The sequence below is a fragment of the Protobothrops mucrosquamatus genome, unplaced genomic scaffold (assembly GCF_001527695.2).
Source record: "Protobothrops mucrosquamatus isolate PMUCROS unplaced genomic scaffold, P.Mucros_1.0 scaffold_56, whole genome shotgun sequence".
Lineage (NCBI taxonomy): Eukaryota > Metazoa > Chordata > Lepidosauria > Squamata > Viperidae > Protobothrops > Protobothrops mucrosquamatus.
This window is the reverse complement of record NW_015386132.1, coordinates 462,013-534,101: the sequence shown is the minus strand read 5'-3', so window position 1 is coordinate 534,101 and position 72,089 is coordinate 462,013. Positions and strand designations below refer to the sequence as shown.

The 72,089-nt window shown below is 39.9% G+C and overlaps 1 protein-coding gene across 1 annotated transcript; it reads right to left on the bottom strand.

Moving 5' to 3' along the window:
* Window positions 1–16,224: 16,224 nt before the first annotated feature.
* PNPLA2 (patatin like phospholipase domain containing 2) lies at window positions 16,225–67,993 on the bottom strand. Its single transcript, XM_015811953.1, has 9 exons — window positions 67,807–67,993; window positions 37,840–38,072; window positions 37,348–37,413; window positions 29,440–29,649; window positions 28,170–28,230; window positions 25,933–26,097; window positions 23,189–23,321; window positions 18,695–18,817; window positions 16,225–16,497 (listed from the first exon to the last, which is right to left on the bottom strand). The coding sequence occupies exons 1-9, from the start codon at window positions 67,991–67,993 to the stop codon at window positions 16,233–16,235; spliced, it is 1,443 nt and encodes a 480-aa protein (XP_015667439.1). The 3' UTR covers window positions 16,225–16,232.
* Window positions 67,994–72,089: the final 4,096 nt, after the last annotated feature.

Here is a 72,089-nt window from a genome sequence, read left to right as displayed (position 1 = left end):
CTTTCAGCCATTTTTTCTCTCTTCCTTAAATGTAGCTCAGACCCAATCTTGAATAGGGTTTGTTTATATGTGTGTGTGCATGTAAATTATTATTACTCAAAACACATGTGACAATGCATGAATGAAAATTATTTCTTATCCCTGACCCTCAAATCATGCCAGACAAACTCTCTCATTTCCAGAATCTAATTCTATGCTTTCAAAAATCAGGAACAAATCAGGAACCTATTTATCAATGGATTCTTTATCAAACTGATATCTAATAACAAGGATAGTAACCCACTGGCCACATGCCATATGCAGCTCCAGAATAATTAATTTTGTGGCTCTTGGGATGGGCCCCTTTCCTAAATGTGCTACTAACATACTGAGGTAGTCATTTCCTCCTTGCTTTAATACTGGCTTAAAGGTTGGGAAATGGAAGTTTCATTTTAAAAGAAGATTCTGCTTGTAATTAATATGACCCCTGACTGTAAAAAACACAGCAAAAGAACATTAGGTTCTTGGACAGTAAATATCCCCCAGGCCTGCTTTACAACAACTACAGAAAGACAGCTTTGCAAATTCTCTAACAATTTTAAAGCAAGCATAATAGAGAAAAGGAAACTTCTGAAATTCACATAATTGCAATATGTTCATTTGAGTGGGAATGAAAACAAAAATTACTGTGATTTTCAGTGACTAGAATCAAAAGGAAATTGTGCTCTCTGATTAGGCAAAGATCAAGCAAGGTTAAACAAGATTATCCACTCTATAAATGTATGTTCCATTTGTTAGAGCAGTGGTTCTCAACCTGTGGGTCGGGACCCCATTTGGGGTCGATCAACCATTTCACGGGGGTCGCCAAGCAAGGCTGTCCGCCATTTTTTTTGTCTGCCACTTTTTTTGTCCGCCATTTTTTTCCACTTTTCCGGCGGGTGCCTTACCTCCCTTGGGCTGGGCCAGCTGGTGGTCGGCCTGCTCTGTCTCTGCCACTTGCCAGCTACGCCTCGGCCGGTGCAGGGGGCAGAACCACGCATGTGCGGCGCTCCCGGGCAGGGAAAGTCCTCGACTTACGACCGGTTGGGTAGTCCTCGACTTACGACCGGTTTAGTCCTCGACTTACGACCGGTTTAGTCCTCGACTTACGACCGGTTTAGTCCTCGACTTACGACCGGTTGGGGTCACGGCATTAAAAAGGTTGAGAACCACTGTGTTAGAGGATCTAAAAGTAAAGCTAACTTTCATTCTCTTACCATCATCAGAACTAACTGAACATTTCTATTTTATAGGTACCGTAACTGAATTGAAAGTTATCTGACATGCTAAAGTTGTTACATCTGTGTAGCAATAAAATTTATTATGGTGTTGGTTTTTGTGAATCAGAGTTTACCTCAAAAAGTGAATGAAATATAAGCCTAAACTGGCATTTTTAGAGTGTGTGTCAGATTCACTTTTTAAAAAATAAAGACAGATGGAGAGAGAGATAAAAAATATGCCAGATTTTATACGGAAACAAAGACACATAGTCCTTATTTAGCAACCAGGATTGGGACAAGAAATTTGATTGTTAAGTGAAGTAAACCACAACTGTGTTTATGATCTCTCAGTTTACCACAGATCTTCAGCTTTCGTTCAATTTACAGATCTGTGAAATTGTAAATGCAATGATCGATCACAAAGTTGCTTCTTCATCACTGTCATAACTGTGAACAATTGGTAAATGAGAACTACCTGTAGTTTCACAGAACATACACTAAGATTTCTATGTAAAAAAGAAATATATGTTATATCATTCTCTCAAATAAACATTTTATATCTGATTCTGGAATAGTACATTTTCAGCATAAATCACTTACATTCAAAGAAATTCTACCTTCATGCATTAGACTTCACAAGGAAGCTAGCATATTGGTCTCAAATTGCCTTCCCCATATAGCTTTGCAATAAGCTTCACAATCCAACAAATACAAAGTCATCGAATAAATAGAAATTATAGAACAAACAAGATTACTACATATTCTTCAAATTGCATTTGCAGAGGACTAAACTAATAGAACTTATGCTTTAGCAACTCTGCTTATAATTACATTGCAAGAATAATTAAGCCTCAGTGAATACGTGTCCTCTCTTATAAGGAATACTTTCAACAGAACAAGAATTTCCATTTTTCATAAATATGACTTTATGATCCATCCCTTGGTTTTTAATATTCTGCAAACCTACACCATTTTCTGCCTTAATTGCCAAGATTGCTGTTTCTGGAAATTCTGGAACAACAATATGTTGAAAAAAAACAAAGCAATATTCAAAAGTCTAATTAACATACAATTTATTCACTAAGAAAGGTCCAGGCAATTTGTTCAAACTCAGGAACCATGCTGGAAAAGTACTGTGAATGAAAAACATGAAAGTATTTGCATATTTATTTGCACATAGTTAGCCAGATCACATCTTCCCAGGGAAATGTGTAGAGGGAGGGAGGGAGGGACTGGTTAAAATTAGATTTCATATTATCTAATTTTAATTTCATCAAATTTTAACCAGCTACAATTTCCTCTACATAATCAGTTTAGAAATCTTGAAATCTGAATGCAAATCTAAGTCACATATTACTTTCCTTCCGGCCAGATTACCTTTTGATAACATTACAGTTGTGTTTTCAAACTCATCTCTATAGCTACAAGGAATGGAAAGCATGTCTCCCTTTAAAAAAGCAAGCTGGAATTCTAAAAGGTTTCCAAGGAATTCATAGAAACAAACTGAAACCAGCATAAAACTATAGATCATTACTCCTTATTCTTAAATCCATTAAAATGTTAAAATTAAATAAATAAAAATATAGGGACACAACAAATTCTAGAATATAATTCTAAGGAAGAGTTATAAAGTTAAACAAAACATGAGGCTCATTGTAAGATGTCACCTATGACTATGTTAATGTATCACTTATTAACAATCAGGAATTGCTATGTCATAATAATTATCAATTGTTATCAGAGATGGGGGTGGAAGGAAGGAGGGAGGGAAGGAATTTTAAACACATCTGAATGTATTTTCAGGCAAAACCATGTGTGTTTATATATATATGCAGGTCTTGGCGTATTTGGGTCTTTTCCCGTGTAAGATTGAGAGTATCTTGGCGATGTTTCGACGAGGTCCCACTTGTTATCTTCAGGCTGGGGTCTTGGGCTTCGTGCTTGTTGCTCGCACAAGCACGAAGCTGAAGACCCCAGCCTGAAGATGACGAGTGGGACCTCGTCGAAACGTCGCCAAGATACTCTCAATCTTACACGGGAAAAGACCCGAATACGCCAAGACCTGCATACCTGTACCCGTGAAAATCTACGAAAACATACACACACACACACACACATAGCAGGGGTGTCAAACTGCCGACTGGATGCGTCACGCCAAAACCGTGCCCACCCCATTGCCGGCAATGGGAAAAAAGTTGCGATACATCTCAACATGTCACGTGTTGTGAGTTTGACACCCGTGATATAGTGTATAGAGAGAGCTATAGTTTATTAAATATCCTGACTCAAGATCAACAGGTTATTCAGAACTCCAATTTGGACTGCAGGTAACATTCTCCTTAATTATGTACCTATTTATGGAGCAAGGGAAAAACTCCAAGAACAGAGATTATATACATTCACAGAATCAAAGAAGCTGATAGGCTGTCGGGTCAGAACATCTTTCTTCTTAAGATGAAAAAAAGTTAGTCTCAACTAAAGCTCAAGTCCTGGGCTTTTTTTGAGGTGGGTAGTCTCAATCTGTTCTGAGCAAACTTACAGTAGATTTTCATGATCAGCTCAGTTTGGCTAGGTGCTGCCACCTAGCAGTGCTTCACCTATATAAGATAGATAACAAAATATCTGCAACTATAGGTTCTCAAATTCTATACTCATCAAATAACAAAGTTTTAATACAGCAGAATCTATAAGACAGTGTTATCTAATTCAGCGCCAACGGATCAAAATCTTTGCTCACTTATCAAAAGTTTCACATTGCCAGGTACAAACAGACACAAGAGGAGCCTACATCACAAGTGTGATCTCTAAAACAGCACAGCAGTTAGGACAACCACGAATTAGTTGCAGGATGTTTGGACATCACAAAGGAGGCTTATTCCCTAAAGTGCACTAAAAACTCATGCTATGCCCACCCTAACCCGGCATTTTTATTTTTATTTTTTTCTATACTGTGTTTTATTGCTTGTAAGCTGCCTAGAATCGCTGTGAGCAAGTAAGAGGCTATATAAATTTTCTTTAAAAATTAAGGTATGCTGGAGGTTAACTTTTTACTCCATTAAGGGTATCTTTAAACAGCTGCATAACTAACAAACCTTTAACAGCTGTCTGAAGGACAGAAGTGAAATGATGAAAAGAAACAAAAATTCTTTAAAATCTACTTCTGTTAAGCAACTGCTAATGACAGTCCTTCATAAGGGAAAACATGGCCATGTTAAGACAGCCTATCTCCGCCTGGCCACTATGGCAACCTAAAAGCTACACCAGGATCCAGAGAGGGGGAAATTGAAATGTCAGAAGCGACGTTATCCAGAAAGAAAGCAATGCCTTTTTTTTTGAAAGTTGAAGAGAGCTAGCCTAATTCCGTTGCTCTTCTACGCAGGAAAACCATTCACTAAGTCAGGGATAGGCAACCTTGGCTCTTTTATGACTGATGGACTTCAACTCCCAGAATTCCTGAGCCAGCTATAGCTGGCTCAGGAATTCTGGGAGTTGAAGTCCATCAGTCATAAAAGAGCCAAGGTTGCCTATCCCTGCACTAAGTGATTGCAGTAGTACATAAACTGGCTTCGACCCATCTTCAGTTTCCTTCCTTTCCGCGATTCCTCCCAAAACTCGCCCGTTCTAAGAAGCCCCGGACTCTTTTACTCCATTTGGCTACGAGTAAGAGCAAACGTCCACCAGGTTATGTCCCGTCGCTCTTCCTACACAGCGTCCCTTTCCACCTACCTCGTTGGGAAGAGAGACGGAGAGAGAGGGGGGTCAGGTGCAGCAAACCCGCGTTTGGGAAACCCTCTCTGCTAGTCTAGAGCATTTGCGCTACTCCCGGTTTAAAGGAAGGTCCGTCCAGGTTAAGCTTGCGAAGCGCGGAAGGAAAAGCCCTTCGTGGCGGTTTTCGCAAAGACGCCCCGGACTGCCCGACCTGTGCTTTCCAAGCCGAAGGAACAGCTGGAAGAGAAAGGCAGCCCGGCAGCCCGGCAACAACCCGAGCCGGGAAGGCGCGGAATGGCTTTCGCAAGCCGGAAATGACAGACACACCAACTCGCCGCTCCGAAAGGTCGGCGAAGGGAACCTCCGCGCTGTTAATACTTTCCTCGCGCGCCCTGAGCTTCCCGCCGCAGCCGCCTCGCAGGTGCCGGGAAAGCAGGCGGAGGAGGCCGCGCTTGCAGCAACGTCGCCTCCTTGAGGCGGCCGCGCAACGTGGCTCGCTGCCAGGCAGGGACAACCCGCCGACTCTCACCTCTCGCCGGGTTGTCCCGGCTCCCAGTTGCCGGGCGGAGACGCGAAGACAACCGAGGCATTTCCGAAGAGGTGGAAGGACAGAAGGGCGGCGCTGGCGAAGGGGTGAGCTGCGTCAATGGATCCCGGGGCCTCCATTGGCCGCGCGTAGGAAGAGCCCCCCGTTATGTGGGGACGCGGGTCCTCGTAATGAGTTAGAAAGGGGTAGAGAGGAGTAGTTATTTAACCTATTGCTTTCCTGGGGCTTTCTAGACCCATAACCCCGAGAGCTCTCGCTTTTCCAAAGCCTTGGAAATCTCGGAGCCACAATCCGACCCGCTGTTTATAAAGCCGTGATTTGGAAACACATTTCACAAATGCTTCAAGCCTTCAGCTGGCAAAATGATATCTGAATGACAACGAGCTTTTTTTTTTCTTTTTTTTTTTTGCACTAGTGCAGTGGTGGCGAACCTATGGCACGGGTGCCAGAGGCGGCACTCAGAGCCCTCTCTGTGGGCACGCGCGCCGTCGCCCCAGTCCTAGGCCTTCAGCTGGGTTTTATAAAACCTTTTCGCTTTAGGCCTCCGCCGCCGTGTGCAAAAAAAAAAAAAGTTTCAATCAATCAGTCAATTTCAACTTCTCATGGGAAAAAAAAGATCTTGCAAAGTTGGAATTGATTGATTGAACTTTTTAGTCCCACCCAGTCAGCCGTTACCACCGCAGCCACGCCCACCCAATGGGCAGCGCCCACCCAATGGGCCACACCCACCCGGCACCCGACGATGCTTAAGTGGGTTTTGGGTTGCAGTTTGGGCACTCGGTCTCTAAAAGGTTCGCCATCACTGCACTAGTGTCACATCACTACTATAGTCTGAGTCTCAGCACCTTTTCCTGTATATTGATATGTAGGTGAGCATGTGTCTCCGATTGTCTTTGGTCTTACAGTCTGAGGGATTAAAGCAGTGTTTCTCAACCTTGACAACTTTAAGGCATGTGGACTGTGGAATTCTGGGAGTTGAAGTCCACATGCCTTAAAGTTGTCAAGGTTGAGAAACACTGGATTAAAGCAAGGGTGGGGGACTTTCCTGGCTTCCACAGCACACAGCACTAATGCCTAAATGCTGTGTAATGACGTATTCATACAAATGCCACAATTATGCACTTGTTTCAGAATGTATAACACAAGCATTTCAGTTGCAGTATGTGTGGGAGTGTCATTGTATTATGTATCACTTGCTCTATATACCGATATCCCCCATAGGTACCCATACAGTCATCTTCCATTTACTACAGGAAAATTAAATCACCATTTGGTGACTATTCATTAATATTTATAAACGTATAGGTTCATAAAGGTATTCTAAAAGACACCAAGCCTAGAAAGATGTAGTTGTCCTCTAGTCTAAAATCTTTGCTACTGATGCTAGGTTGCATTAATTAACCAGGACTTTCTGTAAATAGGCAATCAGTAACATCTTTCAAAGTCCACCATATTCTGTTTGCCATGCAATGAAAGGGGTGGTTCCATCATTTCACTGTTCTGCTGTCAGCTTGTCTCCCCCTTCTCTCTGTTACTCCACTGTACTACTATTGCCTATGATACCATTTTACTACAGGTAACCACAACTGAGCCCAAAATTTCTGTTATTCTGAGGTATTTGTTAAGTGAATTTTGCCCCATTTTACGATTTTTCTTGCCACAGTTGTTAAGTGAATCACTGCAATCATTAAGTTAGTAACATGGTTGTTAAGTGAATCTTGCTTCACCGTTGACTTCGCTTGTCAGAAAGTCGCAAAAGGTGATCACATGATCCCAGGACGCTGTGACCATCATAAATATGAATCAATTGCCAAGTGTCTGAATTTTGATCACACATGACCATGGGGATACTGCAACAGTCGTAAGTGTGAAAAATGGTCATAAGTCGCTTTTTTGTGTTGTTGTAACTTTGAACTGTCACTAAATGAACTGTTGTAAGTCAAGAACTACCTGTACTTTGCTATGTATTTAGCCTGTGAGGTTAACCAAGAAGAGCCAATGTTATTAGCTGGGCAGCAGCCTAGCACCGTTACTTTCTTAGAGTAGATTAGCTGCCTAATGATATTGTATCCAGCTCCTACAGGAGGTAACTACAGAATGATGAAGATGGGCTTCTCAGTTGCCCATCTCAGTTTGAAATGGTTAGGAAATGCTATATGCCACTGAACACAGCCAGTCACTGATCTTCACTTTTATGTAATGAAAGTGGAAACATTGCTAACACGGGTACAATTAAGACAATTCGGCAGGATCTTACTGCTTTTTCCAGATGAGGAAAGCGGCAATTTAGTGTGCTGCCCTTTGGGGTATGTATACAACATCACAATGCACATATAAAAGGATGGGGCTTGCATGGTGATTCTGCTTTTGTCAGTCTTATTTCTCCTGCCCTATGGATCCCAATGGGAAAACAAAATGTCTTATGTATGAGACATGAAGGTTGAGTTATAGGGGCACAGCACAATTGTATGCTTAGGTACAGATGGAAAAAGGTCTTAAAGGTAAAGAAGGAAATTTAGCATAGGCATTTCATTAGATCCAACAGCACTGTTTTATTCAGATCCTATCAACTTTGATTGTGGTCTTAACGTGATTCAGAAGATGAATGTAACAACTGACAATTCTTTCAAAAGGCAAACCATATATCAGTGGTGGCGAACCTATGGCACGGGTGTCAGAGGCAGCACTCAGAGCCCTCTCTGTGGGCACGCGCGCTGTCACCCTAGTCCTAGGCCTTCAGCTGCATTTTATAAAACCTTTTTGCCTTAGACCTCCGCTGCCGTGTGCAAAAAAAAAAGGTTCAATCAATCAATTTCAACTTCTCGTGGGGAAAAAAAAAAAGATCTTGCAAAGTTGGAATTGATTGATTGAACTTTTTAGTCCCACCCAGTCTGCCGTTACCACTGTAGCCACACCCACCCAATGGGCCACGCCCAGCCAATTGGCCACACCCAGCCAATGGGCCACACCCACCCGGCACTCGACGATGCATAAGTGGGTTTTGGGTTGCAGTTTGGGCACTCGGTCTCTAAAAGGTTTGCCATCAATGGTCTAGACTGTATGAAATAGTGGCTGATAGCAAAAGAATCTTACTGGCTTTGCAGTCTCCAGGCTTCCTACTGGGCTCTGTTCTTTAATCACAAGAGTTGCCTTTTTAAAATTTTCTCTATATTTGCTCCTTTCCCAATTTGCTTCCTACCAATGCCAGAGCCAACCTGAGTCACCCTTCTTAGATAAGCACCAATTTGCATTGTCCTAAGTGTTGCCGCTATCTTCTCATTAGGTGGCCAAAGTATCTGAAGCTGAAGCCCAAATTCTTTGGCCGCCAATGATAAGAGAAGACTCCTCGAAGAAGGCCCCGATGTTGGAAAAAAAAATTGAAGACAAAATGAGAAGGGGATGGCAGAGAACGAAATGGCATGATAGTGTTGATGCAATGAATATGAATTTGGGCAAACTCCAGGAGACAGTGGAGGACAAGTGGCCTAGCGGACACAACTGAACAACAACAACAAAGTTCTGCCAAGGTCAAGCTTTTTTTCTCGAGTCAGTTTCTCCTCATTCTAGAGGAGCCCCTGAAAATACAACATGCCAAATGAAATAAAGCAGATAAATTATTCTTTATCCCTGAATTTCAGTATATAAAAAAAATGGTTCAAAACTCATCCCCATTAAACTTTTAACTAAATTTTTGACATTGCATTTAATAGTGCACACCTGTCACCAAAATCTACATGACTGGTAAATCTTAATTCTCTCCTCAGAAATGATACTTCAAAATAGATTGAGGGATGATGTTGGGAAATTTTGAAGTCAAGAGAGCAAAAAAAAAAAGTTACAGAGCATAGGAAACCTCAAGCTTGTGAAATACTATGTCCATAGTTGGTGTGAGAACTCTTATCAATTAAGGTTTATTCAGTGCCTCAAGATCGGCAAACCAGGGTTTTGTGCAATGTATGAATCCAGTTTATATGAAAGTTGGTTTTGCTGATATTGATGTTTTGTTTTGTAGATAAAAGCATGTATGTTACTTTGAAGCTTTAGTGAGTTCCTGGAATCAGAATGTTATTCTTCAGCATCTAAGTCACGATAATGCAAGAGCTTGTTTACATTAGATATAATATGCTGCTTTTTATAAATGTTTTTTTCCATATACCATTGTCTGTTTTCCATAACTTAATCACACATTAATATTTTCCTATATTGAATCTGACCTTCAGTCAAGTGGCCATGGCTTTCTAACCTTTTAACAAGGTATTTCATAATTCTATCTGGAAATGGTGGTGGGAATTAAGTTTGGATATGTTGTATAGCCATGATAAGCACTTCACATCTACTGTGTCTTACCACCCTTCACTTCTCATAAATTGGAAAAATCTAGCAATGAAAAGGGGATAGATCCATACCCGAGTCAGATGGAATCCCTGCATTCATTATTTGATCTTCATGGCTAATGCAAACTTAGGAATAACATGGCAGTAGTGACTTGATGAGGAATCCAGTGAAGCTGAGTAACACCTGTGGCTGTAAGCCCTAATGCAGTGTTTCTCAACCTTGACAATTTTAAGGCATGTGGACTTCAACTCCTAGAATTCCACAGCCAGAAAAGCTGGCTGTGGAATTCTGGGAGTTGAAGTCCACATGCCTTAAAATTGTCAAGGTTGAGAAACACTGCCCTAATGGGTGACTGTAGCAAGAGCAACTGTGAGAATGGTGTAGGACTACAAATCACACACGGCATCTTGGATCCATCCAGTTTGCCTCTTGCCAACTGGATCAAACATACCTGATTTTCAGATAGTATCAACTGACTGTGGCTACACAAAGCATAAATAAATACAAATCCACATTTCAGTTCAATAGGTTTAGAAAGTATTTTATTAGAGATATATTTTAAAAGCATAAATAGCACATTTCCAGTAAAACACACAGAAGGAACTGAGGGCTTGGATAATGCAAAGCATGAAGAAAATTAACTTTCAAAAATGACTATTAGAATGCTTGATTAGTTTTCCTCACTAGGCTTGTTGCTTCTCTAATGCAACAAAAATAAAGACCTGTATTATTTAGTAGCAAGTGCTAAAAATGAGCTATTGCAATTTGACCAACAGCATCAGATCGTGATTGCCTCTCACTCCCAAAATAGTATTGAGTTCTTATGTTGAATATTTTTTCTTACACAATGCATTCTTTGCAAAGAGATTTTCATTTTTTACTCTGCATGTTGGATTTTCCATGGCTTAACATCAGGGCAAGGTAAATCAGTTGCTTCTCACAATGATTAATTCAGCCTTAGTGGTGTCAACAACTTAGGAACTATTAGAGAATTCAAGAAGGCTGGACAGAATGTGAATAGCAGAGGGATCAAGGTAGTCCTCAACTTACAATCATTCCTTTAGCCACTATTGAGTAGCAATTGCACTGAAACATTGACTTATGGCTGGTCCTTGCACTTACAACCACTGCAGCATCCCCATGGTCACATGATCAGAATATGGCTGCGTGGCAACCAAGCAGGTATTTATGACAATTGCAGCATCCCAGGATCATGTGATCTCAATCTGCAACCTTCCCAGTTGGCTTCCGACTGGCCAAGTCAATGGGGGGAAGCCAGATTTTTTTAATGACTGCATGATCCACTTAACTAAGGCAACTCACTTAACAACCATGACAAAATGGTCATTAAATTGGGCATGATTCACTTAATCACAATGCTTAGTAATAGAAATTCTGGTCCAAATTGTGGTTATAAGTTGAGGACTACTATAGATGCCATAAAGGTAACAGCAGCAGCAAGATGTAAATTGTTTGGCTTTCTAAAAAAAGGCACTGTGGAATCTTAAAACTGTGCAACTTAACAAGACAAGCTTATCTTCCATCAGCTTCTGATGTAATCAAATGCTGCTTTTCAACTTGACCAAATTTCTATCTGCCACGTCAAACAAGGTGATGTAAGTGGTTATCAGTTTATTTCAAAAGAGTTTTAAATCTGATGCACCAAATTCTTTTTAAGAAATTAGAGATAGGCTGGTTGGCTTTACCCTGTGGATACTTTGTTGGTTCTAGCTTCTATTTTCTTTTTATTATGACTAAAACTAAAATTAGTTGGGAGCATTGCCTACATCATTTTTAAGTTTTAGAATTATATAAGAATTATATAATTATATAAGAATTATATTATTTAGAATTATATAAGGAACGGTTGCTGGAATTGGGTATGTCTAGTTTAACAAAGAGAAGGACGAGGGGGGACATGATAGCAGTGTTCCAATATCTCAGGGGTTGCCACAAAGAAGAGGGAGTCAGGCTATTGTCCAAGGCGCCTGAAGGCAGGACAAGAAGCAACGGGTGGAAACTAACCAAAGAGAGAAGCAACCTAGAACTAAGGAGAAACTTCCTGACAGTTAGAACAATTAACCAGTGGAACAACCTGCCTCCAGAAGACGTGAATGCTCCAACACTGGAAGTTTTTAAGAAGAAACTGGACAGCCATTTGTCCAAAATGGTATAGGGTTTCCTGCCTGAGCAGGGGGTTGGACTAGATGACCTCCAAGGTCCCTTCCAACTTTATCATTATTATTATTATTAATTAAAAGAAAATCAATGCACCTGTACGTGTTTTTGCTGTCAAACTCCAATACCTGTTGCAATACCAGTTTTTGGCACTAACATTTGAACGTACACTTTTAACATATACATATAAAATTAAACAATTTTATATTTTGTTTTATAAAACCAACTATTTTTAAAATCCTGATTATCCTCAAAGAGCTAAGAGAGCTAGCTAAAAAGAGGGCTGTCTAAATTACAGTGCAGTGTATTAGCAACAAATACAATCCCAGCATTACAATAGCTGCATTTGAAGCAGCAATAGCAGCTTACAATTTTATTTTTTTAAAAAAAGATTATATAATTGTGCAATACATTTCAAAATAGAGTACAGTGTTGAATAACTTAGTGGTTAAAGACATGCAAACACTGGCACATTTTCAGTTAAGAGACAACAAATGACATTCACATTATAGTATTGGAAGGGGGGGGGAACTCTGGTGCCTATTATTAGAACTTAAAAGCAAAATCAGGCTTTTCCAACTATTTCACAATACCAGAACATGGCACTGTTGTCTTTTACGTATGTGGGGAAGCTGAGATGATGCGATGCCCATGGAATTTATTTGGGTTAAGATACTTATTCCTTCCTCAGCAGAGTTTTATAAAAAGGATCTTTTGCGCACAGGAGATATTGCTAATAGAGGAAACGCTTTGATTTTGCATATCTATTTTATATCCTTCTTGTAATTATATATATATAGGAAGAATAGGCAGCATGAATCTTTGTATGTGACAGCTCAGTCCAAAAGCAATTTTAACAGCATTTCTTCCTCCAAAGAAAATTTCTACCTTTGCTCAGCCTCTTCATTTTAATATTAGTGAAGAGGGATAGGGTTTTTCTTTTCCTCTGCACTAAAAGTTAGTGGCTGCTGTACTTACTCATCCAAACATAGTAACACGGGAAAAATTATCAAAATTCACTAGTGGTCTCAGAGACCAGGAACTCCGATTTTGTGGAGGTGCTCTGAATGTTTTGCAATTTGCTACCACTGCTTATCCTAAAGGAAATGTTGGCAGATAAAACAGTGTACTCTCGCCACTCTTAAGTCTTTATGTAATGTATAGGAGAGCCACTGTTCATTGCCAAACTTGATGACCACTCCCATCCTGCCTGGTTGCAAAGTGTTCATTCTTCATAGCACCACTTCTTCCAGTGATGTGTAAAGGAAATACTGGTGCAGAGATTAAAAGCAGGCCCTTATGCCAAATGAGTAGACAGCAAAGGATTTTTTTTTCTGACACTGAGCCTATTTTTATAAAATCACTTCATTCTCAACTGATTTTTAATATTTGTGCATATTCATTTGTGCATATTTTACAAGTGAAGGCATTGCTAGAAGTGCCATTGAACGTATTTTGCTCCCAGGTTCTTTTCCTGGAGCAATGCGATTATCCTGGTTTCAGCCACTTTTAACCATTCTTTTTCCAGAAAAAAAAAAGCATGTGTATCTCATGGGCTTTGCTAATATAGAGTCACTTATTGCTCATATTACTTAAAGTTAGTAATCTGTTGCAGTCTACTAAGAGCACAAATACAACTATATAATAAAGCATTTCTACTCAGATTTATCTCTTTTGTTCTCTGGTAGTATTTAAAATTCTATTACTATTAACTTATTTCTAAGCAATCTTTATCTCTCCCTTTCCTTCCATCCATTGTGTTACCTTTGGAATTTAACAGATAGTTCTGTATTAGGAGAAAAACAGAAATGTCATTAAAGTGCAAAGAAAACCAATCTTTTTTTCCTCCAAAACAAACGTACCCAACCTTTTTTTCCTGCAGCGTCAAATACTTCATTCTGTAAAGGTACAAAACTGTAACAAGCACTCTACATATAGTCTCACACGCAGTGACTAGAAATGTACCAATATCGCTATACGATAATGAATATTTGCCATGCTATGTATACAGTAGCAGGAAGAAAACAGCAGCAGTGAAAGATGAGATCAAGTACTGTGCTGGTGATAATTAACGATAGACACAAGACAGCTGGTAAGGGGTGGCGAGAAAAGGCTTGTGCATTAACCAGAGTGCTTCATTTTGTGCATATATGGCAATAGGCAACTGCTGTAAAGAAGGCTTATGAAAGAAATGGATAATGTATACCAGATATCCTTCTTGAGCTATGTGTGAAGGGAAAAATACTTCTATGTTAACCTACCAACATGACGGGTTTTTTTCACAGTAATTGAAGTAAACCAGCTCCACTGGTTTAGCATGAAAAGATTGAAATAAGGATATGCGTTCAAATTCGTTCAGCAGAGAGCCTGTTTGGTTGGTCTGGTGGTTAAAGCACCAGGCTAGAAACCAGGAGATTGTGAATTCTAATCCCACCTTAGGCGTGAAAGCCAGCTGGATGACTTTGGGACAGTCACTCTCTGCACATAACATCAGGCTCGGGCGACAAACCAGTCAATCAATTCCTATAATCTGAGAAAAAGTGGACCCTGCACTAGAGGGGGAAAAGTGCTAGGAAGGGGGGGGACCCATTTTGTTCAGCTGACTTACAAGCCAATCCTGTTCCTCCTCTTTATGCAATACCATAACTTTCGATACCTGCAAAACTATCACCTCCTTTGGGGCCTTCGACTTCAGACCCTGCTTATTTCCATCTCAGTGCAAGACAATTAATTTCCGCAATTCTGCTGAGCAGTCAACTTCCGAAAGGGGCCACATTCACCACTGACACAAGTGATGTGGATCCCACACAAGCCAACTTAAATCCATTTAGATCAGAGCACATTTTGGCTTCTGGATTTTAAGAACTTCATATTCCTTTGCAACTAGAATCAGACGCTCTTTTCTTCTTTCTCAAATGGCCAACTAATCCTGTCACAAACCATTTCAAAACATACATTACACTGACTTAGCTGTTGATCCCGTCTAGCCTTCTTGACATCCTTCTGCAATTGTACAAGTTAAGATTTAAGATAATTTAAAAAACAGTTCATCCAAATGAAATGGGACTTAAGTACACATTTTAAAACTTCTATTTTTTTTTCCTCATTACTCTACAATAGAAGGACCTAGAAGCTGGTAGGCCAGTGATGGCAAACCTTTTAGACACCGAGTGTCCCAAAAAAACCCTGCCCCCCCGCCCGGCCGCATGGCCATCTACCACCTTCACGGCCCGCCGATCGGCCAGGCGGCCCTGTAGCGCCATGGTGGTCACACCCTCCGCCCGCACCCCGCAGCATCATCTGCACGTGATGGGGTGCGAGGGCGGAGTCTTGTCCCTTCTGCCTGGCTGCCATGTCCTTGGTGATTCTCCTCTGGGGGGGCTTCTGGTGAGGGGGGAGCTGTGGGGGGAGGCAGGGCTGGGGCGATGGGGCGCGTGCCCACAGAGAGGGCTCTGGGTGCCGCCTCTAGCACTCTTGCCATAGGTTCGCCACCACTGGTAGGCCATGAACCCCAGTAGTCTAAAGATTAGCTGCATTCTTTACATATGACATAGAGGCATCCACCCAAATTTACAAGAAAATATAGTACAAGAAGCATAAGGTGTCTCTACTTAGAGTGAACATTTAGGACTGCATTTGGTTTAAGAGCTGATTTGGTAGCTCTTGCTGGTTTTCCTTTTACTGCATTATAACACAGAGTGAAAATTTAGGACTTCATTTGGTTTAAGAGCTGATTTGATAGCTCTTGCTGGCTTTTCTTTTACTGCATCATATCACAAAGAAGGATGATCCCAGAGGACTCAAGTCTTTAACAACAAAATCATGTTATAATATTGATTTAAAACAAAGGGGGATTAAAAACAAAACCTAGAATCCTGATGATGTCCCAGTCTTCTTATTATAAACAGTCGAAGAGGTGCCCTGAATAAAATTCTTTTCACTTCAGCCCAAGCATCAACAATTTCTGTTGCAGTTGTCAAGTTATTTATACTACTGTCTCCCAGAAAATATGCAACACCCAACACATTTTGGTGGGTATTTACATTGTGCCAGCCGTCTGCTTAGTTACGGCACAATTGCCTATTTTGTTATCAATACCCTGTCTGAATTGTGAGGGGAGGAGAAACCCCTCTGTGATTGTGAAAGAGTTCCATTAGAAAACTGCTAAATGCAGTCATTGCCCACCTTCTTTCCCCCTTCCCCACAACCAGATTCTGATGATTGTATTAAAAGAGCTGAAGGCTCTCTTCTGTGCAGTTTGCCGGTGGGTGCCTCATCTGCAGCCCGTCTGATGGGAAGATGGAGGCCTGCAGGTCCACGTTGATGCAGAACAGCCCTAGCATCAGCTGGCGCTGGTATTCTTCCCATTTTGTCATAACGTCTGTTAGCGAGAGACTGTTCCTTAGCCATTTTGGCAATGCTTCCCCATAAGCAGTGCCCAAAGGGACGGCCAAACTCTGTGTTTTTCGGAGTTCGAGATGGTAGTACAGCCTAAGAGAGAAAGAGAGAAGAATTAAAAGTTTGCCATGCTATTTTGGTAAGTATTATTTAACACACTTGGGTTCCCGGCGTTGACGTATAAATAAAAATGGAAGGGGAATGGAGAAGGAAAAAAAGGGAGAGAAAGATGCAGTATACGTCCCATTGAAACTGCCCCTTTGCATCATGTAATAACACAGAAAAGTCAGCAAGATAAGTTAACATTGCAGAGGGATAGAAGGGAGGAACAGAATGTTCTTCCCTGAGGCTCTCATTACTGTCACCTTCCTGTTTTCTTGGCCCATTAGGAGAAAATACCGTTTGAACTGCATTTGTTTTGGAAGAAACTTTCAGAGACCTCTGAGAAAGGAAGGTGTACAGGGGAGTCTTTGATAAGAACCGGTGCCTCTGGGAAAGAGCCTCTACAGCAGTGGTTCTCAACCTGTGGGTCGGGACCCCATTTGGGGTCGATCGACCATTTCACGGGGGTCACCAAGCAAGGCTGTCCGCCATTTTTTTGTCCGCCATTTTTTCCCCTTTTCCGGCAGGTGCCTTACCTCCCTTGGGCTGGGCCAGCTGGTGGTCAGCCTGCTCCGTCTCTGCCGCTTGCCAGCTACGCCTCGGCCGGCGCAGGGGGCGGAACCACGCATGTGCGGCGCTCCCGGGCAGGGAAAGTCCTCGACTTACGACCGGTTTAGTCCTCGACTTACGACCGGTTTAGTCCTCGACTTACGACCGGTTGGGGTCGCGGCATTAAAAAGGTTGAGAACCACTGCTCTACAGTGATAAAGTAGATCCCAAACTCCCAATAATGCTACCAACCAAGGGCTTGAGAAAAATGTATGTCTCCAGCTGAAACTATGATTGCTCCTGGTCGAGAGATAAAACCTAACAGTAACTTTGCAACAAGAGTAGGGAATGGCACAACCCCTAGTATCCTTTACTATGCTGTGTGGGGAACATGGGAGTTCTCTTTCATAAGTACCTGGAGAGCACATATCACCCACGCCTGCAGTAATAATTACCTTGCTCCTTCATTATGTACCGTGATCTACCGGTATTATCATGACCCTTGACAAGGAACAGGTGTGAAAATAATGGGCTGAATTTTTTATTTTCTCAACCTTATATTTGGAACCTCTTTCAATAATCCTATAATGACAATCTTTGAACAACCTACTTAGAATTGTTATTTTAGTTCGTTTCAATCCAAAATGTTTCTCAAAATATAAACCTTTGGCTCCTCCTTTATAGCTGTAGACTTGTAGAGCAGAGGTTCCAACCTTTTGGGCACTAGGGACCGGTTCTGTGGAGAGAGGTTTTTCTGTGGACCATAGGGTGCGTGGTTTTGTGTGCTGCCTGCATCCCGCAGATGGGGCTTTGCTTGTTTGTGCAGACTGGTTGTTGGCATGCCGTGGCCCGGTACCAGTCCACGGACCGGGCGTTGGGAACCCCTGTTGTAGAGTATCTTCCATTATATCCTATATAACATTTATGGACCTTAGTTATTTTACACTTTACAAATTTAATTCAGACATGAAAGTGGATTTTGTTACCTGGTTCTGAAATGGACTGTACTAGGTTTTTTTACATTTTATTTATGTATTTTTATTTATTACAGTAGAACATTTCTATCATGACGGTTATCTTAAGGATTTCAGGACAAGTTAAAATCCATAAATCCACCATCTTAAACAATAACACAAAATAAAAATAAGCAATATATTAAAAATTAAAACAGCAATCACTATATACCACAATTTAAAAAACAATCACAGACACATAGGTTGTGGTTGTTAAAGCACTTGGCCTTCAGCGAAAGGGCAATTCAAGGCTGGAATGCCGTGATAGAGACCATGTTCATAACTACTGATAGATTATAGAAACACAGCTATATTCAGAATTATTCTGACTGGGGAATATGTGTTTTTTTATTTGCTCGTTATACTTACTTGGGTTTATATACCATTCAGCAGTCTCTGGCTTTAAAAACAAAGCAAATAATCATGCATACCTGGATCAGAATCCAAAGAAACCAATTTCGAAGCATGGGCAAATACAACTGCAAAATCAATTTCGAAGCATGGGCAAATACAACTGCAAAATCTCCCAATTCAATAATGCTATGGCATTAATTATGTAAAAACGTTGTATTGTGCCTCACGTTTCACTATCTTCGGAAATGTGAGACAAGAAGCAACCATCCTACCTGGCTGAAAGGTGGCTTCCTAGCTTTTTCTTGGCTTTTCTCATGAAATAATGACAGACTTTCCGTGTCTGTTCTTTCATCCACCTGATGTCCTCTGGAACATCTGGCAGCCATTCAAGCAGCCTAAATATGGTCGGTAGGTGCAATGCACAAGTGTTAGTTGGAAAAAACCCTGTTCCAATATTGTAAACACGTTAAAATACAGTACAGCAGGTTCAAGCACTTAACTGAAATTTCTAACTAATCATCCCAGGATTGCCACTTGTATCAACAGGAAGTGCATGCATAAAACCCACCGTGCTAGAAAAGATCAAAGATCTATCTAGTCCAGCATCCTTTTTTCCACGGAGATTAACTGGATCAGGGGTAGGCAACCTCGGCTCTTTTATGATTCATGGACTTCAACTCCCAGAATTCCTGAGTCAAAGTCCATGAGTCAAAGTCCATGAGTCCATGAGTCATAAAAGAGCCGAGGTTGCCTACCCCTGAACTGGATGATTCTTGGATGAATACACAGAGGGCCTTCAGGACCATAGGAACATGTTATTCAATAACTGCTATTCAAAATTATTCTAATATTAGGCAGAATGTTCAGGTAGTGCTCGACTCACGTGACCTTTCGAAGTTACAATGGCACCGAAAAAAGTGACTTGTGACCATTGTTTACACTTACGACCATTGCAGCATCCCCATGGTCACGTGATTTACATCCGGATGCTTGACAACTGACTCACATTTATGACGGTCGCAGTGTTCTGGGAGGGCATATGATCACTTTTGGCAATACTCTGATAAGCAAAGTCGATGGGAAAACCAGATTCACTTAGCAACCACGTTACTAATTTAACAACTGTGGTGATTTACTTAACAAATGTGGCAAGAAAAGTCACAATGGGGCAAAACTCACTTAACAAATTGCTCACTTAGCAACATAAATTTTGGCCTCAGTTGTGGTCATAAGTTGAGGACTACCTGTATAACTACTTTAATTGGAAGCATCGCTGCTTCAGAGAGGAAGGCAGTGCAGAGAGTGGTGAGGATGGCTGAAAAGATCACTGGCAACTCCCTCCCTTCCATCCAGGACATAGCACATAAAAGTTGCTTGAGCAGCGTCCGCAAGATTGTCTGGGACACTACACATCCTCTTCACGACCTGTTTTCCCTGCTCCCTTCTGGGAGGAGGCTCCATGGTATCCGAAGCAGAACATCCAGATTCAGTCACAGCTTTGTTCCATACAATATTAACCTTGTGAACTCTAAAGCTTCCTCCTTCCATTATGTATTCAAGATGGACAGGGATTAATATTTATATGTTACTTATATGTAAGGGTATAGATCTATATATATGTTGTTCATAGTATGTTTAAATGTGTGTTTTGTATATGTACATTTTGAGAGCAAGCAACTAAATTTCATTTTTAATGTGTGCCATTGTGCCCATAGTAAAAAAAAATGACAATAAAGATTATTGATCTGTCTGTCTGTCTGTCTGTCTGTCTATCTATCTTCATGTCCACTGAAAATCATAGGTTGCAGGTTACAGTAATGCACAAAGCTGTGACAAGCAATTCCAAAGTAATTAGAGCAACTCCTAAAAAAGCACATGCCAATTAAAATTTGCAACACTTTAATTAAGCGGCTAAAAAACAGTGCTAGTATGAGAATCGGTCGCCAGAATTGGAAAGGTCATTATACACTGTATAGAAGCTACTTCCCTATAGCATTCTCCCCATGTAACTGCAAAGTTACTCCGATGCCATCAAGTCAGAGTCAACGCTAGGTAACCTCAAGTACTTTGTGACCTCTCTCCAACAACAATTTGTAGCTCTTCCCAGGCCTGTTCTGTAATTTTTTTTGATCTCACCATTAATCATCCCTTTGTCTTCCCCTTTCTTCTAAAAGCCATAAGCAACAATGAATACTATCAGTCATATCAAGGGACTGGACACTTTTGGGCTGTATTGTAATAGGCTATCTCAATGCATACTTTATAACGTATTGGACAGTCTCTTGATTTTTACTTATTTTCATGTTTGCCCTCTACTGAAATAGCTACTTCAATTGCAGCATCAAAGGACAAAAATCTGCTAACTCAGCTGAAAACTGACAAGGCCTCAGGAGGTAACATAGTCAACCTGTGATCATTAAAGAAAATACTAAGTAGTGAGTTGCAGTCTTGGCAGCCTTTACTTTCAATGAAAAAAACAACCTGTGATGGCTATTATTATCCTGATTTTTATAAAACCATAAACCACTTCAGCATAATTGCTGTCTTTGAAAACAAGCAGGCGTTGGCTTCAGAAAACCAAACAATATCCTGGGACTGGCAAACATGGGGACCACTTTGGGGCAATCACCTCAGGCATCCTCCTAACCTTCCCATTACAAGTGTCAGTGCAACTGCCTGCCATTTTGCTAGGAAACCCTCATATATCTATTTGAATATATCAGGATGCATAAAGCACTTAACTGGCCTTTTCATCTAGGAAATTCCTAGAGCAGGGGTCCTCAACCTTGGCAACTTTAAGACTTGTGGACTTCAACTCCCAGAATTCCACAAATCTTAAAGTTGCCAAGGTTGGAGACCCCTGTCCTAGAGTAACAAATCTTTTCTGGATGAGAAATGATCCAACCACAGCAAAGGATTTAGAATAATGACCTTCAGCTACGGGGCATATACTAATTCCTCTGAGACAAAAATAAAGTCAAATGCATGTCTATCTGTGTGCATCGGGCTAGAGACTATCTGGACGAAGCCTCAGCTGTCACATAAGCCATGAGCAACTAAGTCTTTCCAGAATCCTACAGTATTGTGATGTCCATGTTGCTTGGAAAAGTTGAAGAAAAAAACGAGCATGACCAGAAGCAAGAGGGATAAATTTGATTACAAACACAATGAATGGACACTGAGAGATCAACAAGATCAAGCTTAGAGCATTCTGAGGAATCTTATCCATGTGGTTGCTAACAGTCAGTACAATTGATAGCACTTGATCTAAACTAAATTCTAAAATTATTATCACTGTTTGAATGCATTTTGGATTACTCTAACGGCTATACTACTTTAATATCAATTAAAGAGCATCTCTAAGATTTGCAAAAAAAGGAATAAAGAGTTAGAATATTTCATGTTAACAAATTGATGGTTGGGGTCTTAAAATATTGTATATTATGATCTTTGATAGCATGGTGTTACAAAGTTCAATACAGGTTAAAGAAATGAATGTATTTTTAATTAGATATATAACCTTAGAATGTATCGTGAAATTAAAAATTATGATATATCAAATGGGGATCAGCAAAACAAACTATTCTTCACTGTTGGCAAGATAGTGTGATCCAAAATTTAAAATCTTGGATTGCCACTATGTGTTTGCTGTCTCTTTATGACATGGTTCTCTCTGATGTAATGGAAAGACCAATCAATATTATTCCATGTGGCCAAGGTTTAATGAAGTGTTTAAAAATAGGCTGAAACATTTCCTATCTATAGCATCTAGGCTACTGTTCTTTTCCTTGTTTCCTTTCTATTTGTTCCCCCTCCTTCCCCCCCACCCCCATTACTAAAACAATACAAAAAGATGCACAGCATTAGACAAAGAAGTGAAATCATATGAAAAATAACTATAATCTGCTTTCTTGTCTTTATGTGCTGAAAGGCAAAATCAAGACCCTTTTTAGAGCTTTTGACACAAGAGTTAGATACTCCTTTAATTGCTTGTTAATTTTTCTTTTGTAGTTGTGTTTTTGTTGTTAAACGAGAAAGCCTAGAAAGAGAAGATATTCAGATGCCAAGATATTCAGAATGAGGCAAGCAATGGTTTTTCCTGTGACATGCTATAGAAATAAAAATTGGCCAGGGCTGGGGACAGACTGTCCTAGAGAAAAATGGTCTATGTGGTCACTAAGAGTCACACTGACTTGATGGCAGGTAAACAAAATAAACATTCATTTTGCAGCATAAAAAATAAGATTCTGCCTTGCAGTGAGATAAGCACTGCCTCACAAAGTTACATTTTAAATTGAAGAGTTAGACCCAAATTTAAATTTACTGGCAGGAAAGCTTTTTCTCTCTAAGAAATTACCTATATAATTTCAAAATTTGCAACCCAGCAGGATACAAAACTTTCTCACCCCAAAATCTTAAAATGTAAATTCTGGCTCATTCTAACTGTAGCAAAGGTGATGTCACTGACTCAGAAGGAATTTCATCTAAATCAGGGATATCAAACTGCCGGCCCACGGGCCGGACGCATCACGTGGAAGCCACGCCCACCCCATTGCCGGCAATGGCAAAATCGGCCCGATACGTTGCGCGACGTCACGTGAGGTCACGAGTTTGACATGCCTGATCTAAATGTATTCCACCTTTGCTTATTAGAAAGAAATGCAGTTAAATACTAATTTTTTAGCTGACTGCTGTAAATGCATTCAACATCCAATGCAAATCCTACTAATGTTCTCTTACCACAGAGAAGGGAATTTAGAACATACCTGACTGTAAAGGAGAGAGCAGACTCTAGAGGAAGAGTATATGGTAGCATCAAAGTAGAGGCCAGACGCACAGGTAGAAGATTGGCAATGCAAGTGAATAATCCCCTCCTCTCAGTACAGGCTTCCAAAAGTGCTGCAGATGGAGAAGGTATATTAAAACAATGTCCCCTGCCAAGTTTTGAGCACAGAAACCAATGATTCTTTTAAAATTCAACCGTTTATTGCATTTAATTATTGCACTTCTAATCCAGTTGCAAAAGATTTTATTCCTGAATGTTAAGTTTTACCTTGTCTGTTATAAGCCCTCCCTAAATTTGCACATATCCACAACTTAAATGACACCCCTATTACTACTTCACAAGATTCTAAATGAAGGAAAATTCAACTAAAAAATAGTTTAGTGTAGTTTCCTGTTACTGTCCCTTTTTCTGGGTCTTTTTGAATCAGATACATTTTATTATCATTAAGCAGTCACTAATGTTTTCCTTATGCAATGCTTCATTAAGCTGTTTAGCTTTAATTAGATGTAAAGTAGTCAGATATTTGAGGCAAAAGCCATGCAACTGATTATTTCCAGGACTTGTCCAATTTTAAATCCTTTTCACTCAATTCTTAACCATTTTTGCTGTCATTAGTTCTTCCATTTGATTTTTACTAAATTCATCTTCAAATTCTTTTATCCATCCATCATTTTTAGTATAGTATTTTTTGAATTTTCCATAGATCTTTCCAAAACTGAATTATTTCCTTTTGTTTGGTTTTCCATTTTCAGAATTTTTATTGTCATTTATACTCATTGAAATAACTGATTTTACTTTAATTGGATGATTTGTGCCTCATGGTGTTCAATTTTTCTTGCCACTGCTGTTATTTGTTGCTTTATGATTTCCAAAGCTTCTTCAATTTTTCTGGTGCTAAACCAATACTTTTTAAATTAGGCTTCTCTTGATCCTTGCATTCTTCAATTTTTGCTCTTTTGTTTAAATTACTTGCATCTGATCTTAGTTTTTTTATTTGAGCCTCCAGTCTGATCTTCCACTTTGGGATTGAATATGATTTTGATTTTCTAATTTCGATACTTTTGTAACCACCACTGCTGTACTGTAGGCGAGCTGATAAATGTCTGTTTGATAAATGTTATTTTAATCCTTGTAAGCACCTTATTCACATTTTCATTATAGATGCCAGGTCTTAATGCTACTCTTAATGCTAGCAGTCTTTGTCTTTCTACTAATAATTCTGCATAGGCCATAATTTTTTCTTTTATTTCTGTTAGGGAGGTCAATTCACAGTCTATTTCAGTGCTGGCCTGTACTGGTTCTGTTGTTATTAACTAACCAAATTATCATTTCTACAGTTCATACCCGCTTTTTCCTTTATATTTAGAATTGCTATCTGAATTTCTTCCACTTCTACAGTTGTTTTGGGTCTTCCACTTTCATAATTTTTCTCTCTTCCAGTTCTACATCCCTAAATATTTTATTTTTGGTAATGAATCTCTTTTGATCTAATCATTGTTCAGTGATATTCAAGTCTGGATATTTATTATTATTATTATCAGTTTTTTTATCTTGCCTTTTTAAAATATACCTCAAGGCAGAAAACATATTTAATAGTGCTTCACCCTCCTGTTTTCCCCACAACAACAACCCTGTGAAATGATTTGGGCTGAAAGAGTGACTGGCCCAAAGTCACCCAAGCTAGCTTTCATGGCTAAAGGAGTCCTAGAACTCAGAATCTCTTGGTAACTAGGTCAGCACCTTCACCACTATTCCAAACTGATTCTCTTATGTTCACAAACATCTTGTGAACATAATTTCACAGCTTCTTCACAGCTCTGTTAAAGAAACTGACAGCTCTTTGATTTTAACAACACCAATTGGTGGTCCTGAAAACTTGTCTTCAAAAGAGTCACCTTTGTCTTTTAAATGCAGATGGACTGCTGAATCTTGTCCTGATGGGACACTCTTTTGATAACAAAGTCCACTTTTTGGACAGAGAGGACCACTGGTTTGAACGAGGGGGTCAAAGAGGCCATCTATATCAAAACTGAGCAGCCCTCTCTCAATAGAAGGGGAGGGATATGACATCATTTACCTCTAGTCTACAACACAGTCCTTTCAGCAGTCCCAAAAAGGCTCCACACCCATTTGCACTACACAGGTGACCCTGAAGACACAGGTAAATCTCCAGGTGGCCTCAACAATTCTCTAAAAGAATGCAAATGACCAGCTGTTCTGCAAGGAATATAAATCCTTCCATTCCCCACCATCCAGTTGGAGCTGAGGAAGCTTCTTGGATGAGAAGTGAAATGTCTTCAAAGAAAAATAAGACAGTTCAGTTGCTTCTTGAAAAAGCACCTTTGGATCAAGAAGCTCCTCAACAGAACCAGGAATTTAAATTTGGCCTGTGGTTATCTTGAGCAAAGATTGGTACAGGAATTTTATGAATTCCTTGTCCCCTTCCAAGAGCAATGATTACATCTACATGTGGACAAATTTTCTTTGAAAATTTGCTTATCTGCTTTCTTTAAAAAAAGCATATTTGAAACAGCCATTCCATGCCCTCCAGATGTGTAGATTTCAACTGTCAGGATTCTCAGCCATGGTCATGCTGGTAATTCTGGGAGTTGAAGTCAATGAATCTGGAGGAGGGCCAAATGAGGAAAAACTGACTTAGAACATGAACAGTTCAGTTAAATTGGGGACAAAGCAATACAGCAACTTTCCAACAAAAGATCTTACCTTGGTTCAGTTTAGGAGGCAAGTGTTCCAGGATGTGTTCTTCAGCCTCTGCCAGTTCAACATTTTCTTCCAGCTGATCATCCTCATCCTTTTCTTTCTCGGAGTCCCCTTCTTCAGCATGATAGCTAATGGCTAGCAGAGGGAGAGGAGGTCTTTGGAGGAGACCTAGAGAAAAAGGATAAGTGGCAGACTTGTGAATTCACTAGAAATATCATTAGACTGTTAGGTTACCTCTCTTCACCCTTTCACCTTGGAGAATATGGCAGTAGCAGATAGAAACAGCCTTTTGCAAGAAAGCCATCTTGTTGGCTATTATGTGCCATAAGCAGAGGACAAGAAGCAGCCAGGAAAAATACGTTGAGCAGCCACAAGCTAAAGTGGCTTTTAAAGTGAATCTTGGCATTTCTGTATAAATATTCTGTGCTGTTTTATAAGCATCAAACTGCTAGTACAGTGGTGGCGAACCTATGGCACGGGTGCCAGAGGCGGCACTCGGAGCCCTCTCTGTGGGCACGCACGCTGTCGCCCCAGTCCTAGGCCTTCAGCTGGGTTTTATAAAACCTTTTCACTTTAGGCCTCCACCGCTGGGTGCAAAAAAAAAAAAAAGTTCAATCAGTCAATTTCAACTTCTCGTGGGGAAAAAAAAGATCTTGCAAAGTTGGAATTGATTGATTGAACTTTTTAGTCCTACCCAGTCTGCTGTTACCACTATAGCCACGCCCACCCAATGGGCCACACCCACCCGGCACTCAACGATGCATAAGTGGGTTTTGGGTTGCAGTTTGGGCACTCGGTCTCTAAAAGGTTCACCATCACTGTGCTAGTATGTGTAGATCCTTCTGTAAAAAAAAATGCAGATGGAGAGGATATTCAGGTGTACAATTATCTTTACCCCCGTTTAGAAGCAAAATAGATGAAACTCAATAGCTTATAATTTGTCTTTATATAAAAATCAGACCTGGGCATTCAGCTGAGTATCATTCAATTAGTGACTCTATAGCTCTGCTCTTAAGAGGACAGAAATCTGTACATCATATCCTAAGAAAACTTTGGGATTAATACAGGCAATTAGGCTGAGAATGTATCATTATGGTTATTTAATCTCAGCTTACAACGAACAATGGCATGAGTCCCCTTGCAGGTATAAGAAGCATGTTGCCAGGATTGAAAACAATTCAGTGAATAAAATGGTTGCATGAGAAATATGGCACCACTAGGTGGTGCTATAGAGACAGACAATATATTGCAGTTACAGAATTAGCCAGGCAACCTAAGTAAGAGTTCTACAGAATCAGGTGACTTTCAGTTAGACAAGATGCTCCTTCAATACCACTTAGGCACCTCTGGAAGCAGATAGCATCTCTGCCAGGAGAGTGCATGACATGGCAACTAAATAGAGAAAATGTTTTTGTGTTGTGTCTGAATTTCTTCCTCCGTAGAGAAAATATGGAAAATATAGTGTCCCTCAGTATTGGCATGTTGCTAGGGGTTTCTGAGATGTATAGATCAGCAAAATCCCAAGGATTACATTATGGACTCTAGCCGGTAATATTATTTGAATTGTATATAAATTTGTTTTTATTGTTTTTATCAGTATAATTAATTTTGGTCATATTTTTTGCATACCACCCCATTTCTATAAGAATGCTTTACAATTATTTTTGAATAAACCGTACAGCAAAAGTTGCATAATACATCGCCATACTTTCCCACAACTTCCATTCAAGGAAATTTGTCTACAATTCGCTGACCAGTAATATTTCCTATTGTATCTCTATGCACAAATACAAAATTTGCAGATGCCTACCATTCAAAAAGGAAGTTTTCATTTAAATGCATCTCGATTTGTGCAAAAGCATATAAAACATTGAGTCAGTTGTTTAATAATATAGAACAGAAAAAGAACTAAACTTCAATTAAGCAATAAGCAATATCAGTTTTGGAAATTCATTTTGTAGTAATTTGACTGATCTCCTACCTTTTGGCTGAGTGGGAAAGTTTTTATTTTTTAAATTTGAGCACTAACATCCATAAACCATGTATGTGTCCAAATAATGTTGTTTTCATCAAAGGGGACTGCAAGCGTTGCACATTTTCTACACAGCAAAAAGGGACTAGACAGGATGATATACATGCAAGACAGGCTCTCCTTTTTAATACTCTATTAGAAATAGAGAAAAGAACACCTGACACGAGATTCACTTTTCCTAGAGAATGCAAAACTATTAAGAGCTTACCATTCTTCTTCAAAAAGTGAAGGGCGTCCCTGTAGCCCTGCTTGCACATTTCCTGGAGAACCTGCAGAGAGAGAGAAGCAGCATGTTACTTACAATTAGCTGTAAGACGTCTAAACACTGCCCTACCAGCATGCCCACAGACTTCAGCAGAGGGAAGAATCCGTATCTCCAAATGTAGCCCTTGGAAGAAAGAGGGACCTCCAATGGAAACCATCTGCATCAGACTTGGCCAGTAATCACGGTAGACTGGGCATGATCAGATAGAAACACAGTTAAAGTTGCATTGCTGATTAAGGAAGTTATAGGAAGACAGGGATGCTATTTCATTTTGCAAAGTGGCCCTAATCCATATTCTCTGGACAAGTTGGGATGAAGCAAAAGCCACGATTAACAGAATGGTCATGAAAAGAATGGTGTAGCCTCAGGGAAGCCAAGTAAACATGTCAGGTCTGGTCCCAAAATGGGACTCCATGTGAAAAGAGAGAATTGGTGAAAGTCTTCTTTCTCCATGGGGAAGAAAGAAACTCAGTAAAGTTTCTGCCAATTCTGCAAACTTTTTCCCCCCCATTTTTCTGCCATTGGAATGAAACAGCTGCCCTCCAGCTGCAGTGTTTCCAAACTACTGAAGGCTTATTGTCCCATGACTTTTCAGCATGAGCCAACTTAACAATGTTTGAACAATTGTCTTCAGCACCTTCTAAAGGAAAAGCTGAGCTTCTGGAATTCTTTCCCATCTCTCTGCTAGCGCTACAGGAAGAATTTATATTTTCTTCTTGTATCAAAGTCATGTGTTTTCTCAACATGTTAATTCTGTATGTGATGTCTGTGCATTGGCAAGTACAGGCGTTCCTTGCTCCACTAAAGACAGGGACTTACCTCCAACAGAGGATTATGCTGTTATAAAAATGCAGGCTAACTGTACTGGGAAGTCATGAGAGAGATGATTGGCAGTAGATTATAGCTATGAGAAATTTCCTAAAGTACTATGAACTATGAAAGATAGAAAATCAACAACAACGATGTCAATACGGTATCAATCTGCCATAGGATGAAGGCCTCTTTACTGAAGATTATTAATCATAATTTTCTTTGCTGATCTAGTGCAGTCTGGTACTGTAAATAATCACCCAGCTTAGGCTTCAACGCCTAAGTGAAGCTTAGAACCTGAATTTCACACTCTGAATTCAGTACCTTAACTGCTATATCATACTGGCTCTCCGTTTATTGAAATAAAAAACTGAAAGTGTCTATCGTGGTGGAGAGGGCTCACCTGGGGCTCTGGAGGAAACAGGGCTTTTGAAAGGCGGTACAAGTTGCGCAGATTGAACTGAATGCTGGTATTGGTGATTCTGAGTTCATGAATGTTGGTGGAACTATCCCGTGGACAAATATCACTCTCCCCAGAGAAAGGGGATACAGTGATGGTATTCTTCAACTCATATTGAGGCAGGTTGTCAGAAATCCCTCCATCAACATATCTCTGGGGAAAAAAGAAAATGTGTTAGCTTTTTTCTTCCCCCTCCCCCTGTCTTTTTTATAGTCCCCAGTCTGTTCTTCCCTCCTCAGATCTCTAAATGCACATAGATCACGGGTGTCAAACTCGCCACGTCACATGACATGTCGCAATGTATCATGACTTTTTTCGCATTGCCAGAGCTGAGTTGGGCGCACCTCTGCATGATGCAACCGCTCCGCGGGCCATCCAGTTTGACACCCCTGACATAGATAGTTGAAAATGCAATGGTGTGTATAGTTATTTGGTGATATAGTACAGCTTACAGCTTACTAGAGCATCAAGCAAAACCATCTCTGGGAGGAGGGAAAGTTGAGCAAATGATAAAACATTAATTGTAATGTCATGCAGGGCAAGGTATGTCGCAATGCAAGTACAAAAAGGCCTATCTTGCATCATCACATCACAATACATAATTCATCATTTGGGTCATTATAGTTAAGGAATGTACAATTGTGGAATCAAGAAGTCAAGGGAATTAAGGGTTTTTTTTTCACTCCTCAATAAATCAATAGATATTTCTGCATTTTTTAGCGAATGAGGTCCTGTTTTACTAATCCTGTTTTATCTAGTAGGGTGTAGGATTGGGTAGCTTCTGAATCCTGTTCTCAAATGAAAAATAAGATGAGGAAGAGGTGATGAAAGCATTTTTCTGAAATAATGAGTAGTCCCCACACTTCTCTTATTATTAGCAACTTTATGTAACAACCTAAATAAATACATCTCTTTTTTTAATCCATGGCCTTTCACTTATGTTCTAGGAAGTAACAAAAAAAACCCCATGCTGACCTCCTCTACAGATTCCAGGCCACAAAAATGACAACAAATTAAAGAAAAAAATATGGTAGTCTACATGCTTTTTCTATCTTGTGCACATACTGCACAAACCCACAAATATAGAGACAGGATACTTTTACACTGTGCATGAGCTTCAGATTCTTGTATACTCTTCTAATGGCCCCAGCGTTTTCCTCCATTTGGCTAGTACAGACTGAAATCGGGGAAAAAGTATCCAAGCAACCATGGTTTGATGTTGTGCTTGAACCTCACACTGTAGTTATTCTTAATTGTGGATAAAAATAAATGTGGGCAAGATTAATCTCTCAGCTATGATGTGTTTAAACAGAAGCATAGCCTTCCAAGTTTCTCTTCCTGTTTCAACAATGGAGGATCAGACAGATAAGCAGCACACATATCTGACTCAAAGCCATTCATTTTTCTATAATGAGGCATATTTGATTTATCACTGCATCTGAATGAATCACACTGGGCTCTGAAATAGCATAATTCTTAGTTCTGTCTGGTTTGGGTGAGTGGTTATTGGGCAGTTCCCTTTTCCATTGGCTTTAATTAAAAGAGTTTAATGCTATCAGGAGTTGCACTTAATGTATTACAGAATACAGTCACATGCAATATGGATAATTGCTTATAGAAAAAGAAAAACTAACGCCCAGAATATGACCACATGAAAAACAAAACAATGCCAAGCTTGGGGAGAAATAACTTACACGGAAAAACTAGCTCTGTAGTAATCATATCTAAATGCAAGAAAAATCACCCCATTTACTATGTTGAGATGATTTACTGATGTTATAGTTTCAAAAGCAAGCCAGCTTCTCCATTATATGCATTCCTGCAGCTCAGGAAGTAATAAACATTTATTGTATAATAGATTCCCATTAGGAATTCTAAAATTTCAGAATCAGTACCATGGCTTAAATGTAAAGAGCCACCAATTTGCTAAAGCTGCCAAAATAGCCATGACCCCTTTAATTTCAAATATCCATAATAACCAGTATTAACCAATGACATCAAGATGTTTGACCGCCAGAGATCAAGAGAGTGTTTCTCCAAAGGGCAAAAATATAACTTACTGTACTTAAGCGGCTCTGGAAAGAAAAGAACATGTCCAGAAGATACTCAGTAAAAACTTTTCCCCACTGTTGAGTTAAAATACCATCCATCCATTCTTGAGTCAACAGAAACTTATACAGACCAATCTGTATCCTTCCTCTACTGCCCCTGTTCTGACCCACTGCTAAATAAATGGTTCTGTTCAGGTTTTGAATGTACTGGATGTGATAGGCAAAGCAATTGATTGAGTCTTCCAACTTCACTGCCCACTCTCTTCAATACATCACCAGCTTAGGGGAAGATCATCTGCCAATCATGATAGTGCAGCAGGGAAGGGATATGTTTTGGAAATAATGTTTTGTTGTCATATCTCCTTTTTGTGTTTCTCCTCCTACCCTTCATTCTGTAGTAATTCAAGCTGAATTATTATTATTTTAAATGGAACCACAAAAAGATATGGCTAAGCAGCATTTTTATTTAGAATCTGCCTGGGTAGAACTGGGTATTGAAATTAGAAAACCAAAATCAAAAGTGCTTTTCCTTTTTGCTTTTTCCCACTGGCAACATTCTAAGCAGAGAATTGTTCAGGGTGGACAGATGGGTGAGGATTTCCATTATTCCACTGTTAGGCAGTTTAAGAGTTAGCAGTTTACTATGTTGCTAGCTAAGCGGGTTAATGCTACTGAGACCAAAGGAAAAAAGGTATGCCTGCATCAAATATAGAATAGCCTGTAAATACCTCTCTGATCCCAACTAAGGACAAAACAGTATCCCCCTAACCTCAAATCATTCTAGAAGTGAAAAAAAACAAATTTATTTTTGAAAATGTATCTGTCACTCCAACTCACAATAGTCTAGAGCCAAACTGAATCTCAAGTGTATCAAATGATGCAAATATTAAAACTAGAAGAAAGTTCAAAGTGGAGTGGAAGTCAACTGGAAGAGGAACAAGAAGCACACCATATTCTCCAGCAACCAGCATGTTCGTATAATGTTCTGCAAAGCCAGTTCCAGGAAACTACTACACTAACTACATTAACTACTAGGTCAGGGGTAGGCAACCTTGGCTGGCTCAGGAATTCTGGGAGTTGAAGTCCACGAGTCATAAAAGAGCCAAGGTTGCCTACCCCTGTACTAGGTGTACAATTACAGTTGGAACATCCACTACACAAAATGTTTGCACTAACGCTAAGATCAGTTTCTGCTTTGTCCCTTTTTAAAACCTCTACATTTGTACTTTAATCAAAGAATAACAGCTGAATCGATAGAAGAGGCAACCAGCTTAAAATCCTGTATTATTTTTTTTCTTTTACTTCATATTTTTACATAACATCAGGAACAGAATCTGGCTAGATGGTGAAATTGTCTGTGGGTTGGGTGATGTTGGTAGTGGGCCCAACTGCCCTTTCCAAGCCCTACCCATACTGGCATCATGCCAGTTTATTGGGAGCTGACTTTTTAGGTTGCTGGAGCATCTTGAATTATAGGTAGCCTTTGACATACAACCACAATTGGGCCCGGAATCTTGGTTGTTGAGCGAAGCAGTCATTAATCAAGATGTCCATGTGACTGATTCATTCAACGATCACAAGCCCAACTTTCCCAGTTGCAGTTGTTAAGCAGACAGAGCAAAACAGCATCTTACCTCAGGACAGCAGGCAGCTGCTCTCCATGCATGGAAGGGAACTCCTGCACTGGGCCGGAGAAATAAAGCTTGGATCTTTAGGAGCTTTGTTTCTACAGCCTAACAAAGGATTCCTCTCCTCCATTCACAGAGGGGAAATCTTTTGGCAGGCAACAGCAGTAGCTTGCAATCTTCCCTACTGGTTTACCCATTAAATTTCTGTGGAACCTAGCAGAGAGGACTTCGAATCGTGATCACATGATCACAGGGCACTTGGCAAGTAATCATAAGTTCAAATCAATTACCAAGCAGCCAGATCACTATCACATGATCATGGGGGGGGGAGAGCAGCGAAGCCCTTTCCAAGTCATTGTAACATCAAACTGTTATTAAGCAATCAAGAACTTCCTGTATGAATTTGTCTTTGGTTCCCACTCAGACTATAACGTTGACTAGTCAAGACCAAGTGAGTTGCACCTTCAAAGCAATTCAAACATCTTTAAAACAGTGACTCTCCTAGGATGTCAATGCAAAGGTATGCTGTCTATATTAATCTCTTCCCTCCTGCATTCACCCAAGGTTTCCTGCACTATTCACCCTTCCTTATTGCCATAGAAGCTAACTTGGAGTTTTCAGAACAGTCATGATCTCTAACCTATCTCATTGGGCTTTTATTGAGGGGAAATAAAATATTGCTACATAATTTTTCTTGAGCTCCTGGGAGAAAGGCAGGATAGTAAGTTAACCAAATAAAATGTAAGATATCTTCGTTTGTACTGTCTGTCTGTTTGTATGAATTGGCACAATTAAGAGGCAGAACTATTTCACTTTTCCCTTAACTAGCTGGCTTTTCTCCCGTGAAGTTCTTAATGTAGCTATGTAGGCTTAAGCGGTCAGATGTTTTCAAGTTCAGCTGTCCATTTTTAATGTGGGAATAATAACACTGATCATCCTTGAAATGGCTATGGCTGGCTTAGTATCTAAGTCAGTGGTGGCGAGCCTATGGCACAGGTGCCAGAGGTGGCACTCAGAGCCCTCTCTGTAGGCACGCGAGCTGTTGCCCCAGTCCTAGGCCTTCAGCTGGGTTTTATGAAACCTTTTAGCTTTAGGCCTCCGCCGCCATGTGCAAAAAAAAAAGGTTCAGTAAATCAATCAATTTCAACTTCTCACAGGAAAAAAAAGATCTTGCAAAGTTGGAATTGATTGATTGAACTTTTTAGTCCCACCCAGTCTGCCGTTACCACCGCAGCCACGCCCACCCAATTGGCCATGCCCACCCAATTGGCCATACCCAGCCAATGGGCCACACCCACCCGGCACTTGACGATGCATAAATGGGTTTTGGGTTACAGTTTGGGCACTCAGTCTCTAAAAGGTTCGCCATCACTGATCTAAGTTTTACAGACAGTGTTGATGCTAGAGCACTGACTATGCAACTAACAGTGAAAAAGCATAATAACCCTACCGTAACACCCTCAGAGTATCTTTTCAAGCAGAAGGACTGGAAATGGAAATGACTCATTATTGTCAAAGAAACAGCCCAGGTTTCTGACTTTTGATGAAAGAGGGCCAATTGACGATATGCCCTGGGAAGGCTCCGTGTAGGGGTTTTCTCTAAACTGACAGTTTTTCAACTTACTAACAGAAGGAACGGGTATTCCTTTAGTTTATATGACTCTCCTGGGTTAGGGAAAGTCCTAGAATTACCCCATAAGATCTTCCATATAGCATTGATCTGCAAGAAGCTTCAGATGCTGAGCTTTGGAGCATCTGGTGAGTGATTTAGCTCAGGGGTATGTGTGGCTGCAATCACTTTATTGTTGAAAAAGCAGCTGTCTGGGAATTTATTTTTCAAATGGACAATAAGTTGTTCCTTTCATTTCTTAATCACTTTTTGGAATTATCATCTTTATTTGGTTAAAAGAAGCTTCAGCCATAGTCTGTTAGTCTTTTTTGATCTGTGCCATTTTGGGGACTTCTTTATTGTTAAACAACAACAAAAGAGGATTGCTGAAGGCAAGCTAAAATAAGGAAGCTTGGAGTATCTTTTTAAAAAAACTTTGATGGAGAAACGTAAGAGTAGAAAGTTGTCATTTTATTTTACTATTTTTAAGTAATTTGTTGCTTGGTTTGCTTTGCTGTGGGTGGTTAAAACTTTCCGATTTTTATAAACTCTGATTGGTCAGAAATTATTAAGTGACTTACAAAAAATTTACTCTTTGATGATAACAAGGAGTTAACAAAATGGCTCCATTTGGATTTGAGCAAATTATTAGTGATGTGTTTAAAAACATCTTAAATAAAACTCTTCACTTTATAGATCAATTATTTCTAAGGATGTAATAAAAGGCAGTCAAACTACTTCAGAGATGCAATTATGTGTAAAAAGTTATCAAACCACTGAGGCAATTTCAGAAGTAGCTGACAAGGTAAAGGACTCAATTGCAATTTTGGAATATAAATCTGACACCAATCTTTACTGTGATGATGGTTTAAGTATAAACCTCCCAGCACAATTGAAATAAAAATTCCAAGAAAATCTGAAACTTTCAAGAAGGCAGGTCTGGAACTTTTTCTTCGTGGATACTAACAAGGTTGAGAATTCCTTGAGAAAAAGAGAAGTCTATAATTACTTGATAGATATTCCAGAAAAGGAAAAAGATTTTATTTTATGAAGATAAGCTAGAATGAGTGACTTAAATTTAATGAGTTAATTAGTGTAAGGATGAATTTTTACCAGTCTGATATATGTTTTAACGTAAAGTGGGTTTGAAAATGTGTTTTTTTCTTTATTATAATGCTTAAGTAATTCCTAAAGCTTGTAAAATATTGAAAGTATATTTGATAGTATCTATGTTAAGAGGAAGTTTAAAAAACATATTAAAATTTGTTGATTTTACAAATATTTTTTTAAAAGTTTACTTTTAAAATGGATGTAAAATATTTCTTTTCTTTTAAGATTAAAGAAACTGAAAGAGTACAGTGAATTTTGCTAATATAAATGATGATAATCTATAACGATTAATAATAGCAAATATATATTATTTTCCACAGCAAAGAAAAAACACAGAGATGATTAAATTGATTCCTTTGTTCAAAGAAAAGAATACCGGTATATCTAATTTTGTTTTTATTTGGAAACCGCTTCTAGATTTTGAGCTCATGATGGAAAAATGAAAATTTGGTTTTGCTAATTAGATAGGTTTGTTGTTATAGAAATGGCTAGTATATATTATTGTATCAAAGTAAAAAGTTGAGGTTTTAATGTTATTATCTTCTACTGTGCTAAAGAAATTTGGAAATCAACACCTTTTTTTTTCTTTTTCCCTTTTTACTCCCCACTCTCTCTTTTTCCCTTTTCCCAGCCACCAGTTCCCATTATTTTTATTTTCCTTTGTATTTTATATTCTGATAAACTAATTAAAAGTTAGCCCCCCCCCCCCAAAAAAAAAAATACATTCCAGGCTTCTCTCCGAGTCCTAGCAGAATATATTTTATTTTCTGCTTTGGCAACGCCCAATTTTTTTTATCAAGTTTTAAAACAAACTCATGGCAATGCTGAAGACCATTCTAGGGTCACTGAGGGCTCCCTTTATGACATCAAAGTCCCAGGTTTGGTCATTGACAACCTAGTCCAGGTAGCTCTTCAATTTCAATCCAATGTTGGACATTTTTTTTTGTGGCAACAGGTCTTTCCTCCAAAACTGTTGTTCAATACTTACTCAACAAAGAAAAGCAAACATTTGAGAACAACACATTTTGGTTTCATTCTACTAAACCTAAGTTAAATTTTGCTAAAAATACATTATTCCTATAAACATTATGGTCCAGAAACATAAAAGTGATACTACAAATAATACTATTTCTTTTCTTCTTTCCCTCTTTTTGTTTTTTTGAAAATAGTCCTGTTTTCTCCCCTAGGTTTTTTGTTTTTCCCCTTCCAAATATCAGATTTCCTATGCTTGATCTCAGCAATCAAGAAAAAAAACTCAACTCCTTTGAGAATAATTTGATTACAACTGTACATTGTTATGATCATTTTTCCAGAATTATGCAGCATATTATGTCACCTTCCCTAGTCTCCAAGTTTCCTCTTTTCCTCTTGATGAAGCAGGAAAAACAGGAACAGGCTCTTGTAGTACAATACCAAAACAGCTGAAAGTTAAAACACCCTGGTGCTGACTTACCACTCCTTGAAGACTTGGAGGGATCAGGCCACAGTATACTGGAATGAAAGTGCTGCAGACACATGCCTGGGAGAGAGATGGGAAAAGACCATGTGAAATAAGTGAACTGACTAGAGAAGCCTGCAGTATTTGCAAATAATAAATCCAGGCAGAGAAGAAAGAAAGAAAGAAAGAAAGAAAGAAAGAAAGAAAGAAAGAAAGAAAGAAAGAAAGAAAGAAAGAAAGAAAGAAAGAAAGAAAGAAAGAGGGAGGGAGGGAGGGAGGGAGGGAGGGAGAGAGAGAGAAAGAAAGAAAGAAAGAAAGAAAGAAAGAAAGAAAGAAAGAAAGAAAGAAAGAAAGAAAGAAAGAAAGAAAGAAAGAAAGAAAGAAAGAAAGAAAGAAAGGCAAACTTCCATGACAAGAGCAGGTCATATCAGTTCTGCTGGCGCCTGGAGATAGGCATTTATGGCTTCATGTTCAAAGCTCCTAGAAAGCCCTAAAGTTACAACTTGCCTGGACAAGCTCTTCTTTGGAGTTGAACTCAGATAATATGACATTTTCTCCATCCGAAACTCGGGTTAATGAAATGCCCAAACGTCCGTTGGCCAACTCATGTGCATTGCTTGATAAAGTTTTATATAAGCAGGCACGGATGATTTTCACCAGGTTGAAGGATGGGTGTAAAGGGCCAAGAAACCTCTTCCGGGCCTCTTTGGAAACATGGATGATATTTGCTCCAGCATCACCTAGTATGAAGAAAACAATATAAATTTTAAATTAGGGATAAGGCTACATGTACATAAAATTTTAATTCAAAATTAGCTTAGTCTCATTTTTAGTTTTAAATGTTTGGATTTATATCCCACTTTTTTCTACAATTTCAATGTAATTTACATGGGGAGATTTCTGTTCAGTTTAACAATGACACTGCAGCGAAGATTGGAATAAGAGATGGTGACCACGCTTGAGAGTGAATTTGATGTGGAATTTCCCAGTCTTAACCCAACTGCTTAACTATTAAATGACACTGGTTCTAAGTCCACTGAACCATGGAATTAATGTACAAACTGAGATTTGCACATCGCATAGAACCAAAATCAGTTATGGCTTAGCATGTTGTTTGAAGGAGGCCACAAATTGTAGCTATCCATCGTCAAAATCACTATTTGGTAAATTTATTTTATTGCAATTGGCTTGAAGAGTTCCTGGTTCCTGAAAAATTGTACATCATAAACACCTAGATATCTAGGCAGCGCTAATCAACATCCCAAAAGTTATATATTTAATATAACACACATGCGTGCAGACTACATATATTTTTTATATTTTAATCTCTTGATTTAAAAATTAGATACCTTAGTCTACTCTAAGTGGACATTTATATTCCTCACTAAAAAATTTAAAAACAAACAAACTAATGTTGAAATTCTCAAAGGCATACCTAGTTCTTTCTTTATATTGATAGAATCCTTTCTAAAGCTAAAATTATGCCCTCAAATTCTCTCACTATAAAATGTGGCCCCAATATTGATAGAATATTAAAGTGATAAATATAGCATTCATAATTTTCTAAGGATCATTCATTTAACCTGTAAAATACTTAGCAGGAAGCAGATTACAATATAATTCTCTTTTATCCAAAATAGATACTTATCCTCAATCACAGTATATTCCATTCTGCTCATAGTTTTTGGCACCAAGAGTGTAAAAAATTTTGTTTATAGTTCTACATTATACTCAGGAAAAACTACCTAGCACATGTTAATTGGACATGATATAAATTAAAAATCTAAATAAATTGCTTTGGGAAAACAGCAAGAAATATGGTTTCCCTAAAAATATACATCACTTGTCGGGTTTTCCATCTTGAGCTCAGGAGTACATCACAGATTTGATACCACTGAACAAATCTTCTAACCCATTGACAATATGTTAACTATTAAACATAGCACTGTTTTCAGGACAATGTTGTTGTGCTGCCCAAAGTTCTCTTTATCAGCCATCTCTGAGCTGGGAAAATTATCTCATTGCTATTTGACCTTTTTCCCTAAGACCAAAGTTGTTTATCTTATACTGTGTTTCCTGCTCATCATAAAAAATATACTCAAGGTTAAGCAGAGCTCAACTGACTTGTGTTATAATGAGTTATGCTATTTTTTCTTAATTGGCAGCCAACTTTCCCAAGACACATGCCTTTCAATCAAATACCATCCCTAAAAGTCAGCAACAGTCACCTGACTTAAAGCATGACTGCATTGTTTTATTTTGGGGTTTTGTGCTTTCAAATTAGATTTGATTCCTGACAACTATCTGTACAAGTCCATGTACAGTGGTGCTTAAAAGTTTTGAATTTTCAATATTTCTGCATACATATGACCTAAAATGTGGTATGTTCTCCACACAAGTCCTAAAACTAGATAAAGAGAACCCAATTAAACAATTTAAGTCAAGAGAATGGTCCAGGTTTATATATTTGTGTATGTCAAAATTACATGAATCTCTAGGACAGTCGTGGCGAACCTATGGCACGCGTGCCAGAAGCGGCACTCAGAGCCCTCTCTGTGGGCACACGCACCATGCCCTGGAGATGGCAACCATCCCTCTTCAACCAGCCGCCTGCTAACTTGCCGAGGTCCCACGTAGCCAGATGCATCCCAGCATGTCTGGTTTCCCTTCCCCCCTCCCATCCCTCCTGGCCTCGCATGCTCTCCTTTTCCCGGGCACGACCCACTGCATCGCCTCCTCAGCTGTCGGCTGTCCATCCAGCTCAGAGGCGGCTTCTCTGAACTTCTGGCAGCGGCCTGTGGAGCCCCAGAGAGCGCTGGTTGAGGGGCCAGCAGGCTGTGGCTGCTGACGGACACTGTCGGCCCCCATGTGCTCACTGGCCTCTGTGTGTGGGGGGCGATAATGTCAGGCAGCAGCCACCCCGGCCCCTGCCTCGCCTTGCCCTGCAGCAATAGCACCTGCCCACTGCCCCACCTGCTAGAGACCCCCTAGATCTCCCCCAACCCTGCCTGGCCCCCACAGGCATCCCTCCCCACGAGCAACATCAAGGTGACCACACCCACCTTGGCCACACCCACCAAGTCTGCCATGACCACAGCCACGCCCACCCAGTGGGCCACGCCCGCCTGGCACCCGGTGATAAATAAGTGGGTTTTGGCTTGCAGTTTGGGCACTCGGTCTCTAAAAGGTTCGCCATCACTGCTCTAGGATTATCAGCTCATTTGAAGGGGAAATTAAAGTCAGCTGTTTCAGTCAATGGGACTGGAAGATTGGGTGAGCAAAGCCCTGTTCACTCACAAGCAATAGGAACCATGTCCCTCTCTTAAGCCACATTGGTGAGGTGTAATCAGCAAGGGAATTCAACATGTGTTATCTTTCCAAAGGAAGAAAAGCTGCACGTATATAGCTATATATGTGAAGATCTCCTGGGTACAGACCTTCTCATTGCATTATGTGGCTGTCATATGATGAATCAAGCATTGTCAGCATGCTTTGAAGGGATAGGGTTCACCCATGGCCCTCATGGTAAGAACTAACACCTCAGCAGAATCTTTGTTATCCCAGAAGGAACCAAGGTACTTCTCAGAACACATAAATCTTGCCTTTTGAACTTCAGGCTCTAGTTTAGCTATATAAATTCTAAATTTCCAGTTCTAAATAGAACTGGAATCAATTCTATTGCTTGTTCTACTCTGTTTCTCGTTGGTTCCAGCAAATTTCAAATGAGCTTGAAATTAGGAGAAGGAAAGTTTCCATGTGTACTCAAAGATGATCCACAATTTAATCCCACACGACAATGAAATTGCAGCATCCTTTTCAACAACCAAACCTGTTTCTTTGTTTTTTTGGAATGGACACTAGCAGCATTTTTTTTCATGAATCTCCACTAAAGAGATTAAAATTAAATTAAAAGAGAATAATGTTTAAACTGGGATAGTTGCTGAACAAAAAATAATTGCACATCTTTTTATTATCAAGCGCTCTAGAAGTACATTTATAGAAATCAGAGAGCAATTGCTTCATTTTTGGCCACCCCTCTAAACTGGAGTGGGTCAGAGGCCTGATGGTAGAAAAACAAGGAGACACCCATTTTCTCATTTCTTCTGGGGTACTCTAGCTAAAACTCTTGCTGAAATGTGTGTCCACAGAACTTCCTTCTAACAGCCTTCTGGGTCTTCCATGTGGTTTTTCACAAACTGTAGATGGGCAGTGACTTTTTCTTTGCCATCCTGTCAAGCACACCATTGTTGTTCAGTGTTTTCCTAATGATAATCTCATAACACTGACATTTGCCAATGCAAAAGAAGTCACTAGTTCCTTGGATGATAACCTGGGGTTTTTTGAAACTTACACATCTTGTTCTTGGTGTAATTTTTCTTGGTTGACCACTCCCGGGATGGGTAACATTGGTGTTGAATTGACTCTATTTGTACACAATCTGCCAGATAATGGACTGGTGGAGTCCGAACACTTTGGCAGTAATTTTGTAACCTGGTGAGCATTTTTCAGAGGTCCCCACAAATCTCTTTGATTGAGCTTCCATAAGCTTCCACATGCCTATGTGGTGAAGGTCAGACTTTGAGAATGAATAGCCAGAATTCTATTCTTTAAATAAGACAGGACCTCCCACACTCACCCCCGATTATCCTCCCAATGAAACACTTGATTCTAATTTCCCCTTCAAATAAACTGATAATCCCGGAGCCTCGCATATTTTGCCATATACGTAATTCTGAATAATTTTCCTCAATAAATGAACAAGTATGTTTTTGACTCATATGTTTAATTGGGTTCTCTTTATCTAGATTTAGGACTTGTCTGGAGAACACATCACATTTTTAGGCCATGCTTATGTAGAAATACTGAAAATTCAAAAAGGTTCACACATTTCTAAGCACCACTGTGTATGTCTAGGACAATGATCAACTGACTTCTTCATTTTCAGTCCATAAAGTCATATTGATTATGATGCATGCATCGCATTGTATCCACTGAGAACTGGATGAATATACATGAAAATAAGTAAATAAATACTGGATTATTTAGGCAAAGCGGTGTGCAACATCTGGATGCACTCAAATGACATATATCATAGTTAAACAGCCCAACACATATACAGTAGCCAAGTTATACTTTTAATAGTTGGATTGCTAGGATGTAACACAAATCTATCACCAAAGTAAGAGAAGTCAGAAAAGAAAATGAACAGCTTCTCTTCACTGAATATGCCGGAGGGAGCATGGCTTTGTAAAATAATAAGAGATGCTTCAGTTATTGAAAGTACATCATCCTGTAACCTTGGCCAGTGCCAAAATAGCCTTGGAAATTGGATAGTTACAGATTGAACTTTAGACTTCCTAGAAGAGAGCCCAATTTTGATGTCCCGCCAAAAGGGGATTGGGTTTATCCAGATGGATCCAAAGAGAACAACAGTGCTGAAGATAACTCAACGTGCCCAGTAACTTTGGAAAATGCCATGTATGTGCACTCACGCGCACATACACACACAAACAAACTTTGGCTGGAAAGACCAGCAGCTTAGCAAGATGAGATATGAGAATGCCAACGGATTATTGATGAAAGTTAGAGGTCAAAAAAACAGTGGAGCAGGAGGAAGACACTCCAAGTATTAAAAAAATCTTGGTAAATATCCCTAATATTTTAATTAGTTCATATTCCAAGTGGACGACTGTTAAAAACATACAGTTTTGTATTTGCCTAATCACTCTTCTTCCCAATATTATGGGGTATCATCTCCATACTTTAAGCCACATTTATTTGCCCTGTTCCAAGAACAGCAGAGATAGCCTTGGTTCTCACAGATTCTTTTCTCATTTTCTCACTTCCTGACCTACTCAGATGGTCTAATCTAAAACCTTTTAATTATTATTTTTATTTATATTACACTTTATTGTTTTTATAAACAATGCAGTAAATACATCTAATACTCCTTCCTCTTCCTCTCTGCCTCACAGCAACAATCCTGTGAGGTGAGTTGGGCTGAGAGAGAGGTGACTGGCCCAAGGCCACCCAGCTGGCTTTCATGGCAAAAGTGGGACTAGAATTCACAGTCTCCCACTTTCTAGCCTGGTGCCTTAATCATTAGACCAGGGGTAGGCAACCTTGGCTCTTTTATGACTCATGGACTTCAACTCCCAGAATTCCTGAGCCAGCATAGCCAAGGTTGCCTACCCCTGCATTAGACCAAACTGGCTCAGCTTTTTACAATTTCTGAGACTTAAATCAGTAGAGAGATGTTGAATCTGAAGCACCCAGAAGCTCCTTTGTCAGGAAAGGTCAATTTGATCTGAAACAATATTTTGGCAATATGTGGAAAACAAAAGAATTAAAAATATCATCATATACATATTAGATTTATCTGGGTAGCCACTGACAATACACATATTGAAACAACTCCCTTGACTCGGCTGGCAAAGAGGGGAGGAAAGCCTGTGGCTTGGTGGTTAAATCACTGCCTAGTATGTAAACTGCCCAGGTTCGAATCCCATAAAGGGTGTAGCTAACTGAAGAGAGCAGAACGAGCTCGAAATGGCCATCTTAGTCTCCCAATTTAATTCTTTAACTCTTTGTCAGAAAAAGACATATTGGAATCTATAACTCTTCTTGGAAATGTTCCACTGCAGAGTAAAGGGTGCTACTTCAAGCCAAGGACATTCCAGTTTCATTTGGAACTTCAAGATATCTTTCACAGAGGACATTTAATCATGTGAGGCTTTAACCAGTTCAACAGGAATATAACGTCGTATTGGTGAGAAAAGGCACAAGCAACAGCAAAAAACCCAAACAAACAAAGGTTATCTCCTGAGATTGCCACATATTTATTCATATAGTATTTTAAAATCTTAGAAGGGTGGCTATACTCACGAAAGGTGCATAATTTACATTTCATATTTGCATATATATCTCCAAATTTTCAAAAAGTCTTCTGCTTTACATCATACATTCATACAGAGGGCATGTTCATGGCCATATTTAAACTCAGAATACCTTTCAAATATAAATGAAGAACTGAATACCAGTCATTTTTTTTTACATAATGCCCCAAGCAGAATTCATTAGTTGAGCTATGCGCTTTTCCAAAAAAAAAAAAAAAAAGATTCAAAAGTGTTTCTGAACACAGGAGTGCACATGGTTAGTACTGCCCTGCTGGACACTAAAAACACCTGAATTTTTCCAGATTTCCACATGAGCCTGAAAAAGAGGTTGCACCTACTTTAAGGCTCAAATTAATTTTAATGAATTCAGTCTTTAAAGCAGCTGTATTTTTTTCAGGCTGTTCTGGAGGAAGTAGTCTTTAACAACAGGACGGAGCTACCACGCTCATGCCAGGTTCAAAGCACTTTTTCCAAATCATTTCCAAGTTGCATTCTTCAATGGCCTGAAAATTTGTCACATAGAAGACAGCAAATCACCCCAGAGAACAGGACACAGAACAGCTGTTTGAAATTGCTGGAAACTCTAAATATATCCAAGCACACATGGTCAATCTGGGATGATGGCATTTGAAAATGAGCTCTTTCACTTAATGTGAAAATTATTGAATCAATGAACCAATTGGTGACCTCTTGCAGCTTGATGATTTTGCCTTCAATGTTGTCTCTGTTGGACAAGAAATTGAAAACAGGCAGTAATTACACTGCTGGTGCATCCAGGGGAGGAGATGCTACACAAAAAATAAATCCTATTTTTGTCCTTTAAAAAATAAAGTGTTGAGGTAATCAGAGATCCTGACGTTATTGAATAATAGTATTTTGCAGAGCTACAAGGGTTATTATGTAAGTTTTAAAAATGGGCAATCCAGGGAACAAACATGTGGTTGGTTTAGAAAAGCCTCGTGCTGCAGAGAATGTCTGATCTAATATTAGCCTAAGACATGGACATGATTCCAGCCAAATTCTCAACTGATTGTCTGATTGCCCAATGTGATATTGTATAGGGACGTAATGCAAGGAGAAGTCTTTCTATAAATCACCATATTCCTTAACACAAACGTTTTAGGCCATTTTTCATAACTCATCACGCTTCACAACCAGGAGCACTGAACAGTCCAGGAACCATTCCTAAACAAAGTGAATTTTGCAAATTCCTGACATGTTCTTATTCTAAAATATCATCTGACCTTCCCAATAAGTTGGTTGTGTCATCTTATTCCAACAAGATGTGCCAAGGCTATCCTAAACTACTTGGTAACCCTTCTCTGCACTATTTGGCAATTTGTTTATATCCTTCCTCTTTTCACATTCCTCACATTTGTTCTAAATTATCTCTTTCATAACCCAGTCTTTGTTTTTACTGAACTGTTCCCTCTACTTCTGCAATACCAAAAAGCTGCAACGGAAATAATAATAAGAGTGCCAGTGACGTACATGACATCAACCAAAGCACAGGTGGGAAATAACATCTGCAGGATGTCCCTAAAGGTAGAGATTGGCTTCTCCCAGGAGAAGTGAGGGACAAATTTCATTTAACATCCTTTCCTAACCCAGCAGCTCCGGTGTCCTCATGCAAGTTCTATTTGCTAGTTTGAAAAGAGAAGAGAAGATACTGTCCTTGAAAAGGGGAGGCAAAGCCCACTGAAATGATTAAAACCTAGAAGAGGTAAATGATCACATTTTGTTTTAAAGGATCATCAGCAAATGAGAATTTGAGAGTAGGAAGTGGGATGAGTCAAGATATTACACATAGGCATAGAAAGGTACTACCAGGAGTATGACACAATCGTTCATTATGTGATTTGACACAATTTTTTTGTCATTGTGAGATTTCTTAGATCAGAAATCCCATAATGCACCATTAAAATGTTCCCAAGTAATTGCTTGCAGCAGGGGTTTGCTCTGTAAGCAAGAAATATATAATTGCTGCTAATATTTGTACCCAGAATTATTAATGTATTAATGAAAACTACCATTAACCATTTATTTAGTCATTTAAAAATGTATATGCTGCCTCTCTCACAATTTGTGATGCAGCAGGGTGTACAATCAAGAAAAGAAGAAAATCAAAATCCAAACAAAAAAAGTAAAAACAAGCACTGTAAACAAAACGAAAATAAGTACCATACATCAGAGCCTGGAGATAACAATACACATTCCTATCGTGTATAATTCTGGCCAATGCACTGGAGAAGAGATTAGTCTTATGGCTCTATGGAATGCCAAAAGGGGTGGGGCCATGCAAACCTGGGGGAGGGGAACTCATTTCAAAGTACAGGTGCAGTGACACGGACATCCCCTAGGTTCCGTAACATGACACTACCTCAGAGATGTGACCTTAAGCACGCCTACTTTGTGTGACCTTATAGAAAAATGTGGGAAAAGGTGGCACTGCAAATAACCCAGTCCTGTAGGCCATTTTAAGTTGTATACCTGGAATTGCAACTGGAAGCCAGTACAGTTCATAAAGTAGCAATCTGCTTTGATGTATCAATGCATACCCATTAATATCCCCACTGCTGCATTCTGGATTAATTGCACTTTCTGGATGTCTTTAAAGGCAATCCCATATAAAGCACATTGCAGAAGTCCAACTGGGAAGTGGTTAAGGCATGAGTATTTGTGAACTTCCTACCCAAAAATGGGAACCAAAAACAAAGTTATGCAAAGACCCTCCTAACCACAGCTGCCACTTGCTCTTCATGCAGGAGCAGACAGTCAAGGAGGATTTCCAAATTTTTGAACAGGAGACAGACTACCACTTCTTTCAGAGCCTATGGAACCACACCACCACCCCTCTTTCAAAGACACTTTCTCCCACCACACGGATCCAGCTACATGCTACTTTCCAGGATGCCTTGACCAGGCTGGAGGGGCATGAAACTAAAACACAGGTTGACAAGCTGATGGATCCAAGGACAGATCCCTGTCCGGTCCCCAGGGTCAAACTCTTCCCAGATAACTATTATGCTAGATATGCCTAATTAGCATCCAACTCAGAATGAATCTAAATGATTTTGTGCAGGAGGTGCCAAAAGTAATCCTCACAGAGGTCTTGCTCTTTCAGTTTCTCCTTATCCAGGAGAGACAGTAACCTTAAATAAGGGCACTGAATGGCAATTTGCATTCAATAACAACAGAGAACATTTGATTGCTCTTCTGCGAAAGAGCTCTTCAGGATGCATAGAGACAGTACACCCACACATCTCCAGTTCAATCTAAGGCTGTTGCTGGCTGCCCATTCCAGGCCTATTGGCTAAGGCCTCAGTAGAATCTGAGCATGCCTGAAGAATAACCACAAAAACCTTCTAAAATTCAAAATGCATCTGCGACAGACTAATCCAACAGGTCTTCCTTCCTGCAGGACAGGATAGACAACTCCAGGATTAACAGTGAGTAATCTATCTATAACAAAGGCGTAACAGCAATATCCTCCAACTATAGATCACATTGCCACTGCCCCAAGACAAAAAACAGAACTGGCACGTTACCCCTTGTGTATGTCAGGTATTTGATTATCTAAGGCAGGTCCATATTTGCCATGGAGGCCATGAACAACTGGACTGCTTCCAGTTCTATGCCCTAGGAAAGAAAAATTTCCCAAGTTCAGAAGCTTGGAGAACTCTACTGCCAATCCAGTTATGGCATCCAGCAGTTTAGATAGGCAGGTTGGTACAGTGGTAGCAATCCCATCTGATCCCTTAGAACCAACTTCCAAAACAGGGTCTTTACATCCATATCTGCAGAGCAGCAGTTCTGAAATTTCCAAAGGTTTTCTCGATACATTGCCTATACCTTGCCCATGCCTTGGTATCACAACTGATGCCATATTGAAAACTCAGGTGGTCAAATTTCTGATACAAGCACCCTGTGATGACTCCTCCAGATGCCTCTCCAGATGTTGGTTCAGAGGAAGATGAACCAGTCCCTGGCACTTCAGGAGGGGAGTTGGTCAATGGCTCTGGACAGCCGGCTGAGAGTGATTTGGCTGAAGCACAGCTGCAGCAGGACAGCCCTGAGGCTTCAGGTGGGGAAAGCATGCAGCTGTAGCTGGTTAGTGATGATGATGATGAACTGCCTTCTGCACCTGATCTGAGAATATGGAGGGCAGAGAAAAGGCAGAAGCAGCGAAGGTCAGCCTGATTACTCAGGATGTAGTCTCATCCCTCTTGATGGGCTGCACCAGAAACTGGCTATTTAGCACAGCAGACAGATGGAGATGACATGTACATTTTCTAGCTGTGTGTTTTTAAGAATAATAATAATAATGGTAAAGTTGGAAGGGACCTTGGAGGTCATCTAGTCCAACCCCCTGCTCAGGCAGGAAACCCTATACCATTTTGGACAAATGGCTGTCCAGTTTCTTCTTAAAAACTTCTAGTGTTGGAGCATTCACCGCTTCTGGAGGCAGGTTGTTCCACTGGTTAATTGTTCTAACTGTCAGGAAGTTTCTTCTTAGTTCTAGGTTGCTTCTCTCTTTGGTTAGTTTCCACCCGTTGCTTCTTGTCCTGCCTTCAGGCGCTTTGGAAAATAGCTTGACTCCCTCTTCTTTGTGGGAGCCCCTGAGATATTGGAACACTGCTATCATGTCCCCCCTCGTCCTTCTCTTCGTTAAACTAGACATACCCAATTCCAACAACCATTCCTTATATGTTTTAGCCTTCAGTCCCCTAATCATCTTTGTTGCTCTTCTCTGTACTCTTTCTAGAGTCTCAACATCTTTTTTACATCGTGGTGACCAAAACTGGATGCAGTATTCCAAGTGTGGCCTTACCAAGGCATTGTAAAGTGGTATTAACACTTCACCTGATCTTGATTCTATCCCTCTGTTAATGCAGCCTAGCACTGTGTTGGCTTTTTTGGCACCTGCAACACACTACTGGCTCATATTTAAATGATTGTTCACTAGGACTCCGAGGTCTCTCTCACAGTTACTACTATTGAGCAAGGTACCCCCTATACTATACCTGTACATTTGGTTTTTCTTGCCTAAATATAGAACCTTCCTTTTTTTCACCATTGAATTTCACTTTGTTAGATAGCGCCCAGTGTTCAAGTCTGTCCAGATCCTCCTGTATCCTAAGCCTGTCTTCTGGAGTGTTGGCTATTCCTGCCAGCTTGGTGTCGTCTGCAAATTTGATGAGTTCCCCATCTATCCCCTCATCCAAATCGTTGATGAAGATGTTGAAGAGCACTGGGCCCAGAACAGAGCCCTGGGGCACCCCACTACACACTTCCCTCCATGTAGATGCGGTTCCATTGAGGACCACACGCTGAGTACGGCCGGTCAGCCAGCTACGAATCCATCTGGTGGTGATGCTGTCTAACCCGCATTTTTCTATCTTATCAAGTAGTAGGTTGTGATCTACTTTATCAAATGCCTTACTGAAGTCCAAGTAAATTATATCCACAGCATTCCTCTGGTCCACTAATTTTGTCACTTGGTCAAAGAATGCAATAAGATTTGTCTGGCATGATCTGTTTTTGACAAACCCGTGTTGGCTTTTAGTAATGACTTTGTTTGCCTGTAGGTGTTCGCTGTTTCGTTGTTTTTCCAGAATCTTCCCAGGTATTGAGGTCAGGCTGATAGGTCTGTAATTTCCTGGGTCCTTTTTTTCCCCTTTTTCGTAGATGGGAACTACATCAGCTCTTTTCCAGTCCTCTGGTAGTTCCCCAGTTGTTATGATTCCAGCCTTGCCTTAGATCATGGGTGTCAAACTCGCCACATCCCGTGACGTGTCGCGATGTATCATGACTTTTTTTGCATTGCCGGAACTGGGGTAGGCGCGGCCTCCATATGATGCAACCGGCCCATAGGCCTGCAGTTTCACACCCCTGCCTTAGATTGACCCCATACCTTGTCTTTGGATTGTGCCTTGTGAACTCTGGACTTTTCTGCCCTCATGCATCCTCTTGCATTGTGGATGTAATTTTAGCTAGTGGGTTTATCTGGTTTGGGAAACTTTCAAGTGTCTTGTGGACTCACTGGCCATTGCTCTGTGGATTGGCATTGGTCTGCTTTTGGTTGGACTTAATTGGGACAGTTCTGTGTTTTTAGTGAAGGGAATTGCTGGGGAATATTAATAAATCCACTAACCCACCATTATGTGTGCGTGTGAATGAGTGAGGCAGCACACACCCTCTTCTGTCCCTAATATCCCTAAAGAAATCATAAAAGATGTGTGATTTATTATAAGCCAAATTGACAGTGGGTAGTAGCAGCTAGGAACCCAAGGTCTTATGGTCTGTTGACCAGGCACTGGGGCACAGAGAAGGGGACTGGAACAAATGGTTAGCATTAAACACAGAAGCTACATTTCCCAAAAACACTGTTCTAGGAGAAGGCAGCAATAATTGGCAGGGTAGGGTTACAGCAGGATAAAGCCCCTGCCCCCAAGAATCTCATAGATCAGGGGTCCCCAACCCTGGGTCACAGACCTCTACCACTACGAGGCCTGTTAAGAACTGGCTGCAGCGGGCAAGCAAGCAAAGCTTCATCTGTATTTGCAGCTGCTCCACAGCATTAGCATCACCACCTCAGCTCCATTTCAGATCATCAGACTGTAATTTCTTATAGGAGCACAAACCCTATTGTAAACTGTGCATGCGAGAGATCTAGGATGTACACTTCTCCCCCTTCTCCCGGTCTGTGGAAACATAGTCTTCCACGAAACTGGTCCCTGATGCCAAAAAGGTTGGGAACCACTGTCATAGATCTTTGGGGAAACGGCAGTAGGATCAGACCAATATTCAAGCAAGTTCTTAGGCTCTAAAACAGTGTTTCTCAATCTGGGCAACTTTAAGATGGATGGACTTCAACTCCCAGAATTCCCCAGCCAGCTTTGCTGGCTGGGGAATTCTGGGAGTTGAAGTCCATCCATCTTAAAGTTGCCCAGGTTGAGAAACACTGCTCTAAAAAAAGAGGTGAATGTGCCTTTTGCAAGTGCTTTAGTTGTGAGAACTTATGTTTCTAGTGGGAAGAGAATACATCTGACTTGCCCACCTCATGTCTAGGTCAACACAGGTAATCTTATCATCAGGGATCAAACTTCCATAGAAAGTTTTTCCTCAATCTGGAAAAAAAAATTAAACTAAACAAAAACTGTTCTAAACAGGAAGAAAAAAGAAGAAGTGCAAAACCTCCCTTTATAGGAATTGATTCCTACTTCATTGTTTTAAAAGGATGTTTGTCTGTTGCTGTGAACAAATAATATGTGATGGTCTAAATCAGGGGTAGTCAACCTTGACTCTTTTATGACTCGTGGGCTTCAACTCCCAGAATGCCTGAGCCAGCTGTGCTGGCTCAGGAATTCTGGGAGTTGAAGTCCACGAGTCATAAAAGAGCCAAGGTTGACTACCCCTGGTCTAAATTGTTCTTGTTTTAAGGTTTTCTCCCTTGAGGATTTCCTGTACTCTCAAGCCCATAGGCCAGGGAAGAAGGTGATGGGAGAATGTCCTTTCCTAATACAGAAAAAAGAGGTAGGAAGGCTGTGACAACTCTCTGTAAATCCAACATACAGATTGCCTTTGTTATGTAGAGAATTACTTTTTAATAAAAAAATAACCCTGTGCAAATATTTCTCCATGCAAAGATAGAGTTCTGTGTAAGAGAATTCTTAGAAACCCTGGCCCAGAGCCATCTTTGCATTTCTTTGTTCCCACAGAAACTAACACAAATGTTATCTGGGCAAAGCAAATTCAGCCAAGCAAGCAATTTCAAGAATCCCATTCAACGTATCTGCAAATGAGTTAATAGCTGGGAAAAGAAATAAGATGCAACTGAGCATGTTTGACAAACTGACAGTTTCCACTGTGCGGCGTCTGAAAGGAAGCTGTCCTTGAAACTAGGCCTTGGACTCACCTAGTCCTATCCTGTCATACAGCATCACAGTCTGGTTTGGAAGCATCACTGCTTCAGACAGGAAGGCAGTGCAGAGAGTGATGCGGATGGCCGAAAAGATCATTGGCACTTCCCTCCCTCCCATCCAGGACATAGCACAGAAGCGCTGCTTGAGCAGGGTCCGTAAGATCATCTGGGACACTACACATCCTCTTCACGACCTGTTTTCCTTGTTACCTTCTGGGAGGAGGCTTTGTGGTATCCGAAGCAGAACATCCAGATTCAGCCATAGTTTCATTCCATACAGCATTAACCTTGTGAAGCTGCCTCCTTCCGTTATATATTCAAGATGGACAATATTTAATATTTATTTGCTACGTATATGTAGGGGTATGGGTCTATACGTATGTTGTTCATAGTATGTTTAGGTACGTGTCATGTATGTGTTTCACTTTGAGAGAGGGCAACTAAATTTCATTTTTTATATGTGCCGCTGTGCACACAGTATAAAAATGACAATAAAGGTTATCTTATATCTTAGGCAAGAAAGCCAGCTGGGTAACTTTGGGCCAGTCCCTCGCACTCTCAGCTCAACCCACCTCACAGGGTTGTTGCTGTGGTGTGTAAAATTCCTCTGTCCCACACAAATGCACACATACAACGTAACATTTCTACTTAGAACTGTTGGGAATTACTTGTTTATGGTTTTTTTTTTTCTTTTCTATTTTTCTTCAACTTTTTTTTTCTGATGTACTTTATTCTTTCCCTTTGGTTCCTTTTTCATTGTTTCTTTCTTACTTTATAATAGTTTGTATTAGATAAAAAATAATGTTTTAATCTTGTTTAAAAGATATATATATCTTTCTTCCTCCCATATTTGGGCCGGCAGGGTGCATCAAAAAACACTCAAGATGAATCTCCTCCCCTGGTCTCTTCCCTCCCTGACACAGCTGACAAAGTGAGAAAGAGCCTGTGGCTTAAGGTCAACACAGCTGCCTAATGCAGCCGAGGTTCGAATCTCAGAAGGGTATATCTGGCTGATGAGAGCTAATCAGCTCAAAATAGCTATCCCAATCCCCTTTAATTCTTTGTTAGCAATCCAAAAATTTAGGAGATAGATAGATTAGATAGATAGATAGATAGATAGATAGATAGATAGATAGATAGATAGATAGATAGATAGATAGATAGATAGATAGATAGATATCAACAAATACAGTGTAACATTTTAGTTATCTAAATAAGTGGATGCAATTAGAGCAGGGATCCTCAAAGTAACTCAGTATAGACCTCCAAGGGTTGATGGGACTATCCAAGGGATTGATAAATGTCTGGGTGGTCAATAAGTAATGAAACATGATGAGGTTAATTAATCTTTGGGTAGCTCTGTAGTGCTTAATGGCAGTCCCTAATGTATAAGGGGAGGTGAGAGGAGCCATAGTATCGCAGTGGTTAGAATGCAGTATTGCAGACTAACTCGCTGCTCACTCCAGGAGTTCGATTCTCACAGGCTCAAGGTTGACTCAGCCTTCCATTCTTCCGAGGTTGGTAAAATGAGGACCCAGATTGTTGGGGGCAATGTGCTGACTCTCTAACTGCTTATAAAGCATTATGAAGCAGTATATAAGTCTAAATGCTATTGCTATAATGACAAGACAGTGTTACCCAGAGTTGGAATGCCTGAGAGAGTAGTCCTGAATTATCTTTTTCATCTCTGTGTTACTAGCCTCATTTACCAGCATGCTTTGTACTGTATGTCTGAGACTTTCCATCTTCCCCCTTGTCTCTCTCATCTCTCCTGTCTTAGGAAGGTTTTATATATATATATATACTGTGTAGTAGTCCTGTTCATCTGCTTACTGAGTCTACTCTCCCACCTGAACAATCTCCAACCAAGTATCAGTTCCCCTTGTTGATGCTCATCGGAGCATTTTTCCCATTAATTATATCAATCATTTCAGTAAAAACAATATGTTGATTCTTGTATTTTTCATATTTTAAAAACCACCATTTTTCTGAAGTCCTTATTTATTATTGTATTGTTATTTATTATTCATAATATTATTGGTGAAAGTCATGTTTTATTTTCATATAATAAATATTTGAAGGTCAATGAACAATCTGAAACTTCATGAAGCAGTCAATGAGTTTGGAAGGTTAGAATTGCACAACTTCTTTTTGGTGCAATAGACTAAAGCCACTAAAACCAAACACTGTAACATCCGTAATGCACTATTGCTCGTTATGATGAAAACATGTTGCACTAAGTCATGTTTTGCTTAAACATAGCTTACTCAATAAGCTATAACTTTATAGTAATGCCATAATAAACAGTTTGCTCTTCTCAAAGCAAGTCAGAGTAGTGATGGCTATCTGTTGCAATCAGGCTGTTGAAAAGACCAGAATGATCAAAGACATATATCAAGAAAGTTTAATCATGCCTGTGCATATAGCAGCAGTTAAATGAAGTAGGCGTAAAGGATACTTGAGGAAATACTGATGACTGGAAGCCCTGATTTAATGCTTCATAAGCTGTCCCCGTCCCCAAGCCATATGGATTTTATCACTGAAAAAATCAGGGTAGCCTTAGAGCAGGCTGAAATGGTCTAGACTAGAGCAGAGGTCTCCAATCTTTCTCAGTTGGCGGACCAGAGGGAAATGGAGGGGGAAGCATTTTACGCATGTGCACGCACAAACAGGGCCACAAGCATATGTGACGCAAATGTGATGGAGCTAGTGGTCACACTCACTAGCATTTTTGCCACGCAGGCGCTAGCGCCACCCTGTTTTTGCCACGCTGTGCCCCGTTTTCACCACATGGCGTGGGGGTGAGTGTGCGCATATATGTTCGCGCATTGGCCAGCCTGTCTTGTGGCCCAGTGGCCAGCAGGCCACGTCCCGGTAGTAGGCTGCAGCCCACAGGTTCGGAACCCATGATCCAGAGTCTAGACCAGGGGTAGTCAACCTGGGAGTTGAAGTCCACGAGCCATAAAAGAGCCAAGGTTGACTACCCCTGGTCTAGACCTATATGGAAAAGAGAGGTGGAGCATTTTAGTTATGCATTCTACATTATGATTTTGCAATCAGCATTATTGCATGATCAAGAGAACTCAATGAATATAAGAAGTTCACCATGCCAGTTTGCCATGCAGCTCTTTTCCTTTCGGTTTGAATTTGCTGTCTTCTGTGAACACAGGGTAACCAAAATATTTGTTATGATGAAAGACAATACAATTTATTGAAAAAAGAATACCTAAAATCTATCTGAATCATTGGTCTCTTTCATCATAAAAATACATGAAGATTCCTTATAAAGTTACCAAGCAATGTTTCATCAACCCAAGGTTGAAACCCCACTGGAATATTATATTTTAATCCTTATTGGCTTGTTTTTTAATGAGCAGGTTTTAGTCCACACAATAGCAAATGCAGTGAAATATTAATGCATAATCCAGTCACATAAAGTGAATATTCGACTTTGGTTCTTACTTTAAAAGGAAAGTTATGTTTAGGGCATCTTTAAATGAACGGCTAGGGTAAATAACTACATAAACAGTAGTTTCTAAATCAATGAATACAGCAGTTCTATTTTATTCTGTATTATTAAACTTTTTTTAATCCCACCTTTATTACTTTATAAGTAACTCAAGATGGTAAACGTACATAACACTCCTTCCTTCTCCTATTTTTCTCACAGGTGAAGTCACCCAGCTGACTTTCATGCCTAAGGCAGGACTAAAACTCAGAATCTCTTGGTTTCTAGGCCAGCATCTTAAAACACCATACCAAACTGGCTCTCTGGACTGATCATATCCTTCAAATATCTGAAAGGATGTTATACAGAAGTGCAGGACACAGAATAATGGATGTAAAGAAAGTAAATTGCAATTGACTGCTAGGGAGATGTCCTATCACAGTGATGGCGAACCTTTTAGAGACCGAGTGCCCAAACTGCAACCCAAAACCCACTTATGTATCGTCGGGTGCCAGGTAGGCGTGGCCCATTGGGTGAGCATGGCCCATTGGGTGGGCGTGGCCCACTGGGTGGGTGTGGCCCACTGGGTGGGCATGGTTGCAGATTGGGTGGGACTAAAAAGTTCAATCAATCAATTCCAACTTTGCGAGATCTTTTTTTTTCCCGCAAGAAGTTGAAATTGATTGATTGATTGAACTTTTTTTTTTTGCACACGGTGGCAGAGGCCTAAAGTGAAAAGATTTTATAATATTCATCTGAAGGCCTAGGACTGGGGCGACGGTGTGCGTGCCCACAGAGAGGGCTCTGCGTGCCACCTGTGGCACGCGTGCCATAGGTTTGCCACCACGGTCCTATCATAAGAACAACTGAATAACAAATACTGATAGAATTTCAAGTATTGCCAAATCTAATTTTCTACAAAACATTGCAGTCTCATATGAAGAAAGCATTAAGATCAATAATATGACTCACATATACCAAGATTGACAGCCATTTCCCTTTCAGTAATCTCCAATTGTGTCATCAACTTTTGTTATGTGAAACTCATTGGTTGCTGTCAGAGCTCATCCATTTTGTTCTTGGTCACACAAATCCATCCTTCACAGTTTACAGTCTGTATATTTTTGGCTCAGTGATGTACAGTAATCCTATCAGCACAATCACCATCATAAAGAACCTACATCTGTAGGTGAATTTGAACTGGAAGAATTTCTTCGGCACTTGGCAGTTACAAAAAAAAGGCAATTATGGTGCATTGCTTAAAACACACTAACACGTATTCTTCACTGAAGGCTTTGATTTCACAAATAGTAACAACATGTTTTCTCGCAGTAACTTTCTGTCAAAATAAACGCTTCTGAAGCGAAATAAATGCTAAAGAACATGTCAGAGCACTAGAGCATTTATGGGTAACCTATAATATTGGAGGCATTACCTTTCATTCCACCCTCAGATGAAAGACCCGAATAATAGCTACACAAAAATAAACAGGAAACTCAAATGTTAGAGTTCATTATGAACAAACCAGTAGCCAGTCAAGAAAAAGCATATAATGAGTTTAATTAGCTTTTCACACTGTCCTAATTTATACAGAATACAATAACCTACTGTTGGTTTGTTTTTTGGGCTAAGGATGATACAGAAATTACTTCTAATGGAACATTTTATGCAAATCAGTTAATGTTACCTTGACCAGTTATTTTATTCTACGGGCTAATAATTGGCATTCAAACTTTGGATGACTTCAAATATTGTGTTAAAAATTCTTTCTTTTAACAATGGTTTATTGAATAAGCTCACATAATGTAGTGCTTATTTATTAAACAACATTGCTAGGCTGTCCCACTCCAAACAGACTGTGGGCAGCAAATAACACAAGAATACAATTAAAATGAACAAATATTACAATTACCAAAACCAAGCATCATGAAATTCCCTATTCAGGGACTTGCTTATGAAAAGTAGATCTATTGGGAAGGAGGGAGAGAGGAAGCTACTACTGAGTACATCCTATGTCAATCTTGGCAATTTTAAGATGTGTGGACTTCAATTCCCAGAATTCCCCAGCCAGCATGCTAGGTGGAGAATTCTGGGAGTCGATGTCCACACACTGTAAAACTACCAAGGTTGAGAAACACTGACCCATATACTTCAGAAGGGATGGATGGGACTTACAGCCTTCCCAGGATGATCAGACTAGGCATATTGATTCTATTCTGGCAAGGTGTAGCCATGGGTGAAGTAATCCAGTGGTGTGCAGGGCTTTAAAAACGTGAATCAAGAGATCAGTGTGGCAGAATTTTATGATAGTGGAAGATGGAACCTTCCCTTTAAACATGCACTGGCTATCTTAATTCTGCAGCTTTGCCAAAACTGATCAGTATTAAATTCAACCATGTTAAATCATGATGGTTTGCAAGGTATGGCTTGGTGTCATGTGAACCAGTTTATTATTTTATGATCTATTCAGTAAATGTCTAAAATAAACCATGACCTAGCTTAGTAAATAATCTTAGCCGTTATGACTGTGCATTGCAAAAGAAATTTTTAATGAACTAGGATTCATGCATTACATCCATTTATTACATTCATTTAATTTTAGATGAGTGGGAATGTTTGTACTCAGTGGCCATTTTTTTCATGGAATAAAACTCTATCAGCCATTAAGAAATAAGTTCATTACATTATAATTCAGTTAAAAAAAACACTTTAATTACAACTCAGAGTAATACTCAATACAGAGTACAGTATACATACATAGCAGAGACTGATTTGGTTCACCATCATGCTGAGACATGATTTTCTTAATGGTGGTTTGTTCTACCAGTCACACTTGGTTTTGTATTCCAGAAAAACATAAGCCATACTTTAAAATGCATAGTGACTGGATTGCAATGTGATCTTAAATCCAAAATAAACTTCTTTCTCAATGGCAAGGCCTAAAAGCTATCTCTGGAATAGAGACTTTTACTGCTAGGCCATGCCACATCATCTTGCCAAAGATACAAGTGAATCATGCATTGCTTTTTGATAACTTTTATCTAATTACACTGCTTATAGACCAATGTACATGATTTATGATAGAGGAAAATATATGCTTTAGCAAATACCCTGCCCAGTCTGATTGCTAATTCCTGCTCTCCCCATCTGCCCATTTATATGCACTTTCAGAAAAGTTTCCTCACCTGCTGCCTGGGAAGATAACACTTATCTAAGGCAGCCCAAAGCTTCTTACAGTATACAGAGAAGAACTATGTCTGGGAGTTTCTAGAGAAAGTCCAGTGGTACAATCAAGAGGACTGCTTGATGTTTGCGTTTTTAACAACCTGAAATCCAGGATCCCATTTTAAACCAATCTGCAGTGGTGAAGTGATTTAAAAATTAGTGCCCTCTGTTTACATTTTTGTTGCAAGTTTTTTTTTAAAAGAAAGACTAAGAAAATGAAGCTCTTTAGAAAAAAGCATAATTCAATTATAGGCTCTGTCCTAACAGCAGAAGAAGTCTAAAGGTCTCTTTTTATATTCTCTATAATTAGCATCCTCTTTCAATACTTGTTTTGGGCATGCTATACTCCAGAGCTTTTTAAAACACAGTGCTACATGGGCAGGGTACAATATTTGAAGCAAGAGACATTTAAAATTATAATAGGCCCTAGCTTATTATAATTTTAGACATCCTACATGTCTAGACAAGAGATGTTTAAACAATGAGCTGCAAACACAGATACAGTGTAGATACTGCAGTCAGAAGGTCCTTCATCCTAATTTCTTCAGTGTTCCTCTTCCATTCCCTTTTATCAATTGCTGATGGAAACCAAACAGATATATTTCTTGGCACAATCAAGTCTGCTAGCTTGTTTCATATATCAACTTTCACTCCCTCTGGAATTCAGTCCTCTTTGCCCTTACATAAAGTGCTTACACTTACACATTAAGACCTACGGATTATATTTTAACTTTGACCCAGTAGAGCTGGGTTACTGAAGCTGAGTTGCCAACAGTGAAGTCATAACCCAGTTTTTAATCTTCTACTTTTGAGTAGACAAGTTACTATTACACTAGTATGGTATTCTTGAAATTAAGGAAAGACCTATCAAGCTTGAGGTGTTCTTGGAAATAAACATTTTCTCAATTCACTTTGATCTGGTTTTTGTGTGAGGTTTGTAAAAAACAAACAACCCCCCCTCGCCGCTGTACAGTACTGATACGTTTACTATGACAACAGCAAAGTTCAGGATGTACAATACTGTTCCTTCATATCCATGAACACAGGAAGTTTGGGTAGGGACAAACAAGGCATTGCTCTTTAGAAAAGGTTAGATAGATTAAATTAGATAACCTTTATTGTCATTTTTTTTCCTGTGGACACAACGGCACACATTAAAAATGACATTTAGTTGCTTTCTCTCAAAGTGTACACATACATAACACACATTTAAAACATACTATATACAACATATGTATAGACCTACACCCTTACATATAAGTAACATATAAATATTAATCACTGTCCATCTTGAATACATAACGGAAGGAGGAAGCTTTAGAGTTCACAAGGTTAATACTGTATGGAAAAAGCTGTGACTGAATCTGGATGTTCTGCTTCGGATACCATGGAGCCTCCTCCCAGAAGGTAACAAGGAAAACAGGTTGTGAAGAGGATGTGCAATGTCCCAGACAATCGTGGTTCCACTCTTATTTTGCAGACATTTTCAACATTTAATGCTGAACAATGTTTATGAAAATTGCTTTGGGTATTTCCAAGATTACATTTCATTTATGGCAACCTTTCCCATAGGCTCTGTTGATGAAAACTATCTTAAATTCATCTTAAGGAAAGCTAGCATATAGTTTTCTTTATAATGGCACACACATAAACCCATAGGATAACAAAATAAAAACTGGATAGGAAACTGCTTCCCATACAGACACAATCATGTTCACTTCTGTCCACAAGTTGAAAGTACATAACTTGTTACATCTAAAAGCTCATCAAATCTTTCCAGTTTCTCTTTGCAGTAAGTGGAAGGTAAGAGAGAAATTTATTTATTTCAACCAAGGCTAAGCAAATGTTCTGCTCAGAATTAAATCCACGCCATAAGTTGATTTTCCCCCTTCCCAGAAGTTCTTGATTAAAGCTGCAGTTCTTAAATATACTTAATTGCTAGCTAGGCCTTTGCAAGTCAGTGAGCTTTGCTAAATTCCAAACTAAAGCATTTGGGACTTCATTGCTATACTTTTGAGGTTCTCTAGAAGTATCAAAAATATCCTTTTAAGGAGAGGGTGATCATAATCGTTAGCCTCAAGTAACCAGAGCAAAAAGCACAGCTAATACCAGCCTTATGAGAGGGTCTCCCATCAAATCTGGTGGTCACATGGAAAATTGCTTCCTTATCATCTAATGATATAGATCTGATCACAGAGTAGCCAGCACTGAGTCCTGGATCAAGACTGGAACAAAAGGTCTTGAAGAAAACACTAATAAAATCTTCCTTACGCTCTCCTAAGTAAATATCTGTGGAATGTCAAACAACTTTATCACACCAAGCAAATATTCAGCCTTCTCTATTGCAGGGTGTAGAGGCCATATGTGCATGAATTCTCACTACTGAGAATGTCCTTACATGCTTTAATGCTTTTGCTGACCACCAAAGATTAAAAATGCTCGGAAGGCTGGTGAGATTCCCTCAAATAACTTCTTGACAATGTCTGGTTGTAGTAAACAGTAACTGCTTTTTCATCAAACAGGTCCTGAACAGTCACATATAGTCCTTTAGTAAAGGGATTATTCCTCATTAGTGTGCTACAGTTATATTTGCAACTGAATTGCCCATCAACCAGCAAACAGAAGGACCAAGGATTTGGCACACCTCAGCACACATGCACAGGTGCTCTTGAACTGATTCAAGGAGCTGAACCCTATAAACTTGTTATGAGCCAAAACCATGCAGTTTACGGTAATACCTTAATATGGTAAGCCTAGTTCATAGACTGGGAATAGACGGGGTGGTGCTTTACAGAGTTTGCAATCATTGTCTACTCTGGCTAAGCTTTCAGGAGCTCTGTTTCTAAACATCTATCAGTTTTTCTCTGCCACATACTTTTTCACGTTGGGCAATTGTGTAAATAATGTTACTCATCTTTTGGGGGAACATCTCAGATGGAAATTGGCTGAGTTATAGGGTAGAACAAAAATACTTTTGAGAGCTTCGGAGGATAAAACTGAAGGTTGTGTGGAAATGTCCTCAGTCTGCCAAATAAAAGTTTAGACAGGACAAAAGATATGCAAGAAGTATAAGAGATATTTTAAGTCTCTAATATTCAGTATTTAAAAATATGAAAACTATTTGTATCTCTATATTTTTTTTTTACTTTTCAGTAAAAGTAAAGTAAAAGAGATTAATTCTGCAGACATACTCATATTGTCTGAGGAGATAAAACTTGCTTAATTTCTATAAGAGATTTTTGACTTGTGACAAGAATTGTATTCCAGCATTATGGTATCTAGTTTTAACAATCTTGTCTAATAATCTTTTTCTACACTACAATAATTACTTTTCAAGATTATGAATTATATATTTATCTCTTCCAAGTAGGGTGGGTACTCTATGAGTACAACTGACTACTCAACCAAACTACTGAATGACAGTGATGCAATTTCTCCCTGATTTTCCGTAGAAGGAACGGAAGGAACCCATTAAATATTTTAATATTTTAATTAAATATTTAATTTAATATTTTAATATTTTAAAAGTCCAAAGACATCAAAAACAAGCCCAATCCTATACCTTCTGGAGATATGGCTTGCATATCATAATGTCATTTGTTTAGTTTAGTGCCAGCTGTGAGTTAGGGCAAACCACGGCTTCCTATAGCTATGAACACTGATATTCCTTTAATTATGTAGCTATGAATTCAGTCATTACTTTAATCAAGTAAATTCTTGATTTGCACACCTATCTTTACTAGGTCCTAATGCACACATATTCTCTTTCTCTTACAACCACAGAAACATAGTTAAAGGGCTAATTCCACACTGATGCCCTTTGCTATATTTATTTTAACATCTTGTTTATATAATGCACATCATGAGGATCAACTAGCAGGATTTTTCAGCTAGAGCTGCCAATAATTCCATTCACTGCTCATGAATTTTAAATATCCAGGACATTTCCTCTATTCATATTCTGATTTGGGGGAAAACCTACATTCTAGAGATAGACTTAAGCAAAGTGTACCCATGGAAATAACAAAGAGAATAAAAGATAATTTTACCATCTGTGCTTCATCTTAATTATGCACTTCAATAGGTGGCCATTAAAACTGAATATACATTTCCTTTTATTGCAGCATGTCAAAAACATGCAAGTAAATATCCAATAACCAGTTATTCGTGTTGCATCCTACATATGCAACTTTAAAAAATAAAATGAAGCTACTTCATTGGGGATGCTCACACATCAGGTTCCTAATGTTAGTTACTTGGCTTAGCTTGACTCTTGCTGACGCCTCTCCCTATTCATATTTATGTACTTGCTTCAGCTCTCATTAAAGACAGTGCAGTGTAAATTGTTGGACTAGGAGTAAGGAAACAAAGATGCTAATTCCCCTCAGGTACAGAAACCAGCTGGGTGATCTTGGGAAAGTCAGACTCTTCATCAAAATGACTGACACTACCATTGCTACATCATGTATTGACAGCTTCCCTGTAAACCAGAAATGTGCAGTACAAAAACAAGCAGACACTATATCCTTGTGGGACCACACTAGGAAAACAACAACTTCAGATCTCATGGCATTCAGTTCTGGTGTCACACGCTTTTAAAAAATACGTTTGTGAGCATTGTATTTAATGTCACATTCCAAGCTATTGCTTTTAGATAACATTATGAACTACATCTCTAATCACCCCCAGTAACCTAGCACTCTGGGAATGACATAAGTTGTAGTCCATGTGGGCAATGGGATGCATACTATACATGTCTCCTATTTTAAGCAATTCGGCAGCATATGAGATTGCTGCATTTATTTATCTATCAAATTTATTCAACCACCCACCTCACAAAAGGCAACTCTGGCCGCCATATAATTGAATAAAACAATATTAAAAAAACAATAACTATAAAAATCATTATTAAACATTAACATTAAAAATTTAAATATACAGAACAAGGCATGGAGAAGATGAATATATCAACCACAGAGGAGCCATTTAAGAATGTTTCCGGTTCTGCATTTAAATCCCATGGAAACCAGGGATGTCCAATCTTGGCAATTTTAAGACTTGTGGATTTCAACTCCCAAAATTGGCTAGCTGGGGAATTCTGGGAATTGAAGTCCACAAGTCTTAAAGTCGCCAAGGCTGGACATCCCTAATGTAAGCCATTCCTATTTGCAGAAGCTAATTCCCTCTCCTTTTCCGTAAGCTTCAATAGTTCAACCAAGATGAATAAGCAATTCTGGAGAAGAAAACTCTCTAGACCTGACTTTTCCTATACATTGGACAACTGAGGCTGTTTTGACAAGTTTTGACCCTCTGCTTTCTCAGCACTTGCACTCAGTCCTGACAGGTGGAGGAAATAGGAAACAGACAAACAAATTCTTCTCGGTTCTGAGAAAAACCCCGTATCATACCAGAGACCCTCCATTCCCATCAAAGGTCCTCCATTACTATCAAAGGAGCTCACCTGTATTCTTTGTAAATTGAGCAATAACAAAGTATAATAATGATTAAGATGATGACAAGGATATCATAAAGATCAATAAAATCACTTGCCTATCACAGTGCAACATACTTTCTGGTGAATAAAGTAGGTCACAGCTGCCATTTCAGGCTGAACAAACTTTCTCCAGAAATGTAGACGCAGGTAATATCTAATATAGCATAATGTATTCAATATTAAAATCAATAGACAGAATGGCTTGCTCAAGGCAATGAGAAGAGTGAGATAACTGTTTTTGTCTAGGCCAAGCTAGGTTAGCCACCATAACTCTTGCCTTCATAATCTTATTAACTGGATCATTCTAATTTGCTTCACTGGGTCCATCTTAGATGATGATTCAGAAACTACAAAATGATATAATTTGCTAAATAGGTAAATGGTGCTGCTAAGGGAGACCATGTTACATTGATTCTTAAAACTTGTAAGTACAGACTGCCTACGAGGGGGGCAAGTTAAGGCTTTACTGGCTAAATCCTTAAAAGATCAATTCTCCTAATATCATGGAATAAATCAGACAGATAGGCCTTGTTCACAGTTTTATCTAGGGGCTTGGCCCATAATGCTAGGAGAGGACTTTCTTGATGATTGCCCAATTAATGACACTCTCCTCTTCTACCATAAATATGGCTAGTCCATATACTATAAAGCTTCAAGGGAAAGTCCAAAACAGGGTTTGCTGAAGAATTTAGCAATGTCACCAAGATATTATGGATTATGAGTATTTCCAAGGAAGCAATATTCTTACTGGGCTTTCCTCTCTATATGTATTCCAGGTTTTGTGTACTTTTCTAAGCTCTTTCTGCTAGGAGAAACAGTATGAAATCAATAATAGATTAATCCAGTAGCCACTAGGCTCAAAGAGGTTTTGCCACAATACATTTAATGTGTTATACGACATTATTTATGCCATTGTGAATAATGCCCTCCCCTGCTTTTTTCAGGAATTATGAATTCAAGATGCTTTTTCAGGAATTATGAATTCAAGATGCCCTCCCCTGCTTTTTTCAGGAATTATGAATTCAAGATGCTTTTGTCAAGATTCCCTTCTGCACCTCTTTTATATAACAAAGGAAATTAGAACACTGAGAAACAACAGACTTCAGATAATTTTTTTTAGGATTCCATTAGGCCCCATAGAAGTATACAAGGAACCAATTTCCTACTTGGACTTTTCCCTTATGGTAAGGTTTTCTTTCGCGTCCTTTAATAATTCTCAAATTGAGGAATATGGGGGGGGGGAGAGGAGTGAAAGTTACTTTGTTCTATATTTGTAACCCTCGCCTTACACCACAAGGATTACACATTAGCATCAAACCTTCCAGAGTATTCTATGACAAATGGGCAACGTGTCAGCAGGTTGGAAGCTAACTACATTAAAGAAAAAAATAGATCATCCTGTAATTCCAAAACATAGCAGTGGCCATGGGAGATAGAGGGAAAAGTTCACAAGCAGTTGTTTTAGAAGGGAACAATACTGCCTGGAATTGTAACCGAGAAGAAACTTCTCAAAAATCGAGCTACAGATCTTGCTAGTAACCTCCAAAATAAATCTGTTCTTTTCATAAAAAAAGAAAGGCTGAATTCTTGTCCAAGATACTTAATGTTTCTTAGGTCTGCCTCATCTTTCTCTCAAAGCAAAAACAGACATGCTTTTGAGCTATAAAAATATTAACTATAAATAAGTACTGTACCCTGTTCTTTCAAAAACAATGCAGATGGGACTGATGTAGTCATTCACCCGTCTCATCCAGATATTAAATAACAATCTCAACCTCTCATCTCTGGTCACTGTGCAAATCAAAACAAACCATGGTTAATCAATATCTACCCAAATTTAATATACACAGTTTATTTGCTTGATTTATATTCCTCTGTTGTGAAGAAGATTGAAGCCATTTTTTATATCTTCCTTTTTTGTCTGCAAATGCTTTTGATCCCTTCCCTGGAGGCACTGGAGGAAAGAAGACAACTGGAGACTCATTTATGTAATGTTATATAATATTTCTGAGGAAAAAAAGTGGAGGTAAACAGGCCTACATTCTCCTCCCTCTGCCATACCATGGTGCCAAGCACAATATTTTCTTAAAAGAAATAAGAATATGGAGAAAATTGGCTATAGAACCCCTTCATGCAATTTGCATGTTGATTCCCTTGTTGTTCCTGAGCCTACTGAACTACAGTCCCGAAAAACCGGATATCCCAGTAAGCAGATATCTAAGTTTAAAAAAATATTTATTAAAATTTGTACTATACATGTCAGGATATACAGGACATTTGGGAAAATATGGCAGAAAACATCAAGGGTGAAGAAAGGAATTGAACAGCAAACAGTAAAAAGGAAACACTTTAGGGTAGCCAACATATACTCCATAGACACAAACACATACATTTCCATCACCTAGCTCCTACTAATATAACCACTGCAAACTAAGGCTCCCCCTTAGTTTATGTTTAGTGAAATTCCAATGGGAAATTGCAAAGTGAACAACAAGGAAAAAAAAAAGATAGTTCTTGCTGCTTGCTGGGAAAAGCTTGAAAACACCCCTCAAATGATTTAAAACAATTACGAAAACTTTTTATATTCCTGACCTTAACAAAATATCATGTGCTGTGGGGAAAACATCATGTAATACTTGTAGCATAGATTTGTTTCCTTAGAGCCTGAATACAATGAACATGTCTACTCTACAACAACATTTAATAGGAATCTATCATTAGTGTAAATAAATCAGTTGGACACCTGGAAGAGCATTTATTCTTGCCCACCTATCTCCCTTTGAGATAAAATAACTATGACAATTATTATTTCTCATAACCAGATCTGAGGAATTATGTCCTGTATATGTATGCATACATTCCATTATCTCCCTCAAATAATACAATGATTCATATCATAATATACATCAGAGCACAGCAAATACCTTTTTAACCTACAGCACTGACTGGGTATTGCAATGGTCTGACTCAATAGTTAGACTCATTAATACTTCTTAATAATTATAATGTATAAAATATAATTTGCTTACTTCTGATATATTAGTCGGAGGGCAAATATGTTACGTGGTGTATAACATGCGACAGTGTGAATCCAGCTAAACTTGTCTTTAATAACAAGCTAGGATAACAAGTGTAAACGCCGCTAGTATGAGCGAAGTATTAAAACAAGTCCTCCTTTCGCAAAACATTTTTTTTTCCTGTCCAGTTTTTTTATCTGATTTTGAAAAGAAAACAAAAAACCGCACCGGCTTTGTGGATCACATACACTTCACACTTCAGCACACCAGAATCTTCCCGAAATAGATACCCTCCCGATCCAACACGTGAAATAGCAAGGCATCCTGGAGGAGGGGAAGGGGGGCTGCGGGATTGTAGTCTTGACAGCGCCCAGGAGCTGGAAAAGGAAGAGAGGGAAGCTGCCTCTCGGATGACGGGCGCTTCCATTTCCCCCCCACCCGGTTAGGAAAGATGACCCGCGCTCCCTTACCTAGGCAGGCATCCGTAACCAGGGCTGTAGCCGTCAGGGCTCCGGCCGAAGCGCCATAAATGTTTTTGGCATTCGCCACCAAGAAGGGGGCATGCTCTCGAAGGCAGCTGGCCACACCGACGTGGTAGATCCCGAGGAATCCGCAGCCGGCGAAGGAGATATTCCAGGTGGAGCCCGGCGGGTACATCTCCTCGTCTCCCCGCCACCAACTTAATCGCACGCCCGAGAGGGAGGCGCGTGTGGTGGGGGGAGACCACGGCTGGGAACCGGAGGGCGCCCGACCCGGTTATGTGTCCACAGGCGCGAAGCCTCGCGGGCAGGACAAGGCAAAGAGGAGGCTCGGAACAGCTCCCGGACGAGCTGCCCTTCTCGGCCGCCGCCGCCGCCGCCGAGCTCTCGTTCCCCTCGCCCTCCGCGCTGCTCGGTTGCCACCCGCCTTTCCCCGGCTGCCTTCGCTCTTCCTCCAATCGCCTGCGCCTAATCGGCGACAGCTCGCAGAGGAAACGTTATATGAGGTGCGTGCCTGCTTGCGGCGGGGAGGAGGAGGAGGAGCTCGGGGTTGTGACAACCTCCCCTACTCAAGCTGGCAAGGGAGCAAACAAACAAGCAGCTCCAGCCCCGGCTAATGGCTGCTGCGTAGGTAACACCACCCAGCCCGGGGCGGAGTCCGGATCCTAGAAGTCTGCAAGAGGGAGGGAGGGAGGGGAGGGGAGTCCTTTGGGGACTCGCCGGCGGGCGGACACACCGATAGGGGTGGGGGAATTCTCAGAAAGCCGGGGGCGTTCCGAGACAGCAGCCAATAAGGGCGTGCGTGGGGCAAGCTGGGCAACCTGTATTCCTCGGAGTTGTCGCTGGGGCTGCCGCACCTCGCGACTCAGAGAAGCGTGTTAGTGGTACCTTTTATCTCCACCCCCCCCCTCTCCGGGGTCCTGCTTCCTAGTGTGAAGGGCTTCCACTGTTATGCCTTGAGCGCATTGTGACGTAAGCAATGGAAGATAAAAAGTGCGTGGTTTGTGCAGAGGGAGGACTAGTGTTTACCTTCTTTTATGTTTCTCGAATTGAACGAAGTAGGGTATACTCTCCCCATCTCTTCCCAATCCTTACAGATAATCTCTACTTCCCCCACTACTGGGCAAATTCGATTCCCGGTAGCTCTAGAACAGTGGTTCTCAATCTATGGGTCGGGACCCCATTTGGGGTTGATCGACCATTTCACGGGGGTCGCCAAGCAAGGCTGTCAGCCATTTTTTTTTGTCCACCATTTTTTCCCCTTTTCCGGCGGGTGCCTTACCTCCCTTGGGCTGGGCCAGCTGGTGGTCGGCCTGCTCCGTCTCTGCCGCTTGCCAGCTACGCCTCAGCCGGCGCAGGGGGCGGAACCACGCATGCGTGGCGCTCCCGGGCAGGGAAAGTCCTCGACTTACGACCGGTTGGGTAGTCCTCGACTTATGACTGGTTTAGTCCTCGACTTACGACCGGTTGGGGTCCCGGCATTAAAAAGGTTGAGAACCACTGCTCTAGAAAGCCTGGCCGTGAGCAATACCGTATCTGTAGGTCAGCAATACCTGGAGAGTTGCAACAAGAGGGCCTCCTGGATGGAAGAGAATTGCCTTTAAGCAAAATCGAACCGTTTTCTGGTGGTTAAGGGCTAATCCCAATTAATCGTACCAGTGCTTTTTTTTCTTAAAAAAAAAAAAAGTGCCGGAACTCACACACATCATACAACCCACCTTGCCTACCCTACAAGGTTCCATCCAAAAAAGGTGCAGGAACTCCCTTCTGGGCATTCTATGAGAAAAAAAGCCCTGAATCTTACTATGAATCGCACTGGGTACATAATGATAGCAGGAAATAAACATGCCTAGATTAGCTTTGCAAAGTAGTATAAGATCTTCTAGCACAGAGTACATCATGTACTTAACATTGTGACATTCATTAATGAAGGTAGGGGAAGAGCTGTGTTGGTCTGTGCCCATAACACAAGCAAACTCTAATTAAGCTGCATAAGCTTGAAGGTGCTACCAAACTTAATGTCCCCTTTTCTGACATATTTACTATTGTTAGTGTCCATGTTTGTCAGATAGAAGGACAAGTCTAACTGGATATTGTGGAAGGTGCTTACAACATATTAGTGCAGCAGGCATGCTGGCTGAGGAATTCTGGGAGTTGGAAGTCCACAAGTCATAAAAGGGCCAAGTTTGAAGACCCCTGTATTAGTGGAAACAGGCAGGAGAAGACCAGCTGCTTTATGACTACTAAGTGATCTCTGCACTTTATAGATCGGCAGTAAAATAAGTCATGATTGAAAGCACAAGACTCAATTTTCCTGGAACTCAGAAGTACCAATCTGATTCAGAATCCTCATGCAGCCCTGAAACACAATAAATTATTGTTTGTAGAATGAACCATAATTATCACAGTTCACATAATACATTCCTAAGCAGAAAGGTATTATAGCTTAGTGAGATACGTGAACCACCAATAACAGACTTAGATTAGCCTCCTTCAAGTAATTGTGAAGGTTAAATTGAAAAGAATCATATATACGAGTTTGAGACCCTGTAAAAAAAGATCACCTTAAAGTATAATATTTTTCCAACTCAAATATTATTTTAATATAAGAAAAAAAGAACCATCCTGTTATTTCAACCCAGCTTTGGAGTACAAGGTTTAAAAATGGCTCTTCAGTCTAATCTTACAACCAAATACTGAGATCTAGAATTTTACTAGAAACCCAGCTTTTAGGGCAGGGGTGTCAAACTGCCGGCCTGCGGGCCAGTTTCATCATACCGGAGCCGCGCCCACCCCATTGCCGGCAATGGCGAAAAAGCTCCGATACATTGTGCGACGTCACATGACGTCGCGAGTTTGACATGTCTGTTTTAGGAAATAGGGGATGGCAAAGGGGTCATTATGTCATTATGTTCACCTCATTCAGTAATTGCAGATTGATGCCCTAAGATATTATCAAACCATTTATTTTATTCGGCTTAAAGGAAGACTGGGTTTTTTCCTCTGAAAATTGGAAAAGAGCCTTTGATTTGTTGAGAAAAAGATAATGAAAGATGATGACAGTTTTGTTTTGCTCTATGTTCTTGTCTTCCTTTTTCCGGCATTCAGAGAAATGCTTGTCAGAGGTGATGTATTTAGAACAAAAATCTTCTACTTGGCTGATCCAGAAGCTAGAATCTCTCTTGATGGTTTCCCCCACTTACAGTTCCTCAGGGGATTGTTCCTACGCAATCAGAGGGGGTGAAATGGAGATCTATAATTTCCATGTAAACCTAATCTTTTTTTTCCAAGAAAAGACTGAAATCCAGGGGGAATCTAACTTTTATTTTATTTCTTGAAGATTATATATGGTTGAAGGAATAGCATGGCATAGTTCTTCATAACTGAAATCACTTATTGAGTTTTTGAGAAATTCCATAATTAAACCCAGGTAGAATTAAACTAGTTACAAATGAGTAGCATTGAACTGCAAAAAATTTCCATGATGTTTTATAAAGTATTTTTGAAACTCCACTGTTTTAAAAGTAATTATTATTCAGCCTCTAGCCATCTCTCTTTTTAGTTAGATCTTAATAAAATTGGAAGCTTGAAGCAGTGATAGACCTTAAAGCAGAGATCCCCAAACTTCAAGCTATGGATACCGGTTTGTGGTCTGTTAGGAACCAGGCCGCACAGCTGGAAGTGAGTGGCAAGCAAGCAAAGTTGTACATCTTGGGATCTAGATTGCACATTCCTCCCCCCACCATGGAGAAATTGTCTTCTACAAGACCAGTCCCTGGTGCCAAAAAGGCTGGGAACCCCTGCCTTAAAGCAGTGATACTCTCCACAGACCACATGTGGACCACTAATTCCATGTTCTCATCTTTAACCTGCTATCAAAAATATATTGTTGGCAGTCAGATCCTGCTGGAGGTATTCCAATGTTGGTTCCACAATAGATAAAGCTTTCTTCTTATATGCAATAAATACACTTTCCATTTATGGTTTCCAATATACCCCTGGAATAAATCATGTCTGAAGTGAAGGCAAGTCAATTTAAAGAGTGGGCAGAGTCAGTTAAGATTTTCCCTCTTTTTGACATGTGCTTTTAAAAAGTGACCGCTCCTCTCTATTTAGTGTGGGTTCTTTTTCTTTCATCACAGGAGAAAGGAATTTCCTGGCTGGACTCTACAAGATAAGAACCCACCACTCAGTCCTGCTAAAACTAGTGAATCAGAAGTAGTAGCTATCTAGGAAAATGTGGAGATGAATCAGGTGAATCAGGATAATTAAAA

Coding starts and splice junctions, on each gene's coding strand:
- PNPLA2 (XM_015811953.1), bottom strand. CDS start 67,993: ATGTACCCGCCGGGCTCCACCTGGAATATCTCCTTCGCCGGCTGCGGA. Junction 37,414..37,839: donor CCAAAGAAGAGCTTGTCCAG/GCAAGTTGTAAC, acceptor TCTCTCTCCCAG/GCATGTGTCTGCAGCACTTT. Junction 26,098..28,169: donor TCACTTTTTGAAGAAGAATG/GTAAGCTCTTAA, acceptor CTTTTTCTCTAG/GTCTCCTCCAAAGACCTCCT.